At 29.7% G+C, this 72,089-nt stretch overlaps 2 protein-coding genes and 1 long non-coding RNA gene across 6 annotated transcripts; 2 read left to right on the top strand and 1 right to left on the bottom strand.

Moving 5' to 3' along the window:
- The first annotated feature begins 5,493 nt into the window (after window positions 1-5,493).
- Window positions 5,494-8,435, top strand: LOC149987572 (uncharacterized). Its single transcript, XR_016498009.1, has 2 exons — window positions 5,494-6,745; window positions 6,828-8,435. It is a non-coding gene; the product is annotated as an uncharacterized LOC149987572 (long non-coding RNA).
- Window positions 8,436-9,946: 1,511 nt separating this feature from the next.
- LOC112294497 (histidine kinase 5-like) lies at window positions 9,947-18,789 on the top strand. 4 transcript variants are annotated; one of them, XM_024544991.3, is made up of 18 exons: window positions 9,947-11,085; window positions 11,702-11,935; window positions 12,238-12,523; window positions 12,710-12,746; window positions 12,989-13,219; window positions 13,383-13,476; window positions 13,681-13,758; window positions 13,945-14,076; window positions 14,287-14,420; window positions 14,568-14,612; window positions 14,719-15,052; window positions 15,268-15,350; window positions 15,665-15,764; window positions 16,003-16,115; window positions 16,479-16,817; window positions 16,932-17,132; window positions 17,387-17,497; window positions 17,780-18,789. In XM_024544991.3, exons 1-18 carry the CDS (start codon window positions 10,815-10,817, stop codon window positions 18,155-18,157), a joined length of 3,201 nt encoding a protein of 1,066 aa, XP_024400759.1. In that variant the 5' UTR covers window positions 9,947-10,814; the 3' UTR covers window positions 18,158-18,789. The 4 variants fall into 4 exon arrangements, 3 of the variants coding, with proteins under 3 accessions (XP_024400759.1, XP_024400758.1, XP_090099989.1); XR_016498010.1 differs by having other exon boundaries at window positions 10,290-11,085; window positions 16,924-17,132; XM_090243863.1 differs by having other exon boundaries at window positions 10,290-11,085; window positions 12,710-12,884.
- A 29,291-nt stretch (window positions 18,790-48,080) lies between these two features.
- LOC141044699 (uncharacterized) lies at window positions 48,081-60,413 on the bottom strand. Its single transcript, XM_090243864.1, has 3 exons — window positions 58,341-60,413; window positions 57,051-58,121; window positions 48,081-56,793 (listed from the first exon to the last, which is right to left on the bottom strand). Exons 1-3 carry the CDS (start codon window positions 60,063-60,065, stop codon window positions 54,979-54,981), a joined length of 4,611 nt encoding a protein of 1,536 aa, XP_090099990.1. The 5' UTR covers window positions 60,066-60,413; the 3' UTR covers window positions 48,081-54,978.
- Window positions 60,414-72,089: the final 11,676 nt, after the last annotated feature.

Consider the following 72,089-nt stretch of genomic DNA (forward strand, 5'->3'; position numbering starts at 1 on the left):
ATTTGCTAATTTGTCATTGTATTTGTTTTTAATGTGTGTGAGGAATTTGATGTCAATTGAGTAGTTAGATCAAAGGTTGTAAGAATTTTTGTGGATTATGGTCTCAGATGATTGAAATTTAGGATTAGTAAGGGTTTTCATGATCTTGCAACATCCACTAGTTTGATTGAAGCAAAAATTGGTGAGAGCAATTTAAACTTAATATCTGCACAAAAGCCAATTTTTAGAGAAATTAAATGGTTTAATAAGGATAAATCTTTGTTGAAAGATCAACATTCAAATTGGAAAAAGAGAGTAGCCAACATCTGAGAGGTTTTGGAAGCTTTTCTTTTAAATGGTGAGTTCAATTCTTCTCAAATTTTATGTGATGATAAATTTTTTGTGGGCTAAAGTTTAGATAAAATTTTAGTCAAGATGAATGATTCAATTAATAGTTATTGAGGTTTCAAAACACCTATAGTAGTTGATTAAGATTTACTTAGGATTTTCTTGAAATTTTTTAGGATTTGTTTAGAATTTGGTTAAAATTTAAGATTTGATTAGAATTTGGTTAGGATTTAGGCTTTGATTAGGATTTGATTAGGATTGATTAAGAAATTAATTAAGAAATTGATTAAAATTTGATTAAGGTGTGGTTAGGATTTTATTAAGGTTTGGTTTAGGATTAGAATTTAGAATTGCATTAGGGTTCATTAAAATTTGGTTAAGATTTAGATAGAATTTGATTAGGATTGATTTAGGATTTCATTAATATTTGGTTTAGGATTAGGATTTAAGATTTTATTAGATTTTGATTAGGATTTGATCTAAGGTTTGATTACAATTTTATTATAATTTCACTAGGATTTTCAAGCAAACTTCACAAAATATAATAATATTTAAGTCTTGGATACATTTTTATATTGTAATTACTATTCTATAATGTGCCATTATTTAGCAAAACCTAGAGATAATAATATTTTAGTAGAAAGTATACAGTGACAAACAAAACCGAGTACAAAATCTGAAGTGCCAACTTTCAAGAGCAATTACAGAAATTTCAATGATTGCTTTATAAATCTGAAAGTTACATGGAATAATACACATAGTCTTGTACACATGTACAAAGTTGCACATCAATTTGATAACTAAACATCCTTCTACAAAGTCAAATCAACAACTATGTCTTGTACTTAGTATTGTTCAAAGAAAATCTTCAAACTTCAGTATTTAGTCCAATAACCTTTTGCTTCCAAAACAACTGAAATCCTTCTTGGCATACTTTTGTATAGTTTCTCACAATCTTTTGCATCAAAACTAGGGTAAATACTATAAACATTCTCCCACAATTCTTGAATATCTCTTGGCCTTGGAGTGACTTGGCTTAAACGCTGTTTGAGAAGGGCCCAAAAATGTTCCATTGGATTCAAATCTGGAGATTGAGCTGGCCATCGAAGGAGCTGAAATGGCTGTGAAGAGAGCCAAAACTGAACACTTTTTGCCATATGTTTGGGATCATTATCATGTTGAAAAACCACCTTAGTAGGATCTAAGTTGTAATTTTGTGTGGTACTTTGCAAGTAGGTTTCTAAATTTCTTTTGTACAAGTGTTGCTCCATTCTACCTTCAATTTGATACCAAGCACCCGGCCCAAAAGCAGTCATACAACTCCAAATCATAATTGAACCACCACCATGTTTGACAGTTTGACTAACATGTTTAGGTCCACGTCGTTCTCCTTCTCTCAACCAACACCAAGACCTACCATCTGAGTTGATTAGGTTAATCTTTGTCTCATCACTGAAAATAACCCGTCTCCAATCATCAACGGTCCAATTTTTGTATTTATGAGCAAAATTCAACCTTGCAAGAACATGTCTTTTGGCAAGTAGAGGCTTCTTTTGTTGCACACAAGCACCCAAATCAACTTCTCTCAAACCACGCCTCAAGGTGATGTGTGAGAAGTGTTTACTTGTTTTTTCTCGAAGTTGTTTTGCAGCTGCACTTGCCGATTTGAGACAATCAGCAGTGACAAGGTGCATACCAAGTCGCTTCTCTTGCTCTCCTAAAACCTTAAGACGTCCTCTTCTTTGCTTTTCTATTTCACCACTAATCTCCCTCTTCAAATGAGCTACTGAAGACTGACTCATTCCAAGTGAGTGTCACGGACATACATATAATTACCTATATGAATAGATAAAAGTATGTAAAAGTAGATAAAAGTAGGTTAATTATGTAATATCTTCTAGAGAAGCTTCTTAGAAGCTTCATAGACGCTGTTTTGACTTTATAGGAGTCTATAGTTGACTTTTAGGTTAGAAACTTGGTCAACAAGTTAGCCATGTGCCACACATGTTGGAAGCTTAAAGAACAAGCTAACTACGTGGTCCATCCATAGAAAACTTGCCTTGCAAACAAAGGCATGTGGCCTAGAAAGTCAACATATATTGGAGGTCTTATAGAACATCGCCACGTGGCTTCTAGTTAGATAGTATATATAGAGGCAAGAGTGAAGCCCTCTTCACTCTTGTCAACTCCTTTCTTGCTTCTAGTCTAGTTTCAAGGGTCTCTAGTTTTCTTGTATTTTGGCAATAGCCATTCCAGTTTCTTTCTTAATATACATATTTCTATTTTGTCCCATTTCTTTTTGAGAAAAGTCTCACTTACTCTTTAGCTTTCATCGAGTTCTTGTCCTTGACAGATTGACAAGAGTACACTTACAATATCAGAGCTTTGTCTTTTCTTGATTAAGAGTGGATTACCCCTTTTTCTTGATAAGACATAAGCGCATTAGAAGTTGCGGATTACCCTCTTTTAAACTGATATTGTTCTTAGTATTTTCTTTGTTATCAATTCCTCTCTTCTATTTGTTTTGAGCGTTATTAGACATCTTCTCTTTTCTAAGTGCTACTATGGCAGAGCTTGTTGAAATGAAGAGTACAATGGCACTGATGCAAGAACAATTGAGGGAGTTAATGCTTGCGATGCATCAACTCAATTTACCACCACAAGGAGCAACAAGAATGGTAGGAAGTGAAGATATAGAGATGATTGGGGCTGCTTCAACATCTGCACCAAACCATGTCCCTTCTCCCAGAATGGAACACCCTTCGAGTGTTAGAGAACCGAGAGTTGCCTTGCCCGAGAAGTTTGATGGTACCAGATCCAAGTTTCGAGGATTCATCAATCAGGTCCAACTAGTGATTGAACTTCAACCCCAGAGCTATCCAACTCCAGGGTCACAAGTTAGATTCATTGGTACACTTCTTTCAGGTTCAGCATTGTCATGGTTTTCATCTTTTCTTGAACGACGAGATCCAATATTGGATAATCTGGAGGCTTTTTTGGCGGAGTTTCGATCCATGTTTGGAGAACATGATGCAATTTGTGTTGCAACCAACAAGATCCGTATTTTGCGACAAGGCAATCGATCAGTAACATTATATGCTTCGCAATTTCGACAACTTGCAACTGATATCAAGTGGGATGATGTCGCACTTGTGAGTCAATTTCTTTACGGATTACAATATGAGGTAAAGAAATTGATGCTTAATTTACCTGATCCTCAAACATTGAGTCAAGCAATTGACTTTGCTGTGAAGTGCGACAATCGACTTTTTGAATTTCGATCCGAGAGTCGCACAAGTAAGCCTCAACGTTACTACAATTCAATGGCAACACCAACGTCTCCTCAACACATACCTTCAGAAGTAGAGGATATGCAAATTGATGCGGTACGTTTCAAACCTCTTACTGAGCAAGAAAAGTCTCGTCGTCGACAAGAAGGATTGTGCTTATATTGTGGAGAACCTAAGCACACTGCTCAATATTGTCCAAAGAAACGACGTAACTACAAAATGAGGAGTATGGCTGTGAAAGAAGACAGTATGTCGGAAAACGAGTACGTCCAGCTACAATAGGGACCGTGCGGCTGGAATCTTGTACAACTTCTAATGAAGGTCCTATCCTCTCCTCAGAACCATCTCCTTGTTTTATAATAGATGTGCGTTTAGGACCTAATAATTACAAAGCCTCTGCCTTGATAGATTCAGGAGCCTCAGCTTGTTTTTTAGATGAAGAATTTGCTAGATGTCATAGAATATCATTAATACAAAAAACTAAACCTGTACACGTAGAAGTCATAGATGGTCGTCCGTTGTCTTCTGGAGATGTAACTCACGAAACACTTCCTGTAGATGTAGTAATAAATGGTCATAGTAGTTGCGTAATTTTTAATATAATTAGATCTCCCTCTAATCCAGTAATTTTAGGCTTATCATGGTTAGAAAAGTATAATCCTCGAATAGATTGGATTTCTCGTAAACTTGATTTTCCTCGGAGCATTAGTAACAGTTCTATTAATCAAGTAAAAAACCATGAGTCTAGTATAGTAAAACCCGCACTTATAGGTGCAAAAGCATTTATACACGCAGCAAAAGAAGGATCAACTTTTGCTATTTATGCTGCACCTATTTCTGAAAGCGTAAAGACTTCGAGTGGCATTCCAAGTCAATATCAGGATTATCAAGATGTTTTTGAGAAAAAGAATGCAGATATTCTTCCTGAGCATCGCCCATACGATTGTTCAATCGATCTCAAGGAAGGAACTCAGCCACCATTTGGACCAATTTACAGTTTATCGCAAGATGAGTTGGCTGAACTCAAGACATATATTGACGAGAATTTAGCGAAGAATTTCATACGCCATTCAAAATCTCCAGCAGGAGCTCCAATTTTATTCGTAAAGAAAAAAGATGGATCTTTACGAATGTGTGTTGACTATCGAGGACTCAACAAGATCACAATCAAGAACAGGTATCCATTACCTTTGATATCAGGACTCCTTGACCAGTTAAATCAAGCTAAGATCTATACAAAAATAGATCTAAGAGGAGCATATAATCTAGTACGGATCAAAGAAGGAGATGAATGGAAGACTGCGTTTCGAACCAGGTACGGACACTTTGAATACAATGTCATGCCTTTTGGACTCACGAATGCACCAGCTGCTTTTCAACATCTCATGAATGATGTATTTCGTGAATTCTTAGACAATTTTGTCGTCTGCTACTTAGACGATATCCTGATTTATTCTAAGAATGTTGAAGAACATGAAATACATGTTCGTCAAGTATTACAAAAACTTAGAGATGCAGGATTGTACGCCAAGATAGAAAAGTGTGTATTTCACACTACTTAAGTTGACTTTTTAGGATACATCATTTCAAATGATGGTCTTATGATGGATTCTAAGAAAGTCCAAACAATCATGGATTGAAAGATTCCAAAGACTGTAAGAGATGTCCAATGTTTCTTGGGATTTGCCAATTACTATCGGATCTTCATCAAAGACTTCTCACGAGTTGCAGCTCCACTTACACGCTTGACTAGTAAAGATAAATTCCAATGGAATCAAGAAGCGGAAGCAGCATTTGAAGCCTTGAAGACATCGTTTGTCTCTGCACCAGTCTTATATCGTGTTGACTTTTCTAAGGTATTTTTTATGGAAACAAACGCATCGGATTTTGCCTTGGGTGCAGTTTTATCACAAATGGGAACAGATGACAAACTTCATCCGATAGCTTTTCATTCAAGAAAATTCTCAGCAGCCGAGATCAATTATGAGATCCACGATAAAGAACTTCTTGCGATCGTGGATTCCTTTCAAGAATGGCGTCATTATCTAGAAGGTGCTTCTAGTCCAGTCACTGTGTATACAGATCACAAGAACCTCGAGTATTTCATGTCAGCACGCGTGTTGAATCGTCGTCAAGCTCGTTGGAGTATGTCTTTGTCAAGATTCGACTTCATTATCAATTATTGGCCAGGAAAACAACAAGGTTTGTCCGATGCCCTGTCTAGACGTTCTTATTTTGCACCAAAAGAAGGAGATGCAGCTTTTGAGCAACAAAGAACGGTCCTCTTGAAACCGGAGCAATTTCATCTCCGAGCAGTGAAATCAACATTGACTGTTGATTCAACTTTTCTCAAGCAAATCCAGTCCAGTATGTCCTCAGACCCTCTTGTTCATGATATCGAGAATAATTCTTCCAAGTCTCATGATTCTTCTAAGTTCGAGTTCAAGAATAATCTATTATATTTTGAAGGACGCCTATATGTTCCAGAAGGAAAAGCACGTTTGCGTGTTCTTCAAGCACGTCATGACTTTCCAGCAGCAGGGCACTTTGGATATAATAAGACTCTGGAACTCATATCAAGAGATTTTTGGTGGCCACAAATGTGGAAGTCAGTCAAAGACTTTGTACAATCATGTGATATTTGTTCAAGATCAAAAATTCCTCGACATCGACCTTACGGACTTCTTCAGCCATTACCTATACCAGAACAACCATGGTCTTCTGTTTCTATGGATTTCATCACAGATCTTCCAAACTCAAGATCTTATGATTCTATATTTGTGATAGTAGATCGTTTCACCAAGATGGCACATTTTATGCCATGTACAAAATCTATCACAGGTGAAGAAACAACTAAGCTTTTCATTGATAATATCTATCGCTATCATGGATTACCTAAAGATATCATATCGGATAGGGGAACTCAATTTGTGTCGAGATTCTGGAGGACTCTTTTCAAGATTTTAAAAGTGGATATAAAGCTATCTTCAGCTTTCCATCCTCAAACTGATGGACAAACAGAGCGCGTAAACCAAGTCTTGGAACAGTATTTAAGGTGTACCATCAACTACCAACAAGATGATTGGACAAACCTTCTGCCATTGGCAGAGTTTGCTTATAATAATACGGTACATTCCTCCACGCAACAAACACCTTTCTTTGCCAATTATGGCTATCATCCACGACTTGATACTTTTGATTTTTCAAAAGTTGATAATCCTGCAGCAGAAGATATGGCAAATCGGTTGTCAGAGTTACATGCAATAATGAAGGCGCAGTTGAAGAAAGCTCAAGAACGACAAAAGATAAATGCAGATGTATATCGTAAAGAGCAACCACAACTCAACGTGGGTGATAAGGTATGGCTACTTCGTTGCAATATCAAGACCACTCGACCTTGTGACAAATTGGACTATCGTAGGCTTGGCCCCTTTTCTGTTTCTGAACAGATCAACCCAGTTGCATATCGGTTACATCTACCGGAGTCAATGAAGATCCATCCTGTATTCCACGTGTCTCTTCTTGAACCATATAAGACAGTGGATATACAAGGAAGAAGACAAATGCCACCGCCTCCTATAGAAGTAGATAATAATGAAGAATTTGAGGTGGAAGAGATATTAGACTCAAGGCGGCGCCGAAATAAGCTAGAATATCTTGTTCATTGGCGCGGATATGATATTAGTGAGCGCACATGGGAGCCATCCAGGAATCTAGCAAATGCATCAGCTAAAGTCAAAGTTTTTCATCAACGACATCCATCAAAACCAAGATGAAAACCTCTCTTATAAAAGAGACAAGATTGAGGCAAGATAACATTCAATTTCCTATCCTTGTTTGTAACTTCTTTGCATTTGTGACGCTAATTAGATGGAGAGCCAACAACCAGTGGATTCAACTCAAGAACCTTCGTTTGCTGACTTACCGGATGAGACATTGTGATTGTCACAACCTTCAAGACGACGCAACCGAGATGAAGATCCTCAAGAACGACATGTTCTTCCTCGAATAGATGGTGAGATACAACGCGTTTGGTATCACGACCTTGGAAGAGATTCTCGATGTTTGGTGATATTATTGGAGATAGGAACGACTCCTGATGGTGTTTCAAATGTATTATTTGAAGGAAGTTATGAAGGCCTCAACAGTGATCAAATAACAGGGTGGTCTTCTCGCCCTGGAATGGGACACTATCGATGGCTAAGAGGACCCATCAACTATCTTCGAAGAGAACAAAGATCAGAGTATGTAGCAAATACAATTCGCCGCATATTAGATTTTCTCAATATATAATCACCGCTCCTCGTGGAACTCGTCCCTAGAAGGGGGGGTAATGTCACGGACATACATATAATTACCTATATGAATAAATAAAAGTATGTAAAAGTAGATAAAAGTAGGTTAATTGTGTAATATCTTCTAGAGAAGCTTCTTAGAAGCTTCATAGACGCTGCTTTGACTTTATAGGAGTCTATAGTTGACTTTTAGGTTAGAAACTTGGTCAACAAGTTAGCCATGTGCCACACATGTTGGAAGCTTAAAGAACAAGCTAACTACGTGGTCCATCCATAGAAAACTTGCCTTGCAAACAAAGGCATGTGGCCTAGAAAGTCAACATATAATGGAGGTCTTATAGAACATCGCCACGTGGCTTCTAGTTAGATAGTATATATAGAGGCAAGAGTGAAGCCCTCTTCACTCTTGTCAACTCCTTTCTTGCTTCTAGTCTAGTTTCAAGGGTCTCTAGTTTTCTTGTATTTTGGCAATAGCCATTCCAGTTTCTTTCTTAATATACATATTTCTATTTTGTCCCATTTCTTTTTGAGAAAAGTCTCACTTACTCTTTAGCTTTCATCGAGTTCTTATCCTTGACAGTGAGTCTACAACTTTTCTTGTAGAAACACCACTCTTAAGTTGCACCAATGCTTGGTGCTTCAATGATTCACACAACTGAGGCATAGAGATACAATTGACAAATCAACTTTCACTATAGATAGTACACAACAAGAGCAACACAACAAACAAAAAATGCCCTCAAATCTTGCAACAAGGAGTGTACATTGAAATTTCGAAATTTAGCAAGAAGAAGCAACCAAAACTGAGTACGCACGTCTGTGTGCTTCTACAACACTTTTCTCATAAACCCTACCTCAAATGATAATGAGATTTTTCATCCATGTAGAGGACTGGATGAATACACACAATAAAAAAGTAATTCTATCAATTGACTTATGTGTCAGTTGGAAGGATCAATGAACTATGAGTGTTCAAATTTTATACTCGGTTTTGTTTGTCACTGTAGATGTCTTTTTATTATGGCTTATATTTTAAAATAAGAATAATACAAAGTTATTCTAAAACTTCCATTGGAATTATTAAAAGATATTTTATTAAATTTAAGTATGTAATAAAATTATTTATTATAATATATATAAATAGAAAAATATCTCTAATAATGTAGGATAATTTTTAACATGTAGTATCATAAAGCCTAGTTACGTGGTCTAAATTGCTATAAGATATTATTAATTTCCAAGTCTTTAATATTATTCAAGGGCATGGATATTTTGGAACCCTCTTTAGCTATTTTGATATCTTCAAAGTTACTAGTAAAAGACACTTTTACTCTCAAATAAACTAATTAGTAATTTTATGAGGTACTAATATAGTCAATAAGCATAAGGAGAGGTAACAAAATATCCATGTTCTTATTTAAACATGTATTTTATAATGTTAAGAAAGTTTTTGAATCTTTATATATATATATATATACACACACACACACACACACATATATATATATATATATATATGCAAACACAAGTTTCAACTATTTTTTGAACATTTTACAAATGCAAGTTCTACTTCTTTTTTTTTTATTTTGAGCTTCTAGATGTGATTGGTATACAATAACTTATCATTGTATCAATTTGCATGTTGTATACTTCAAATAGTCAAGAAGTCCATTACCAAGTTACTAAAATATTAATACATATTTATACAATTATTCAAATAATAAAACAAAAAAAAGATTAACAAAAATTGTTACATTTGTTATATAAATATAACATGTGTTATAAAAGGAAGATCCAATTTGATAGGATTGTATGGTGAAATTCAGACCAAGTAGATTGTATGCACATTAATTTATAATTCCAAAATGGATTATCATAATCTCATGAATCCCCGAAGAATGGATTTGCATTGGAACAAGTCAAGGGTGGAATTTACTCACTCTAAGGAATTAGTGCCCCCCCCCCCTAGTGAGTGGCTTCTTCTGGTCCGTGAAGCGGGGCGAGGGGGTGGGGCTCGATTTCTTTTGCCTTGTCACCTCGTCCCACCCCTCCCGGCTCCACCCTCCCGCCCTGGCTTCCTCGTCGCCTGTCTGTCGCCACAGCTCGGGCTTCCTTGCTTCCTTGCATTCCAATTTACATGAGTTGTTCGGCTTGTGGCCCTGACGCCAGATTCGATCGGCCCCCTTCATCTCTCAGATGTTTCATCTCCGTTGAGGCATTCGTAGTGAGTCTTGGCTTGCGTTGCAATCAATGACAAGGGCCTTGAAGCGCGTTGCCCAGAGGTTGCCGCTGCTCTTCTGTGGAAATTCGTCTTTGACCTAGGGTTCCGAGTGTTCTTCCTGCTTGTCGGGAGTATCTGGGGTTTCCGACGTGTGATTGATTGAGTAAGTGAGTGAGTGAGTGAGGGAGGGAGGGAGTGACTGCGGTGATTGGAGGCTCTGGTGGTGGCGGTGGAGGAGGAGGTGGTGGAGGGGTATTGGAGCGGGAAGTTCGTTTGGTTGGAAGGTGGATCAAGAGGGGACTGGGAGTGGGCGTGAGGGAGTAGTATCGTTGTGGAAGGAGCTGAGCTGATTCGCAGTGAGTCGGAATGCAACAGAGTTTGGAAAATTTTGCGTCGGAGGTTTTAATGCGGGCTAGAAGTCGCGGCGGGGGATGGGAAGGGAAGGGTCGGGTTGTGGAAACGGGTGACGAGTATGTCGTTTCTTGTATGATGTGCGGCTAAAGAGAATTGCAGCCTCTGAGAGTGCCAGGATGAAGCCCTAGATATTTTCCTTCGGAGGACTTGGAGTGTTGAAAATTTGTGGTGACGAGATACTAGGCCTGGATTCCCTAGCTTCAGAAATATGCAGTTCATTTAGAGTTCATTGGTTGTTGCTGAGTTGCGCCTGTGGATATTGGTTTTATGGAAGGTGGTTTGGGGCTTGTGAAAAGCAACGTGGATATGGAATATGGTCTCTCCAGCAAACCTAACGAACCCTCTTTTTTGCCAACGATAGTGTCGCCCTCTATTACATTTGCTTCAGTTTCGTCAGAAGTTGGTACGCTTGTGCATTCCGAGCGTGCCCCGGCTTCCACCTCCGTTTCTTCGTTCTCTACCCCATGGGAACACACTACCTCCCAGAAGACGGATATGACTGCAGTAATATCTGTGTGTCCTTTTTGCAACGGAACAGGTGGTTTGCCCTTCCCTCATATGCATGCTATTTCTATCGTCGTTTCTAGCTACTTATTTAAGAGTTTGAGAACAAAATGTCTCCTATCTAAAAATCGAAGATCGATCCTCAGCTCACGAACAATTGGAAACATAGCCAGTGTTGAAGTAAGAGTGTGGCAATGTCTGATGTTTGACGTAGTGGCCTGATGGTCATTGAGAAATTCATTTTTTAGTGTAAGGCCGTCCATGATAGGTGCACTCTCCCGTGTCTCTTTCCTTTCGCTGTTTTATTGACTATAGCGTATGTCAACATTAGACCTCGTGCAATAGGCTTCTATTTCCATTTGTCGTAGCTGTGTAATGGTCGATTCCCAGATACCCCCCCCCCCAATATCTTGGCTTTTCTAGTTTATCTTCTTTTTGAGCCACAGCTTGCTAACTATGCACCTGTAGAGATTGCTTCTGATTCGGTGACACTGCTCGTTTTCATTGGACTTTTCATTTTTATCAACTGGTTGTTAATGAAACTTCAATACTGCCGCGCTCTAGCTGTGCTGGTGCTTTAAAGAATCCTGCTTCCATGAATTCCTCAATACGTTGGTAATTATTTTCTCTCATGGATTATCTTTTTTCAGGGACGAATTTGTCACTTGGAAGTGTGAATACTGACAAGGCTAGAGGGTCTTCTGTGGAGTACTGGCAAAAGACGGCAAACGATCTTTCTGTACAGAATGAGGAGCTCCGGAAACAGTTGGCAGTCTTCCAACAATCTAAGGGCGTGGCAGTACAAGAAGTGCTGACGCAGCTTTTCGTTGAAAAAGTGCAAGATGTGTCTGGAGTTGAGGGTATCGTTGATTCTTTCTCACATGGTAAGGTTAAAGAGGATTTTGTTGAATCAAGACTCTCTCTCTCTCTCTCTCTCTCTCTCTCTCTGTCTGTCTGTCTTTCAAAAGATGCATTAAGTCTTTAACTAGACTGGCCTGTCCCGCATTGGCCCTAGCTACGCTCGTCCTCTGGTCGTGTTTACGAAGTGAATGGATAGCACTTCATCCAAATGAATTTCACTTTTAGATTTTTGCAGTTCTATGTATTACTTCGGGTGCTTGCTCCAACACTTCAGCGGGTCTCTCACTCGGTTTTAACAGCGACAATGTTCTGGAATATGACACAGCCGATGCTGAGACACAAGAGCCAGGTAGTGCGAAATCTGCTATCAAGAAAAGTTTATCTCGGTCGTCATTGACACAAATGGATTTATCCGAGGGGTTGGAGAAGAATCTCGTGATGGAGCTGTCTGAAATGGAATATTATGAGCACTTCCGGGGACTCGACAGGCTTGACGCAGTGGAAGTGCTTGAAAGGACCAACAATATTGAGTTACTCCTTCAGATGGTCCTGAAGGATGTACCAGTTATTATATCTCATTGCGATAAAGAGCTTACTTACACATATGTCAAGTAAGAAACGAGCTGCTGGCATGTTAATTAAGATTTGCGCCAAAACTGGTGTTTTCTAGGTTCTCTTAGGTACCCTGATTGCGTGTGTGTAGTCGGCAGGTTTTCGAAAATTTGATGATTCAGAAGAGGTTGTGCGGGCATCGTAGGCTTTTACCTCCTCTGACAGTGATACGGCTTTTATGACAGGTTTGTAGATCAGCCTTTGACCAAAGTTCCTCCTGAGGTGCGTGTAACCATTTCCACACATCGCCATGCACACGAATGGTCGAATTGTTTGTCTGTTTATGCCTATGGAAGATGGCTAAATCTTCCAGGTTCTGTCGATATTGTGAACTTACTTTGTCCGTGGTGTCATATTTGGGTAAGTTGTTCTCCGTCCTGGAGCTTAAGGTTTGTTCTTGCAGGTGGCATATTTTTTTAAACAAAACTTCATTCTTCTTCTTTACATTCAGTGCATGTGTCCAGGGAATGAAGGGGAAGAAAGACACTGAACTTGTAGGACTTGTTCCTGGAGCTTTGGAGACCATGAGGATTAAGAAAGAAGTTCTTGAATTAGGACTAGCTCAAGGAAAGGAACTTACGATTTCAATGGACGGTTTTGGCAAGAGGTGGCTAGTTGTGGCATGTGAACCACTTCGGAACAAAGCTGGGGAGATTTTGGGAGTAATTACTGCATGCATGGATGTGACTGAGCAGGTTCTTTACTTTTCGTATACTACTACTCATTACACTTGATTTCCAGTGGCACTTTGTGGTTGAGAAGAGAGTAATTTTCCCTTCAAGCTTAATTCATATTTATGAGGGAAGCCCGCGTAATTGTGCTCAAGTCAGCTTGTCCACCCTTGATATGGATTTGCAGGCATTAGCAAGGGAGAAACTTGCACAAATGAGAGAGGAGATGGCTGTACGAGAAGCAACCGAGAAAGAGTTGCGAAGGGCTATCAGATTGGCAGGTGTGGGTTCGATTTACACATTCTTTGGTGAAGCATATGCTTGGGGTTTAGTCTATGGATTCAATAAGACAGCTCAGAAAACAATATGGTGGTATTGTGGAAACAAGTTTGAATGTTCTTGAACCCTGGTCTTTAAGTAGGTAAAGTGACTAAGGTCCCCATGGTTGTTTCTAAGCAAGCTGACCCTGTTGAATATTTATGCAGATGAAGCAATGGAGGCGAAGAACAGATTTCTTGCCGTTATGTCTCATGAGATACGTACTCCGTTGAATGGTGTATTTGGTATGTTTCACTTCACCATTCTCCACATGATAGGTTTGAATGTCTTTAAAATGTTTCCAAAATGCTGTGCTAGTGGGCATATAGGTTCAAGACTGTATCTGTTCGCCAGAAAACCGAAGTTTTAGAAAGGCTAGTAGTTGCCAATGCTGTTCTGTTGATATCCTTAAGATTAATGTCATGGTTTAGGAATGGCCCAAGTATTGGCTACCACCCCGTTGGATCCAGAGCAGAGGGAGCTTGTGTCTGCTATGGTCTTCAGTGCAGACGTGTTGCTCGCAATCATCTCGGATATACTTGACCTTAGCAAGGTTGAAGCTGGTATGTTATTTCTTTAGTTCATTTAAGTAATTTAGAATAATACATCGTTATGTCATTTTAGACGGCTCATCGTTACGTAAGATATGGTATGTTGAGGCGTATCGCTTTTGTCAGATAATTGATATTCAATTTGTTTTGTTCTGTTTTGGTCTTTTCTTTTAAAATCTAATTGTACGTATTGAACGCACTGCATGATGTTTGCTTGTGTAGGTACCATGAAATTGGAGGAAAGGGAACTCAACCCGAGGGATATTGTAAAACATGTAGTTAGGACAGCTATAGCTGCGAGTAAAGATCGTGGTATCACTATTCAGGCTGATATTGCAGATGACGTTCCTTCAATGGTATTCGTCCAGCCCATATCTGATGATTCTGCTTAAATAGTCTACTTTACGTAATGTGCAGCTTGCGATTCCAAAGCAACAGTCCATCATTTCCTTCCTCGTTTACTAATTTTTCAGTTGATTGTGTTTACTTCGTCTGTGATTTAGGTCTACGGTGACCCTTTGCGAATTAAGCAAGTGATCACCAATCTGGTAATGAACCAGTTCCATGAATTTTGAAATGATGTTGACTTGATATCATACTGCTCTGATGTAAAATTTGCGTAAATGTCGTATCTCATCAATGCGAAACCTGCAGGTATTTAATGCTGTCAAGTTCACCAGAAAAGGTCACGTGAAGGTTCGATTGCATATCGCGAAATTTCCAATCGATGAAAGAGAGACCGACGTGAATCTAGATGTTTCAGACACGTTGGCCAAAATAAACAAACTTGGAGGCACCGAAGGTGCTGGGGAGAAAATAGAAAGAAATTCGTCAGACATGTTGAGAAGGTCTTCTTTATTGAATCTTGGACTTTGTCACATTAGGAGTGATGAGAGTTGGGATCCTTTGATGGAAGGTGGCCGCAGAGACCTACCTGAACTGCCTATCACCGAGGATGAGATGATTGAGATGGATGTTACTACCCAAGGTCAGTAAATCTAACTCAAACTAAATACCTTTAAGAATTTGCTCATTTATTTCTTTGTGTGCAGAAGCATTGACCAAGTCAATTTTTGCTTGATGTAGGAACTCACTGCCTTGGAATCCGTGATTGCATGTGGTTGTTCTGTTTACATGTTAGAACTCTACGAGTCGTTTGAGCTTTGATTGACCTCCAGTTGTCGTGGGTTACTGAGACACTAGGATCAGCTACTGGACGTGTACATAACAAAAGACTTTTAAAGATGCACAGCACAGGAGACTTGTTTCAGGACGGGCACGAAGATGTAAGTTTCTCCTTCTGATAGCTTACTAGTGGAAGTTCGTGTCTCTTGACCCGTTTAGCATGTTTTTGATGCCTCTATATGTATCAAGCGTGTTACTACATCTATTGGAGTGCAATAAATTATATGCAGTACTTTGATAGTGGTTGTGAAAGCCTGAAGTGTGGAAGGGGGGGGGGTTATTACGTGAGTTTAAATAACAATACAGGATGTTTTCGACTCTTTCTTTATTAGGTTGTATTCTTTTTAAATTATTTTAGTGTTCTTATTTGAAAGGAAAACAAGTAGCTAAATAGTAAAACATGCACATCATGCAGGATCGTCGACTATCCGAAGGTAACGAGAAGACTAGTAAGACTAGCGACCAAGTATCTAGGGACTTTTGGCTTAAGTTTGAAATTGAGGATACCGGCATAGGTATTTCATCTAATCCCATCTTATTCTTCTACGAGTTAGTATAATTGGCTTGGAAAGTTCATTTGATATCGACAAATAGTTTCTCTTCTTCAATAGCTGTGGAATGAAGCTTTAAATATGTGCAAATTCTGGTTCGACCACTACTGTACTAAAAAATTAAATGTATATAGCGGCCTATAAGCATCAGTTATCCTTCATTACCTGCAAATAAACGTATCCTATGGTGTTTTTTAAATAGGTATACCGAAGGAAGCCTTGCCAACTCTCTTTGAGAAGTTCACATTGGTGCATTCTTCAACCACTAGGAAGTATGGTGGAACAGGCTTGGGTTTGGCAATTTGCAAGCAGCTGGTATGGCCAAATGATTTGTTTGTTATTTGCAACTACATCTAGTTAATGTTTATGCAGAAAATTTCAGATGGGTTTTCTTCTTGTTGAAGTTGGGTGTGGATACATGATGACATGCTATGGTTAGGTGACAAATCACATTTGAATAGGTCAAGACTGGTGAACTACATAAACGTACATTTTTTCCTGAATCTATTTTCTTGTTGTTCAGTAGCTTCTCCGTCTTGTTGAGTGAAGTACTTGGTTATAACCTTAGCATTGACAGGTCACTTGCTATTGTGATCCAGTTAAGCACTTCACTTGAATATGGTCTGAGTTGCTGATGGTCATGTTCTGGGTAATCTTAGTAGTTAATATTGATCACAGGTAGAGTTGATGGATGGACACATATCCGTGATCAGTAAAGTGGGTAAGGGCTCAACCTTCACCTTTACTATACGTTGCAAGAGGCCGCCAGTGACCTCAGGGTCCTCGGGGCCTTCTAAGCTTGTTAGTGAAACCAAAATGAAAGAGAACCTGTCGCACTCAACTGCCAACGTTCACAAACTTCAAGCTGGAATGTGGAATCCTACAAAACAAGACACATTTTTTCCCAACTTGCAGGCATCTCAAGCCCATGAGGATGATCGAGGGACAAGACGGACAACACTCATAGACGCAGTCTCGCATAGAATTCCGATTAAACTGCCTCGAGGCTCGCTGAAAGTACGCACCACTAACGACACTGATTACTCTGGATTTTTAGGAGATTCCCGAGTAAAAGCTAGGTTGTGGAAACAAGAGTCATATTCTCATACTGCCTCATGGGCAGCACATCAGGGTGCGTGGAAGGAGAACGATTGCCGCGATAGGGGTGGCGTCAATAGAGGAGGGCTGCGAAGGACTTCCAGTGGTCCTTCTCGCATTGAATGCTTGATGATGGCTGATTTGGATCATTCTAATACTTTTCCTTCGATGACCACTGTTGCTCCCACAAATGACAATAAGTTGCCTTCTCTTCTTTTGGCGGAGGATAATAAGGTGAGCATGTATAAGCAATTCCGAATGAAGCTTTCTTTAGTGCTTCCGCATTCTGATTCTTCTGCATTGAGAACATTCATTTCTATCTACCAACAGTGATGCGATATTTTTGCTCGGTTTTTTGTCGGGAACGCACACCCGCCTAAGACGAAATGTCTGATAGCTACTCAGAGTTTGGTCCTCGACATACTTGGTTGTTCATTAAGTGTTGATTTATGACAGAGGACTCTAGACTGATGTGTGCGTTTGTGAAGGTCAATGTGATGGTGGCCTTATCGATGCTCAAGAAACTTGGATTATCTGCGGATGTCGCCTGTAATGGAATGGAAGCAATCAAGGCTCTCCAAGGAAAACACTACGATTTGGTATAGGTTCCTACCACACTTTCTTTCCGTAACCTTTCTGTAACATGACATTTATTGGTTGTACGTCCTTACAAATTCATCGTTAAGTCCTTTAAATTGAAAAATGAGAACCAACACCATCATACTAAGACGACTCAAATTCTGTTTTTTGCTTTGTCTCGATTTGCACAACCGTGTGTTGGTAGTGTTTCAGTTAATTTTCTTATGCTATTTCTTTGTAGATATGGCTTATGTCTCATACACTAGGTTTCTCTGATCTGATGGGAGGCATTACGGATGTAGGTGCTAATGGACATATGCATGCCTGTCCTGGATGGGTTGGAGGTGACTAGACGAATTCGAAGGTATGAGAAATTAGGCTACTGGGATGACGAAAGTACTCTCAAACCTTCTGGTCGAAATCCAGATTCAACAGGTGCTTTCGAGGAACTCCCATCGGAGGTTTTTCACAATCAACATCAATCGGTTGCACGAGTTGGAGCGGAAAAGGTGAAACGGATACCGATTATTGCAATGACTGCAAATGCACTGTCGGATTGTGAAAAGCAATGCTCAGCAACTGGAATGGACAGCTTTATGACTAAGCCCGTCACATTTAAGAAATTGAAGGATGTTCTTTCTCTGCATCTTCCTTCCAAGTCCTCGCTCTCATCTCCTTAAGCAGAAGAGCAAGCATTTTTGGCTCTCTCTCTCTCTCCCTCCCTATTTCTTTCTTTCATTTTCTTTCTTGTAATTGTAATTTTCTAAAATTTCCTTTCAAAATCTGGTCACGACACTTGCTCTGTCAACGTGTACCCATACATGTTCCGTTCTTGAAATCGAGGAGCTGGCACATTGCAAAGATTAGTACTTGAAGACTTCGTGTATTCAGAATCTCTAATAATGTGTAGTAGGTCTCGATTTGGAGAGATGAGCTTTTGGCCAGCCCATCATTGATCTTCGAAACAGCTTGCAGCGTCTTCGTCTGGGGGACAAGCCACACGTTTAATATGGTAAGTGAGTATCATATTTCAACAGTGGAACGGCATCTGGTGAGGAGAGCTGAAATTCTATTTTAGACCTGAAGCAATGGGCGTTATAGAACTCATCGCCCAGACCCCATTAAAGACTGGTACTTGATCAAAAATGGGCAGAGTTATGTCGTACGCTGATGTACATGTGCTTTGTCCGGGTACCCTGTAGATAATTTTTTTGCCTCCGGAATGGTTGATACCAGAGGTCTGTATTATGTAGCGTTGTATCAATTTTAATATCACTGCTATGGCGCATCAAAAGCTTGAAGTTTTGATTTCCTTGGCTTCGTGGCTCCAATTGGGTGTTGCCATCAACGTTGGCGAAGCATGGCTGACCAAAAATTGCCAGAGTTTAGTCTCTCTCATGTTGATTCACTTGATCAAAATTTGAGAAAGTTCTTATTTATGTGTCAGGTCTGTTGATATTTGAGTTTGTTGGAGGACAGCATTTAGTGGCAAGTTGCTGTTGGCTCAGAATTATATCAGAACTTCGGTTTTAACAATGTTAGTTACCTGCCATATGCAAGTGAACCTTGTTTGGATTTTACACGGCAGTGCATTTTTTCCCTGCTCCCCTTAGTGTTGTACTTCTTCTGCATGTTTAATTCTTCTATTAAATGGGCTCATCCACAACTTCATTTTTGGATGCAATGGTCCTCAAATTAGGAAAGAATATGGGAAAGTTATTCAGCTAATTCTTTACGTATTTAGTTTTAAAAGGCATTTTAAGGTACTAGTTTATAATTTAATTATGGCGAACTTATGTAAGGCCACAAGATCTTTTTCATTGTGGACTAACTTTAGAAGGGGATCCTATATAAAGTTCTGATTCTATTCCAGTTGAGCATAATTATGTTTTTTGTTCTATTAATATTCTTTTGATATTTGTTATTCACCCTTGTTACATGTCTTTTTCATGTGAAAATATGATTTATGTGTTAGGATTAGAATAGTTAATAACAGAGCTTAAATACATAGGATAATTTAATAAAAAATGTTAGATTAAATAAGAATAGAAGAATTAAACATGCAGAAGAAATACAGCACTAAGGGGAGTAGGTATCTCATACAAATTGTAAAGGCCATAGGTAATTGGAACAGGAAATTGGCCTAAATTGGAAAATTATTTTAAGTCGATCCAATAGCAGGGTATTAAATTAGGTTTTGAGATGATTAAGCAATGGAGGGTCAACTTGTGGCAAAAAAAAAATATTCTTCGGTGGCTTGCATTTATAAAAAAAACCCAATGGGAGGTGACATGGAATCAAATCTAGGATGGCAAGAAGTAATTATTTAAAGGATGGTTGGAATTAAAATCACAAGTTGATTGGGCTAGCAAACAAAGGTTGGTTTAGCAAGGTCTTAAGAATGAAGAATCTTATCCTTGTTAAAATCCCAAGTTTGTAACACTTGATCTCTAAAATTGATTATCATTAAATTAAAGCATACCCTCAAAGAAAAGAATCTACAAAGAAAGGCCTCCAACTAGAATTACAATTGTCAAAAGGATCCCACGTTTGCAAGAGGTGGATGGATCTCTACTTTGCATAGAGTAGCTACTAGTTTAGTAATTGATATAGCCACTAAATTACTATTTATGGTATTGACAGAGCTTATTTGGGAATTGCATTCTTTAATGACCTTAATTGGTAAAATACAATTTTGTTTAATTTAGAAGGAAGAAGGTAGATTAAAGTAGGCTAAGATTGATATAAATATCACATAGGAGACTTTGGAAGTGTGGTTATGTGGTTATTGCACATATAGTAGTTATTTTGGAGAAACCAATATTTTGAATCCCTCTTCTATTACCAATCAAAGTTACACTTTCTACTTAATTTTGACAAAGCATTGAAGTGACATGTGTTTTTGGAGGATAAATGAAGTAAAAACATACCCACCTTATCATTGATGTAATAGCAATGAGTTGAAGCGTGTACTAATTTGATGTCATATTGTAATACAACAATGTGGTGAAAATATGAATAAAAACAAATTTTCAATTATTACTCTATAATTTTATTTCAATAAGAATCTAAAAAAATTAAACAAGGCTTTATGAAATCCTCCTAATTTATTTTGATTGTCTTAATATTTAATTTGTTAAATGATAAAATTAAGGTAGATTAGGTAAATAGTCAATATGATCAATTCTAAGGTAAATCTAAGTATAGGGTTGTGCTAGGAGAATCCTAAGGTTATATTGATTAATACTTGAGAGACGATTGTTTGTGAGTCATGGTCAAAATCAAACACCAATTACTACAATGGTTACCTAAGGCATAACATAGAAGTATTTAGAAATCAGCTTATAGAAAAAGGAAAGCTAACTTCAAGCTTATTTTAATGGCAAGATGCATGTTATATTTGATTTTGGAATGACTTTAAAAGAGCTATTTAAAGTCAAGGTTTGTATTGGCAATAAGGATTTTGTTCAATTAAATTTGAGCTAGCATTCTTAGCTAGTTTATACATTTTGAGAAATATCTATAAATAGATTTTCTTTAGTACATGATTTCTTGAGTATAATAGATGTGTATAGAAATTTATGCCATTATGACATTGCAAATAAGAAATATCTAACTAAAATTGCAAAGAAGTATTAGGTTTAGGATATTTTACAGTTGATTAGAAGCTTTGTAATATTTGAAGATATTTTAGTTAGAATGAGATAAAATTCAACACACAACTAGGAGCTTTAAAAATCAAGCTGCAAATTAACTTTGAGCCGAAATTAATAATTACAAAAGAAAAAATTTATGCTTGAATTTCTTCATCAACTTTCAAGTTGGGAGCTATAAGACATTAAAATGGTATTTTTGCTTTTTCACATAATTTATAAATTGAATTGGGTTGAATATAAATATTTATGTAATTTATATGTATCTTTAAATTACTAAAATTAAATTTTAATACCAAATTTAGGATTTAGGATTTAAGATTTGAAATTAATATAATATTGTTTATATAGTGGTTAATTAAAGTTGTGATGTAAATCACATTCTCATTAATAACAAATCAATATTATAGTACAAAATTTATTATCTTCATAGAAAAAAATAAAATTAATTTTATTTATTTCTATATCTAAAAGGTTATTCAGTAATTTATTAATATCTACTTTTTAATCAATTTATATAGAAATAAATAAATATACATATAAATTAAGAATAAAATTTACTTGATTATGTAATAAATTACTTCCAATTAATCAATAAGGTGATATAAATTATTAATATCTAAGGTACTTAATGCCATATAAAGATGGCTAACATTAACTTCTTTGGTGCAGATACTTCTATTGAGACCTTAATTCTTTAAAAATAACAGCCAATATCTTATAAAAATATATTTTAATTATATTTATAAAATTTAAATATCTGTATAGAAAAAAGTTGGAGTTATATAATGCTATGACAAATTTTTGGAGAGAAAGCATTTAGAAGAGTTTTTGGTATAACATTTAACATTCTATAAGTATATATATATATATTTAATTCTATAATGACAATATATAAAAAAAAAACGTATTTATTTTGATTGAAAATATTAATTTTTTTCTTTAATAAGAATTTAATTATAAATTCTTTTCTTTAAATAGTGATAATCTTAATAATTACTATATATATATATAAATATATATATTGAGTTATATTTCAAGTTACTATGCTTTATATGATAGAGTATTTATAATAAAATTATAAATAAATAAGGTGGTAGAATAAAACAATAAAAGTTAAAATAATAATACTTTAATTTATTCCATTACTTGAGCCATTTTCAAAAAATACAAAATAAAATAAAACATAATTTAGAATTAGAATAAGGACATACTTAGTAAAGCTACAAATATTGAAACCAATTCTAATCAAAGTTATTATATCTTTACAACTATTTCTTTTTAAAAAAACTACTAAAATTTTATCTTTAAATATAAATAAAATATAATAGTTTTTGAAATAATTAAAAAACATCATAGTTTTTGAATACCATTCGAAAAAATATAATAGAAAAAATATATTATATATATAAAAAAATTAAAACTAGAAATTAAAATACATGTTTAGATAAATAATTTAATCTAAGATAAAATATCATCTAATATTTAAATAACTTTTCAAAGACTAGTGAAAACTTAAGCAAATTAAAAGAATGTCAATTATATTGTTCCTATCATCAATAATTTTTTTCATTAAAAATCAATAAATTAAGTAAATTATATGATATTAATTTTTTAAAAATTTAAATATAATATAATAGATAAAAATATATACTAGTTTAATTTATATAAATTATTCTTTAGTTGAAGAAAATATATCTAAAAAATATAAAAAAATAAAAAACCTATTAAAATTAAGTTAATAATATATAAATGATATATATATATATATATATATATATATATATATATATATTTTATTAGTTATATCAATAATAAATAAATAAATAAATAAAATTTAGACAAAAAATAGTATTTTTTTAATTAAATATAAAAAAGACTCTTTTATAAAAAGAATTAAAATAAAAATTTTAAAATTTTATAGCTTAATAAAATTAGTTTAAAAAATAGAGGTTGATTGATTATTGTTATAGATCTAAATATAATAACTAGTAAAATAGTAGTTTGAGAAGAATAGGATCTAATATATATATATATATATATCTATATATCTATATATATATATATATATCTATATATCTATATATATATATATATATATATATATACACATACGTCTATATATATATATATATACACATACATCTATATATATATATATATATATACACATACATCTATATATATATATATATATATATACACATACATCTATATATATATATATATATATATATATACACATACATCTATATATATATATATATATATATATATACACATACATCTATATATATATATATATATATATATATATATATAAAATAATTTTAAAAATTTATATATCAATCTATCTTATTTTAAATAAAAATATCAAATAAGATAAATTATTTATCAAGTTAATTATTTTTTATAAAGTTATTTATTACAATGAATTATGTTGATTCATTAAAAATATTCAATAATTAGATCCATATGAAAACATTTAAAAAATAACATAAGAAATATATATATATTTTTTTAAAAAATAACTTTTATATTTAGATTTAGAATTTAAAGTTTAGGAATTTAAGGTTTACAATTTAAAATCTAGAGATTTAGAATATATGATTCTTACAATATAAGAGTAAGAATTTAAAATTTTTATAATCTGAGGATTTAGAATTTAGAAAACCTATGTAAGTAGATGGAACAACTCAAGATATGGCATGATTTAATATTTCAACAGTCTTGTAAATCTACCTATAAAGGCTAGTAAAATTCTCAATATATTAGAATTTTATATATTATGTTCAAAAATATTCAATAGTTCTATACCAAATTAAAAAAAGCTGATTATTTTTCTTAATCAATATTTTTTCAAAAATATATTTGAATATAAATTATAAAAATTGATATTTATATATATAAAATTCATTCTATTTAGATTTATTGTTTTTATTTTTATTAAAAATAAATTAAAAAAATTACATGTTTTTTAAAAATATTTTTTTATAGGATTCAAAATCTGATTTAGATATGAATAATTATGAAAATATTCTACTATTAAATATTTATAGAAGAAAATATAGATGTCTTATATCAAACTAAAAATAAAATAATAAAATAAAAACTTACACAAGTCTCTAATCATTTGGGAAAATTTTTACTTAAACTTTTTAATTAGATTCTTCTATGATAAATTTAAGTTTCATCATAGAAGAATCTAATTAAAAAATATAATAGAAAATATAAATTAATGATAGAGAGGTTGTAAAATAATTTAATGTTAATGCTATTTTTTGTGAAAAAGGCTTCTACTTATTTTGTATGACTGTAAATAAGACAAAGCAAAGTAGATCAAAAACAAAATATATAAGAATCTTTAAGAGAGATATAAGAGTAGTTTGGAGCAAAAATTGCCTTAAAAAATTAAAAATAGAAACCTGAAGAAGACTAGTTGTAAACCAAGGTCAAAATTGACCCTCAAGGTATAAAACTAAGTAACTATTACAATTCTAAGGTTCTATTGTTAATAAGAGAGTATAATTAGAAAGAAAACTTTAAAAGATTTGTTTAAAAATTAATTTTAAGTGTTTTGGATTAATTTTGAGTTACAAAAAGCTTTTTAAAATTAACAATGATCTTATTGATTTTTATTTTTGACAAATAAAAAGAAATTATATATTTGAGAAATTTATGTATATTATAGCAAATAAACAAGGAATTTTTTTAAGGTTGTAAAAAAATGCATAATACATTGGAAGAAGAAAAAAAATATATTATGGTTTTTTTTATTTTTTATTAACATTATGCATCAAATCACAAAAAAGATGTACTACTTGCATGAAATATACATTGGATGTTGTCATCTAAAGCCTATCAATATTTTTTTTAATATTATGGAGACAAAAATTATAAAAAAAATATTTTTCAATATGCTATTGTAAATGTGATTAAATTTGGAATATCTAAAATTAAAGTTAAAAATAATCCAAAAATTACTAAGAATAAAAAGTCTTATGATATTGTTGTTTATATAGTTTTTGAAATTAGCTAAGGGCAGATCTACACAATTCCAAAGATGTGCAAGTATATGTTAAGGATAAGAGACCATGAATAGATTTAAGACTTTTTTCTCAATATTGAGTGCTTTACTATGACCAGAAGACATGTGTTGTTATCAACATTACAAATGGTGATCACATCCAATTGAATGAGGATAAAAAGCATGGAAGCTATAACCTTTAACATAGAGCAAGGTGCCTAAATTTGGTGCTGAATAGTATAAGATCTTTGACATGATCATGTTGTAGGGAACATGATTGATTAGCGAAGCTTGGTAGAACTATATGAAGTTGGAGCTCAATTAATTTGATTGTTCTAATCTTGATTATACATAAAAATTTATAATTCCTAAGTACTTGTTAGTTTGTTCCAATTTTCTGTTATAAGGCAAGATTCATGCGATTTTTAACTACATTTTCTAGCAATATAAAAACTCAACTTAGATTAAAATTGATAACTTATTTTGAAAGAGGTGTTGACAAGTAAATCAAGCTTCTTAGTGAAATTATTGTAGCTATTCCAGCTTGTTGAATACCTATTTCAACTTAAAATTCATTACAAAAAATATTCTCACGTAAGATCCTCAATTCGATAGATGAAGTTATAATAGATGAAATTAAGTCGAGATGAAGTTAAATTAAGATTGGATGAATTAAGATTTGATGAACTTAAGGTATGGATGAAATATTATTTAAAAATAAATTTTTATTTATGAATGAAAATTAATTTTTAGATGAATTTTTAATGATAGATAAAAATTATTACAAATTATAAAATTCCTTCAATGTTTAAAAGCTTTTGAATTTATTGATAGTACATATATGGATGTTTATAAAAGTTCTTAATAAGTAAAAAGATTAATTTAGAGAGGAAAAAGAGTCATTTAATAAGAACTTAAAGTAATATCTATATATAATTTAAAATATAAGACAATTAATTTTTGTAGATGAAAATAAACTACGAACTAGTGAATTTTTTTTAGTTCACAATTTGATACATTTGCTGAAAACAAGGTGGTTCTAATTGCTTAGAAGGTGATTTTTAAATGTATAATATATTCTTAATTTATTTTTATTTTTATTATTATTTTTTTGTATTGATTCTTTCTCCTTGTTTTGTTGTTGTTTATTGGTTATTTTTTTTAGGATTAGAATTTCGAGCAAAGAATTTGTAGTATTAAGAAGTAATAGGTGTTAAAGAGTTTAGAGAAGATATACCATTATTTAAGGAATTTTCAACTTTAAGCTAGAGCTCAACTTTAATACAATTCATTGCCTCCCTTGTTGTTTGATTTCTTTATTGACGTCCCTTTTCTAGTAGTTGAAGGACTTAATCACCTTCATCATCCATTGAATCTACTATTTTCATATATTGAAGAAAAATTGCATCCAATGATATAGTTCTTCACTCTATTTGTATATAATACCTTATTGGTGGCCACTTTTTAGTAGTAGAAGGAATTAAGCACTTTCACTACCTATCATATCCTTCTTATTTATAAATATAGTATACACAAAGAAAGATTCTTTAAACATTGGTCTTATAAGCTCTACTTCACCAAAAGAAAATAAAAGAAAATAAATAAAAAAATAAACAAACAAACAAACAAAAAAATGAAAAAAAAAAAAAAATGTTGAAGACAAAAAAATTTCAAAGTAAATATCTGAATTCAATCATTCTCTAAGCTATTAGAATTTATTGAATTAATTCAAATTTTAAAACAAGGAGATTAAGATAAAATTATACATGAAAAAAAATCAAGTTCTTTATTTCCTATTAATGTATTTTAGATTTAAGAAGATTACTAATTAAAACAAGGAGCTAAAGCCCAAGCAAAGAGGTTGGTAGACAAAATTTTAGAAAAAGAACAAGAAAAGTAAGCTTTAAATCTTCTTTTAGAATATGGATGCATAAAATTAAATTAGTATCCTTCCATGACAATCATCTTTATTTTAAGTCTTAAATTTAGATTAAAAAGATAAAATTAGAAGGTGTAAAGTATTCATTGACATATGACAAGTTGGTTGGTAATACAATCAGGTAGGTTATTTACATTGTTAATTATTATTTTGCAAAGAAAAATTTTTGTATTGTAAGATTTTATTATTAATTATTATAGTGGATAATATTTTAAAGGTGCTAGTGTGAAATAAAAAAATGATAACCTACTATTACTATGAAAAAATTTGTTTTACAATAGTATTAAATAAAATCATTTTTACATAGGATTGTATCAAAGAAATGAATCTCAAAGATCCAAAAGATCAATATAATCTCATGTCACTTGAAAAGATTAAATAATCATTCAAAGATGGAATAATATTAAATCAAAATGGCTATTTTTAAAGACAAGAAAACTAAAGTTCTTTAAAGTAAGACTAAAAACAAAAAAGGTATTGACAAGAATGAAGAAGGCTTTATTCTTGTCTTTTTATATGCTATTTAATTAGGAGCTATGTGGCAATGTTCTATAAAACACATGTCTAACTTATAAGATAATTTTTTTTATATATATGCCACATAATTAGTGCATATTAGAAGCTATTAATATGTAAGACATGCGGCTAACTTGTTGGCTAAGTATTTAACCTAATAATAAACTATAAAGATATTTAAAATCAAATATGTATTTATACAACTTCTAAGAAATTTTGCCACGAGATATTATTCAATTTACTTATATTTATCTTCTATCTAATACTTTTTACCTATATAAATATATATGTAAGTGATATAACCTCCCTTTCTAGGGGCAAGTTTGATAAGGAGCAATAATCTTATATTGATGAAGTTCAAAATGCAATGAATAGTGTTTGCCAAAAACTTTGATCTTTGTTTCCTTTAATGGTGGTTAATAGGTCTTTGTAGCAATCAATAGTGTCTCATATTAGGATATAAAGACCGCCTTTATATTTGATCATTATTGAAGTCTTTGTAATACTTTTCAAATAAATTGTTTGAAACATTGTTGAAAGTAATTTCTACCTTTAATGATATCACCAAACATCAAAAGTGTCTTCTAAGGCTGTAATATCAAACATGTTTTATTTTACCATCTATTTAAAGAAAAAAATATTATTCTTAAAAATCTTTATTTATATTATATTATCTCAAAAATATAGAAATTTTATAAAAATGACATAGAAAAGCCTAATAAAAAGATATAGTAAAAAAACAAGAATAAGTAATAGGAAGGTAGTAAAAATTTTAGTTTTAATACTATCTTTTATAAAAAGAACTTCTATTTACTTTGTAGGAGCATAAATGGCGCAAATTAAAATAAATAAAATAAAAATAGATATCTTTTAGAGAATTAATAATAGATTTATGCAAAAAGTACCTCAAATTATCAAAAATTGATACTTGGAGAGGATTGGATGCCAATATGGATTGACTTCAAACCCTAAGGCACAAATTATATATCTACTATAACTCTTATGTTCTTTTCCAAATCAAATAATAGAATTTGATAGCAAATTTGTGAAGATTTTTTTTCAGAATTGGCTTTAGATTATTTGAATTGCTATTGAGATTTTGAGAGGTTTTTAAAGTTAAAAATTTACTTAGTAGGTTTGAATTTTTATGAAATAATAAAATTTATAAATTTGAGGATTTTATAGATTTTGTAGTATTTTTATAAACATGAATTTGAAAATTTGTTGTTTTATTTTTTATAAATATGTGAAACAAAATTTATATTAATTGAGCTGTTAGATTAAAAAGTATGATAGTTTTTGAAGGTTATGGTCTAAGAAATTGGAGTTTAGAAGACCAATGAAGGTTTCTAAGATATCTGACAATCTACCTATTGGATTAAAGTCAAATTTTGCATATAATTATTTAACTTGATTTTTAATAATTTTATAAAGTTTGAAAACTATTGAATAGTGAATTTTTGAGATTTTGGCTTTGCAATATTGGCATCTTGATTGGAAAAAGAGGCTCTCCAATATCTAAGTAGATTTTTGAAGTTATCTTCTATTTGGTATATTTGATCTTATTTAAAAGTTATGTACATGTTGCTAACTTAATTTTTGCAATATTGGCAAATTTTTAGTTGAAATCTACAATTCAATCATTAGTTATTGATTTTTCAATCTATTGAAAGATTTGTTAAGAATTTATTTAAGACTTACGGTTTATTTAGGATTTGATAAGGATATAGAATTAATTTAGAATTTCATTAGTATTTGATTTAAGATTTGATTAAAAATTAGGATTTAAGATTTCATTAGGATTTGTCTAAGATTTGACTAAGGTTCAAGATTTGTTTAGGATTTCATGTGAATTTGGTTTAAAATTAGGATTTAAGATTTAATAAGGATTTTAATTAGAATTTTAACTAAGATTAAATTAGGATTTGATTAAAATTTATATATTAATTATTTAGAATTTTTTTAAATATTTGTTTAGAATTATTTATTATGTATTTAAATATTTTTATTTATATAATTTTTTCAAATATTATTATAATTTTTTTAAGGTTTTAATTTTATATTTATTTAGAATTTTTTATTATATATTTTTGAAATTAAATTGTGACTTCTTTATATTTCTTTTGTAATGTTTTTTTAAAAATTACTTTAAATTGGTTAAAATTTAATTATGAATTATAAAGTTTATTTAAATTTTTTTGAGACTCTATAAGATTTGGTAGAAATTTTTTTGCATTTCTACTTATCTTCTACAATTAAGTTCCTAATGCATTTTCAATCCAAAATATACATAATATAATAATAAATTTTTTAATCTATTTTAAGATTATACTTCTCTGGTGACAACAATCTTAAAATAATTAAATTAAGAGAAGCTTTAATCACATTAAATATTACTAAGCTATTATGACTTTTAATTATTACATGTGAAGAAATAATTTTATAAGTAACATTTGAAGATAACAACAAATGTTCATCTATGTCTTTTATAGGCATGGATTTAGTTTTTTTAATTAAGAATATTTCTTATTTTTTTGACAAATTCTTTATTTATGAAACAAGCTAAGGCTTTTGAATCTAACAAGATAAAGAAATTTTGATTTTTTGATCCTAAAAAAACTTCTATTATAAAGCAAAGTGAGAGAGTCTATTTTCAATATTTTCAATAATAAATCTTTGACATTATCTTTTAATTCATATCAAAAATAGTTGATATAAGCTTTGTCATTCCAATCTTAGTTGCAAGCAAGGTTTTGGAATATCATAGTATATATGATGGTTGAATGTGATCCTTATTATGAAAATACAAGTTTGGTCTCTATTATATTTATTTATTTATTTTTTTAAATATAGCTATAAATAATTTTAAAAATAAATTCAAATCATAGAAGAGTCTTGAATTTTTTTCCATCAAATATACAATTTAAGAGAGAGTGCTTCCAAATAGAAATGTACCTTTGAATCTAATTTGAATAAATCCATCAGAGTATTAAGAAGGATATAACTTTAGATAAAGCTTGACTTATTGTAAAAACCCTCAAAACTTTGATCTTGTTCCATCAAACTTCTCCAACATACTTATAATTGTCTCTCTCATATTTCTAATAACAAGACTTCTTGGATTTACTTGTGAACTTGATCTACTTGCTTCTTTCAATTACACAATTTTTTGGCATAGATTTTAAATTTGATTGTAGACTTCTTTTATAAGTATAAAAATAATATCTTAATAATTAATGTGAGAAATATGTAAGATTTTCACTTTAAAAATGTTGATAAGCTATGAAGATTTACAGTAGTTGCAAATCTATTCCTACTTCTATTGAGAGTGGTATCCAAATTTTTTCTTTGCATAGATAATTCAAATAAATCCATAAGTCAAATAAAAGGAAGGTAGTCAATAATTTTTAATACCAAATAAAATTTCTACAAAGAAAGATAGTTTATTTTTAAAAAAAAGATCATTGTTTTAAAATTAAAATATTAATTTAAAGGTGGATAGTTTACAACCTTTGAAAAAATTAATTTATTTGTTTAAAAAAAAAAAGATAATTAATTAAGACTCTTATCAAATTGTTACAGACATGAATGTCAAAGATTCAAAAGATCAATACATTCTTGTATCACTTGATAAGATTTTATAATCACTTAAAGATGGTATAATATTAAATCAAAATGGCTATTTTTAAAGATAAGAAAATTAAATTTTCTTAAAATAAGACTAAGAAAAAGAAAGACATTGATAAGAGTGAAGATAACTTCACACTTATTTTTATATATATTATCTAATTAAGAGCTAAGTGGCAATGTCCTATAGGACCTTCAATACATGTCCAACTTACAAGATAAGTTTCTTATATATGCACTACATGGTCAATATGTACCATAAGCAACTAATACATCTAACACGTGGCTAACTTATTGATTGAATTTCTAACCTATCAATTAATTATAAACACATTTAAAATCAAATCTGCATCTATGCAGCTTCTAAATTTTTTTTCCATAAGATATTATCTAATTTATCTATATTTACCTTCTATCTAATATTACTTATCTATATAAATGTATATATCTATGACATATTGTTTTAGATAATCATTAAAAAAAGTCTTACTTGGAGTGATGCTTAAGTAAATTTTTTATTATTAATTATCTCTATTGTATTTCTAATTTATATTAGAAGATACTTTAAGTAGATTATAAGTGGAGGAGCTAAATAATTAAAATAAAATTAATATAAATTTAGATAATTAATCTTTTAAAGTTATATTTTTAAGTTTAATGCTATATTTGTAATTATATTAAATGTCATATTAAATCCAAATAATCTGAATTAATCTCATCTATAAAAAATATTTAAAAAATAATTTAAAATATTATTTCCAATCAAAAAAAAATTGAGGTACAATATTTGAACAATCAAAACCTATCTACAAATCAACAAGATTTATTTGTAATCAATTTACTCGATTTAGATCCAAATCAAATAATTAGAAAAGAAGAAAAGCATCCAAAATCTCTTAACTTATTTGTAGAAATAAAATAAAAGAGAAAAGATTCAAGACCCAATTGAAATTCAATGGATTATAAAAAATAAGATTTTTTTTAATTCTATACATATAAATCCATTGATTCAATTAAGCAATTTGCCTATTGTGATTCCAAAGGAATTACAAATGGCTCTTATGCCACATAATTTGTCCATTTTTAAAGACATTAGAAATGATGATCCACCAACATATATAGAGAGGTTCATAGAACTTCTTACTATATATTTAATTAAAAACCTTTAATTCTACTTGATATAATTTTTAAGTACCATAAAAGATGGAACTTATAAATGATATAGGAACTAATCTTACTTGCCTTCATCTCAAACCTTTAAGAATTGAAACATGCTAATGAAAGCATTCTTAGAAAAATTTACATCAATAGTATGACAAAATAATGTCATTACAACCTTTTCTTTATAAAAACAAAAAAAAGAAAAAAAATTGCTGCATACATTAAGAAATTTGAATTAATAATTACTAAATTTGTAGGAATCATCTTCATAAATAATATTCTTGTCAATTTCTTTATCTAAGGATTTAAAAATGAAAATACTATTTAGAAGATCTTAAAGGAACAATCAAAAAACTTAAGATGCTCAAAAGATAGTAAAGGTAATTGAAGAGATTGACAAACAATAAGAAAGGATGCAAAAGAAGGAAGACTATAAAATCTCTAATTTCATATTCATCCATGAATAAAATATAAGAAGCCTTCAAAGACACTTCCATCAATTGAATAGCAATTATTTCCAACTTGTGGATTACTATCCTTCACTTTTAGAAATTAAATTATTACCTAGTTTTTTTAAATTCATTTATCTAGACAATAGGAATAGATGAAAGAAGAGGATTAAAAATAAGATCCTTCATAACCAAAAAAATTCTAAAATTAACTTGCACATTAAATAAAGATGATGTAAGAACAAATGACCTTATTTTTCAAGAATCAAAACTTCAACTAAGCTCTACCATCTATAGAATCAAACAATTCATTTGAAGATTGTAGTGCACTTAATGTGGCCAATTGGATTATACTAGCTAGTTTTATTTCATATTTTGAGAGCATTAATAAAATTATAAAAAGTAATAATATTATATTTTCTTTCATAGAAATTAAATAACTATAAATTCCAATTTTTACTAACAAGGCTTTGAATACCATAATTAAGGTTTTAAAAATCAATAAAGACAAAGGCAAAAGGTATATTATCTTTGTAGCAAAAAAGTATTTACTTGATAGTTGTTGGCTTGAAAATTAAGTTATGCATAGAAATTCTAGAATTAATTATCCTATAGAAGTATACAGATAACTTAGTAAGGTGGTTCCTTTAAATTTATTATAAAGAAATTATCAATTAGAAGTCCAAGATAATATTTAAGAAGTAAGAAATTCTATTTTTGACAATAAATTATAATCTTTTAATCTTTATTATGATTATAATAATAATTATTAGAGCCAACATCTTCTATTGGATTTAAATACCAAGAAAGAATTTATTTCCTTAAATATGGAATAAAATCAATATAGCCAACAAAATAATAGCCAAAATTCATAAAATATGAAATATATAGAAATACCTTATAAAAAATAAAATCCACAATCTATAAAGGATTAACCTTTTTCATCTATAATAATTACATCTTTTTTGAGTAGGCTTCTTGTAAAATAAAAGAATAGTTCAATATGTCACCTTTGGCAATTATGATAAGGTCTAGATATACTATTCATCTTTTTTCTATTTCAATTGAAAGTAAAAGCACTTCTAAAGATTTTATTTTTATTTTTTAGACCTCAATGAAGCTAATAAAGAAGCAATAGCAAATATTAAGGATTTCAAGGAATTACTTCAAAATTCAAAATCCATACTAAATAAATTATCAAAAAATAAATGGCAGCTATATAAGAAAAGTTTACTCTAAAAAAGAATAGAACTTATACGAAATTCTAGATATTAAATCAAATTCTTTATTACAACTCAAGAATAAAGATGAAATATTATCTTATGATCTACAGAATGATTTAAAGAGGCTGAAGGCAAACATAACAATTGCATAGTTGTTGGAAGTTTTTTCAATAATTAGAAAAAAAAATTTAGATTGATATTTCCATCAAGAGACATCAAAGGTCTAAAACTAAAATAATAATCTATATAAAAACTATTCAAGTGGCATAAAAAATCAAGGCAATTGAATTAAAATTTTCTATAGTAGGTAAAATCATATCTTATTTTGTTATGCATGATGGTAGTAGCTTAAATATCATGCTAATAAACATTATAAAAAAATTAAAATTAAGTATTACTAGACCTTTCTTCTATATGATTAACATACTTGATCAAAGTCAAGATACCTCTTTGGAACAAATTAGTAGATATAAAATGATAACTAGTAGTAAAAAATATTTATTTACATTCCATATTATTTATATGAATCCTAGTAAGAATTCTTATTCATTACTTCTATATAGATCTTGATTGAAGGCAATTAATACTAAAATTCATTGGAATAGTAAAAATCTCCATATCATCTATAGGCTAGCAAAAAACCTAATTTAAATCTATATTTAATCTAAAGGATTTGTTATTGAGTTAAACTTTATTCCATTCTTCAAAAGATGAGCATCTAAGGCCACAACTAAAAAAAGAACTTGAAAAAAAGGTAAAATTTGCCATCTTGAGAACTAAAGAGGTGGCACACTTATGTATTGTCAATCCTTTTTTATTAGAATGCATGGATCTTAGACCATATAATTAGAAAGATGATAGAGAATTCACTCAATGATTGAAGAATCATCCTAATTCAAGTCCTGATAAAATTGTGACCATTAATTTTATAGAAGATTTTTTAATTTAGCAATATAATAAATTAGATATGGATTTGGCAATCTTAGTAGAAGACATCATTTACAAAGATGTTTATGGATAAGCATTGATGACTTTCAAATCCATGCTTTAGAGGTTATAATAAAAAAATGATTTTAATCCATCTTTGTACTTCAAACAAATCTCTAGTAGATTCATGGTTGAAAATAATGTGGCAATCTATCCACAAATACCAAAAAATTTATATAAACTCCTAAGCAATTTTACATTCAAGAATTAAATTACAAACTCATAGACATGCCTTTTAAATATAAAGAGTTAAAATCAATCAAAATATGAGTTCAATTTTTTGATAAAAAATTATTAAATTACAATTCTTTGATAATAAAGTATCAAGATGTATTTTTTGGTCTTACAAGGACTTCAAAGGAATACCTCCCAAAATATCCTAATATCACATTAATAATAAAGGTTCTAAAAATAAAAAAAGATTTTTAGATTTCAATTGATAAACTTTATAAAATAGTAATAAAGTTTAAATATTTAAATTTTACATAAAATAATAGTAAAGGTATAATAGAAGATTTAGATAATACAAAAAAGATTAGAAATAATCAAATATTTAATCTTTATTTTTTATTTGAATGATTCAAATATAAGCTTGTGAACTTAGATACAAATATATTGCTTTTATCTCAATTCCAATCCACCTTCTACTTCTATAATATCTACATTGAGGATTATACAAGCATATCTATTTATAAATCAACAAATAGGTAATGAATTAAGATTGGATTAGATTTATTCTAAATCTATTATGTTTGCAGTATATATAATATATATATTTTATATAAATATTAAAGAATTACTTATTATTATAAAAATTATAAAAATAGAAGATACTTAGAAGTAAAAAGAAGTAATGAATTTAGAGTATCAAAGTTTGATTAATAATAAGATTTGGACTTTGTGGCCTTTATTACTAAAAAAATGCAAGTAGACTTTTAAGATCAAATTCAATACAAAGGGTTTAGTAGAATATTAAAAGATAAGTTTGATTACTAAAGATTATATACAAAAGAAATATTAATTACAACAAGAATTATTTATAGATAGTAAAGATGACTTTAATTTATGTATTTCTTGCAATAGCTCCAATCAAAACTATAGAAGTTTTTCAAATAGATATAAAATAATATTCTTAAAGAACGATGATAAAGAAAAATTATGTATAAATCAAATCAAAGTCTATGTTTTAAAAGACAAAGAGTTTTTGGTATGTAAGCTATATAAACATTGTGCAGACTTAAATATCTTCTATAAGCATAGTAAAAAAAAAATAGATAAGTATTTTACTTCAAAAAATTTGAAGAATAGCCATTTAGATCTTAAGATTTATCTATTGAGGAATTTAGAAAATTTGAGGTGAAGAATTTAAAAAAAATATTTTATATTTTAGACACATAAGTTATATGAAATAGAAAAAAATATAAATTATTATAGTTATCAAAAATATATAGAGAACATACTTGAAAAGTTTGATATAGCAGATTTAAATTTTTTGACTTTATCTTTGGATTGTAATAGCAATGTTTTTAGAAATATAAATTAAAAAATTCATAAAGAGGTTAAAGAAATTAAAGATGTTCTTTATGAAAGTGTAATTAATAATTTAGTCTATATAATATAATCTTTGGTTTAGTCTTTGTATTTATAAATCTTATTATAATTTTTTTTTATTTATTATTAAATAAAATGAAGAATCTTATTACAAAGAATATATTTTACTTTTTATCTATTCTTTATTATGTATAGAAATCTAAGATTTTATAAATAAGAATTTTTAATATTAAAACTATTGTTTAACTTCTTGTTTCTTTTTCAACATATTTCCATATATATAAATAATCAAAAAAGTAGTTCAATGTAATATACTATGAATATCAAAAAAATAGACAATGTTTTTAGTGAGATGTTTATTATTTAATCTATCTTAGATTGTATCTAATAGATAGTGAACTATTTTCTTAAACATGCTTGTGGTTTTTCTATGACCTTGCTTCTAAATATGTGAATTAAATTATGAATATATTAGAAATGTTTTTATATTATACTAAAGAAAAAAAATCTTTATTTTTTTTTATAATTATCTACTATACAACCATCAAATATTGAAGAATCAACAAATGTTGTTTTGTACTTAATGTATTATTTTTGAAAACATCCACTACTACAATAGTTTTTTTAAATAGAAGATTGATTGCAATGTAAATCTTTATATACATTCAGTTTTCTATAAGTCAATTAAATTCTGATAACCTGAATCTTAAAGATTATATAATCTCTTAATAATATTTTGATAGAATCTGATTACACATGCATTTTTAATATATGTATTACTATGATATATTTTATAGGATAGAAAATTATATGATTTATGCAAGAATTTGTATAAAGAAGTGATAATTATTCTTAAATTCTAAATGAATCTAATATATATTTTTCTACTTGTGGTGAAAAGCTGAAATTGAATTTTTATTTTTTCTAATCATGATGGAATATCTTTTGGAATTATTGAAGAATGCATATGTATGGTTTGGAGCTATTTACATGGTTTTGGTCTTTTTATGACAAGTTTTTCAAGCACCATAGAGTAATATGAAAAGATATCAAATATGTAAGATATTTGTGGAGAGACTTGAAAAGATTTGAAATCTATATTAGAGCATTCAAGGTTGTATTGAAGAAAAATAAATTTTTGAATAGAAACCAATGTGATAACTTGTATAAGAAAATTAAATATGTTACAAAGATTTTTGATTATTTAATAATTTGCACCAATAATAAATTGGAATTTAGACATCTATTAAGTGAGATGTTTATTGTATTGAATGAATCTTATTTCTTAATAGAGAAGTATAGAAAATCAAACTACTATGAAGAAGCCATCTTCTAATTGAATTAACAAAGAGGCTTTTAGAGAATTAATTTTAGATTTAAAATATTGTTGTAACATAGTAATTGATATTCTTTTAAATTATTATTCTAACAAATTTAAAGACATTACATTTTTTATTTTTAATTTTACAACATGTTATAAAAAAGAAGGTGATATTAAATTTCTATGTGAAGTTGATTCATATAAATAAAGAAGAATATTTTGAATATTATGCATTAATAAAGTATCTATTATAAAGATTGGAAGACTTATATTGCATAGAGATTGGAGAATTGGATATTTCAAATATCACAACAAACATGAGGTCTCAAAATTATGAAATGTGTACATAGAAAATATAGATCTTTTGGAGAAGTTTATAAATCCAAGTGATTGGGATTTTTGTGACTAACTAAAAAAATAGATGTTGCATTTGATAAGTTTTTCATTGAAGAAGTTAACATTTTAGCAAATATAAGCCATTCAAATTTGATAATATATTATTTTGCAATGCAATATAGTGCTGAATCTTTTGAAAAAAAAGACAAAAAAAATAATTAAATTAAATTAAATTAAATATTGAAATAGAATAGATATAAAATAGCTTGAATAATATATTTAAAGAAGAGATAGAAGTATCTTGTATTTTATTTATTGAAATTATGCATCAAATTATTAAAAGAATATGTTACTCACATGACGTACATATTGTACATCATAATTTAAATTTTAGGAATATTTTGGTTAATATTATAGAATCAAAGATTATAAATAAGATTATTTGATATACTATTGTAAAAGTGATTGACTTTGGAATTTCTAAGATTAAAGTTGGAAGAAATTCAAAAGCTACATAGAGTAATTACATTTATAGCAGTCTTAAATATATGATTCTAGAAGTACTAAAAATAGATTTCAAATAATAGCAATGTATCCTTTTGAAGTTGATGTTTATTTATTTTTAATAATGTATTCTAACATTCTTTTAAAAAAAGACCCATTTCATTATATTTATAAAGTAGAAAGAATATTAAAAAGATTTGAAAAAAATAAAAGACCAAAATTAGCTTCAAATTGTAATGATTTGATAGAGCTTATTCAAGAATGTTGGAGATTGAATCCTTTGTATTGACGAAAGTTTGCAAGCATTTAGGAAAGATTGAACTTCTTAAAATGCAAGTTTTTAGAGGAAAAATACCAATATATATATATATATATATATATATATATATATGAAGAAAACCTTACAAAGAATATGAGAATAGATGATATTTTGTGTATTAATCATATTATAAAATCAACACATGTTAGAGGTCCTATAGAATATTGCCACATATTTCTTAGGTAGATAATATCTATAGAGGCAAGAGTGAAGCCTTCTTCACTCTTGTCAACTATTTTCTTGTTTTTGGTCTAATTTCAAGGATCTTTAGTTTTTTTTGTCTTTTTACAATAGCAATTCTAATTTCTTTTGAATATACATACTTTCATATTACTATTGTCATTTTTTTTTGAGAAAAGTCTCACTTGTTTATTTGCCTTCATTAAGTTCTTATTCATAACAGATTGATAAGAGTATACTTACAATATCAAAGTTTTGTCCTTTCTTGATTAAGAGTTGATTATACCTTTCTTTTGATAAGACATAAGTATATTAGAAGTTGCAAATTATCTTCTTTTAAATTGATATTATTTTGAATAACCTAAAATTAAAAAATTAAAAATCTTTTTTGGTGGAATTTTATCTATGTATGGAAAATAAGAAGCAATTTGTATTGCAATAAATAAGATTTATACTTTATAACAAAAAAAATTAATTTGTAATATTATATGCTTTATAATTTTGATAACTTTTGATTGATATCAAGTGAAATGATGCTACACTTATTAGCCAATTTTTTTTATCAATTATAATATGAGATAAAAAAATTGATGGTCAATTTATCTAATTTTTAAATATTAAGTCAAATAATTGATTTTGCTGTAAAGTATAATGATTGATTTTTTAAATTTTGATTTGAGATTTGTATAAGTAGGCTCTAATATTATCTCAATTCAATGGCAATACCAACGTCTTTTCAACACATATCTTAGGAAGTAGAAGATATGTAAATTAATACAATACATTTTAAACTTCTTTTTCAGCAAAAAAAGACTTATTATCATTAAGAAGAATTATGTTTATATTGTAGAGAATCAAAGCACATTGCTTAAAATTATCTAAAGAAGCAATACAATTATAAGATGAGAAGTATGATTGTCAAAAAAAACAATATGTCAAAAAAGACAATATGTAAAAAAAATATTTGTCCAGTTATAATTGAGAACATGTAGCTAGAATCTTCTACAACACCTAGTAAAGGTCCTATTTTCTCTTCAAAATCCTCTCTTTGTTTTATAATAAATGTTAATTTATAACTTAAAAATTATAAAATCTTTGCCTTGTTAGATTTAAGAGCTTCAATTTATTTTTTAAATGAAAGATTTGTTAAAAGATATAACATATCTTTAATAAAAAAAATAAAATTTCTTCATATAGAGGTCATAGATAGTTGTTCATTGTCCTTTGGAGATGTCATTTATGAAATAATTTCTATAAAAGTAATAATTAATGGTCATGATAGCTTAGTGGTATTTAATATCATTAGATCTCCTTTTAATCTAGTCATTATAGATTTATTATAATTAAAAAAATATAATCTTCAAATAAATTGGAATCCTTCTAGTCTTAATTTTTTTGAAAGTACAACTAAGAATATAATTAATCAAGTATAAAATCATAAATTTAGTATAATCAAACTTATATTTATAGATGTAAGAGCTTTCTTGCATACTACAGAAAAAGATCCACCTTGAGTCATTTATGTCGCACTTTTTCTAATAATGAAAAGACTTCAAGTAGAATTCCAAGTTAATATCAAGATTTTTTATATTTATTTGACAAAAAGAATGAAGATATTCTTTCAAAATATTTTTCCTATGACTATTCAATTGATCTTTAAGAAAAAATTCAACTCTCATTTGGATCAATTTATAATTTATCACAAAATAAGTTACTTGGATTCAAGAAATATATTGAAGAGAATTTAGCCAAGAATTTCATATTCTATTCCAAATCTCCAATAAGAGCTCCAATTTTATTTGTGAAGAAAAAAGATGGTTTATTGCAAATGTGTCTTGATTATTGAGGACTCAATAAGATCACCATTAACAATAGATATCTAGTACTTTTGATATCTAGACTTCTTGATTAATTGAATTAAGCTAAGATCTATAAAAAAATAGATCAATAAAGAATATATAATTTAGTATGCATCAAAAAAAGAAATGAATAAAAGACTATATTTTAAACTACAAACAAACATTTTAAATATAATGTCATGCCTTTTGGACTTATAAATGTACCAATAACTTTTCAACATCTAATAAATGATTTCTTTTAAGAATTTTTAGATGACTTCATTGTCTATTATCTAGATGACATCATAATCTATTCTAAAAATATAAATTAATATGAATTTTATATTTGTTGTGCATTACAAAAATTAAAAGATGTAAGACTCTAGGCCAAGATAAAAAAGTGTGTAATTTATACTACTCAAGTTAATTTTTTAAGATACATCATTTCAAATGATGGACTTATGATAGATTTTAAGAAAATTTGAATTATTATGGATTGAATAATGTCAAAAATAATACAAAATATTCAATGCTTTTTAAAATTTTTCAACTACTAATGAATTTTTATGAAGAATTTCTTTCAAGTTGTAACTCTACTTACACGTTTGACTTGTAAAGACAAATTTCAATAGAATTAGAAAAATAAAGTAATATTTGAAGCCTTAAAAATAAAAATTGTTTTTATACCAATTTAGAATTGTATAGACTTTTTTAAGCCATTTTTTATGAAAAGAGATACATTAAAATTTGTTTTGAGTGTTGTATTATCACAAATAGAAATAGATAATAAACTTTATCCAATAGCTTTTCATTCCAAAAAGTATTCAACAATCAAGATTAATTAGAAGATTGACAATAAAGAACTTCTTGTAATTATAGATTTATTTTAAGAATGGTACCATTATCTAAAAGATACTCTTAATATAGTCATTGTATATACGAATCATAAGAATCTTGAGTATTTTATGTCAACACACCTTTTGAATTATCACCAAGTCTATTGGAGTATGTCTTTGTGAAGATTTAGATTTAAAATCACTTATCGACCAAAAAAACAACAAAATTTATTAGATGCAATTTTTAGTTGATGTTACGTTGTATCAAAGAAAGAAGATATTGCTTTTGATTAACAAGAGATAATTCTTTTAAAGCCAAAGCATCTTCATCTTCAAGTAATGAAATCAACACTAGCTATTGATTCAACTTTTATTAACCAAGTTCAGTTAAGTATGTCTTTTGATCTTCTTATTTATGATATTAAAGAAAATCCTTCAAAGTCTCATGATACTTCTAAGTTTAAATTTAAGAATAATCTATTGTATTTTAAGGAATATTTATATATTTTAGAAGGTGAATCATGATTATATGTTCTTCAAGCTCATGATGATTTTATAGTAGTAGGATATTTTGGATATAATAAGACTTTAAAGCTAATATCTAAAAATTTTTGGTAGCTTCAAATGTGGTAGGTAGTAAAATTTTTATACAATCATGTGATATTTGTTTAAGATCAAAAATTATTCATCATCAACTTTATGGACTTCTTCAACCATTACTTATTTCAAAATAATTATAATCTTTTATTTTTATGGATTTTATCACAAATCTTCAAGTTTTGGATTCTTATGACTTTATATTCATAATAATAGATTATTTCACTAAAATAGCATATTTTATACTATATATAAAATCTATCATAAGTAAAAAAATAGCTAAGATTTTTTTTAGTAATATCTATCGTAATCATGAATCACCGAAGAATATTATATTGGATAAGAGAATTGAGTTTGCATCAAGATTTTAGAGAATGTTTTTTAAGATTTTAAAGGTGAACATAAAACTATCTTTGGCTTTCTATCCATAAATTGATGGACAAATAGAGTATATAAATTAAATTTTTGAATAATATTTGAAATATACCATCAACTACAAATAAGATAATTGAACAATTCTTTTGTTATTGGAAAATTTACTTATATTAACATAAACATTCTTCTACACAATAAATATTTTTTTTTGCTAATTATGATTATCATCTGTGATTTGATATATTTTACTTTTCAAAAATTGAAAATCCTACAGCGGAAGATTTAGCAAATATTGTTATTTCTTTTAGTACAAAAAGCTTTCATTTCATAATCAATACAATATATTTTTAATTTACTATCAATATAACAACTTAATATAATAAAAAAATAAATGAAGAAGAAAATACTTCAAAATAATAGCCACTCAACTTTGCAAAAACTAATCTCATATACATATCCTTTTGTTATAATCCATCCAATTTACCACACTCTTACCAAAATATTCCTTAATTCAATTCAATTGATACAATTGCTTATTTTTTGGACAAATTAGGTAAAGTACAATAACCTTTGTTGAATACTTTGGTGACATTGGTACTTGCTTCAACAACAATAAAGTACAAGTTTTAATTTAGTAATTATTCTACAACTCAAGAAACCATGTATCAATGCAATTCAAGCCAAGATACTAATTCATATGTAAAGAAGTTAAAGATGCAAGCTTTTTCAATTCATTTAGCAATGATGTTAACCTTAAATACCTCTTCATAATAAAAGTAGTCAAAGATGAGAAGTTACCTAATTCATTTAGCAAAGATGTCAAACTTAAACCTTCATTTATATCAAAGTAGTTAAAAATTTGAAGTTGCCTAATTCATTAGGCAATGATGTCAAGTTTGAGTATCCTCATTTATAAAGTAGTCAAAGATATAAGCTTTTCTAATTCATTTGGCAATGATGTCAAGCTTAAGTTTTGACTTAAATATAAAAAAATCAAAGATGTGAGGTTGCCAAATTCATTAAGTAATGATGTGAAATTTAAATACCTTCTCATTTATAAGGTAGTCAAGGATGTAACTTTTTGAATTTATTTAGCAATGATGTTAAGCTTAAGTATTGATTTTAATCAAAAAAAGTCAAAGATGTGAGGTTGCCTAATTTATTTGGTAATGATATCAAGCTTGAATAATTTTTCATACAAAAAATAGTCAAAGATGTGAGATTGTTTAATTTATTTGGAAATAATGTCAAACTTGAACACCTTTCTATTTATAAGGTAGTCAAAGATGTGAGGTTGGCCAATTCATTTGGCAATGATATCAAGCTTGAGTACTAGCTCATATAAAAGGTAGTTAAAATAAAAAGACTTCTTTTTGATTTTAGTAATGTATTTAATTGTACACAATATTTTAGATTAAGTACCTTCAAAGAAGTCACATACTTTATTTCATTTGATAGTATAGTTAAGTTTGAATATCTTTCTAAGTCAAATTCTAATAAAGTAGCAATTTTAAAGAATGAATTTGGAAAATTTTCTATAAAATAACAACTTTTCAATTACAAGACATTTAAACCTTTAATATTTTTTTCAAATACCTTTGTCAAGTAGCATTTGTAATGCTATATCTGTTAATTCTTTTGGTAAATAATTTCTATATAGAATGACTAGTAGAAAAATATTTTAAACTATGAAAATACTTTATTAATACAAAAAATATGCTTAGTATCTTTATAATAATACTTGATGCAAAATCACCAACATTACAACTTAAAAATTGAAGTGATGAAAAGGATTCACTTCTTATTTCACTTATTCTATTATTTATGTTATTGTAAAATAATCTCTCTAATTAAAATCAATACAATTAAATATATAATTAGATTAGAATTTCTACATTAGTGATATATTTAATTTATATATAAATAAATTCACAATACAAGATTCATATTTATACATAATAAATTTATATTAATATATATCTAAAAAGTATAATATAAATTATATAATATAAGAATAAAAAATCTCCAAATTTTAATTATTGATTCTTTTTTAATACTATTATTAATTTTATATATGCCATTTGAATAATAGTTACATAAAATTATCTTATTTGATAATCTATGAAATAAATCTACATTCAAGTTCTACATTCATATGTATTTATACTCCATTTCCTTGTCAACAATGTTTCTATCTATTTCTTATAGCTGATCATGTATTCTTATAATTCTATCTTTGTCTATTTTTACCAATGATTGATAAATTAATATATCTAATATAACTTCCATATCTTGTTTAAATATGGTTTTTTGACTATTGATCTACATTTAAAATGCTCTTTCTTTAGACATGCTTCGTAGATACATATCATAACCAAAAAAAATAAAGTAAAATAAAATAAATGTCCAAAATCATTTTCCTCTCTTCAACTTTTAAATTGTCAAAGCTCGCTCTTAATATTTTTTAAATCCTGTAGTTATTATTGTTTTCATCTCCATCCAATCCTCTTCTTCTTTTCAACTTTTGTAGAGCTTGCTCCCAACATTTCAATTTCTTATTTTTTCTCAAAAATACTTTTATAACTTTTAGACTTAATAATAGACCATTGCAGGGTATTATTATATTTTTGTCAACTTCAATAAGTTTATTGGGCAAATTTTCTTAGCTGCAAGAATGAATAATAAATAACTTCATACTTGTTTCTTCATCAAATTCTTTAATATTTATTTATTCTTCACCACAATGCTTTATTGCTTTTAAATCTCAATGTACTGCCATTGATAAAGTATTAAATATTACGAGAGGTTATAAAGAAATCAATACCATTTTCAATGCACTCAACAAAGCATGATGCATTATGCATGTCTTTTACATGAGCTAATATAGCCTTTGCTATTGTGGTCTTGTCTATTCCACTTGTTTTGACAAGACACAATGCCTTCACTTTATTTGTATATTTTTGTTTTATTTGAAATAAACATTATACTCTACCAAATATTTTTTTATTATATAAATCAACCTATAATTAGAAATTTAACTATAAATTAATAAAAGAATAATACTTATATTATATTTTAATTTAATTTTACCAACTTTCACTCATGAAAAGGCATCTAACCATCACAATAGCATAAAAGAATGTATGCCAATACAAAATACAATCAATCTAATAAATTCATTATATACTTTCTATAATTTTTAATATAAGTCTTAACTTTGGTAATTTATCATGTGTTTCTTGAGATCCATTTGATAATTCTCTAGCCAACACTTCTTTTTTCAAGCAAGATAAACTTGAGTCAAAGTTGTTTGTTAGAATTGCTTCAAGGTGTTGACTTCTTTTTGAAGCTTTCAGCTGCCTATTATCAATGTCTCTTGTACCAAAAATCAAAGAAGTCTAACTACCAACTCTAGTTCTAGAGCCATTTTGTTGATGTTTTATGAATTTAAGCTTTTCATTTATAGTATTCACTCTATCTTTGATGACATCAAATAAGCCTAGGCCTTGCTCAATAATAGAACTCATTAGAGAGCATATTGAAGATAATAATAATAGCTCTATTGGATCTTCAAAATCATGAAAAAATCTAGTACTTTCAAAAAAAGGGGACTTTGGTTGACTAGATTACTTACCCATAATAGATCAAGGCTACAAAAGATAGGTGAGTGGTATAAAAATTTCAGTCAATCAATTCAAAAGAAATTAATCTAAAGATTGGATACTGATTCTATGTAATAGTGAAGAAAAACTTTGTAAATAATAACTAACCTAGAATTGATTTCGAACTCAAGTCCTTAATAAGAGAAACATCAAAGCTTAACTTTTATCTCCTTCAATTTAAAAATTTGTAACTTGGCTCCATTGCATTTTTTTAGTCTTTAGTAATATCCTCTACTTATATTAGTTCTTTAAGCACTTTATTACAAATTTTTCTACAAAATTTAACATACTTCTATAGTCCCACTTCTATTTTTATTCTACGTCATCTACAATTTAAGAGCAATAGATATATCAATGCTTGCATGGATGCAAGCAAATGATTTTAGTAACCTAAATCTTAACTCCTTTGTGTTGACACCACTTTTACATCTCTCATATCATTCTTTGAAAGATTGAAGTTGTTTAATTTTAGAATCTTTTTTTATAGCAACTTCTTTAAGTAAAGTGATCTTGATGATTGAGTAGAATTTAAAAGGATTAAAAGATTGACAATTATAATTAGTCAAATTAAATATATCTTTACTAATCTTTGCAAGATAAGGATTAGATAATGGTTTTATCAAATAGATGCAAATAGATATCCTAAAAAAATCTTGCAAGATATGAGTAAAAAAGATACATTGTCATACATTGGATATGCTCTTCAACGAGTGAAAAGAAGAAGGCACTACTAGAAAATTATAAAGCTACATGTAGCACTATCAACAAACGAAAATATACATCTAAAAGAATAAGGTGCTAAATAATCATTATAATAATCATTGAATAACCACCACATCAAAGGATTAGAACTAATATTATTATAGATAATAAATAATAAAAGAAAGTATCCAAAGTCAATGTGTGGAGTAATCATTAACATCTCTATCTTCCAATACCTAATCAATTCTCTAGTAGTTGTAAAAGCTTGCTATTCTTGAAAAACATATGACCACTCTTTTGTACCATTGTAATTATAACATCACCTAAGACTGAGAGAGATTAGTTGATATATTGAACTTCCTTCAATCTATTACTTGTAGTTCTAAACCGATCTACTTGTTCACTTCTTGTGAGTTCAACTAAATAGAGTGATTTCCTTAAAACAACTCCAGATTCTAGATCTATGCCATACACATGTACTGTCAAAATACTATACATAAAAAAAAGTTGTGTCTTAATATTTACTTCTAAATTGCTTAGAATTGTCATTAACACTATCCTCTAAATCTTGGATATGTGTATGATTCTCTTTTTAATATAATAAATAGAAACAAAATTGAGATGACATTCATTAAAATTTTAGATTAAACTAAATAGAAACTATCAAACTATTTAGTCACAATTTAGCTTGTGTTTATTCAATATCAAGTAGATAAGTAAATACAAAGTACATCAATAAAATCTTGAAAAGACTTATCACAAAGCAAAGTGACATAGATAATGATAACATGAAGAAAAGATGAGAAAGAATGATACCTATGAAATTTGCTATTGCATTCATTAAGAGTTGTAACACCAACTGTTCTATTCTTTTGACCAACTTTCATTGGGTCCAACATATCCTTTGTTGACCATATTGACATTCTACTGACATTGAGAACATTTAGACTATTTAACTAAGAGTTGTTCTAAATCTCAAGTATGCTTATAGTCAAGACAAAAACAACTATAATTAATAGATTTGTTTTACAAAGCTACATTGTCTAATTTAGAAGAATAAAAAAGAAGACAAAAAAAAATAAGAGTCTAACAAACAAGCTAAGATTTAAGCTCCAAGTTAATCAAAAGGATATTTCTTTTGAACATTGTTTATAGATAAAAGATTCCATACTTATTAGTTGTAAATCTCAAGCATGTGCATTTCAATGTCATAGCAAAAAACATCTTATTTGCTCCAAATTACATGGAAAAAAACATGGAAGGTTCTATTATTAAATCCCCAATCAATTGGTATCAAGTTGTTTGGACTGCTCTATTACCAAATCAAAGCATTAGATTCTAAACATAGAAAAAAATTAATTATCTTGACTCATTTAGCAATAATGATAATTATCCAACTCAATTAGCAATGATATCAAGCTTCATCAATTTCTTGTATTACAACTAGTCAAAGATGTGAGATTGCCCAATTCATTTGCCAATGATATCAAGCGTGAACACCCGCTTATATTAAAGGTAGTCAAAGATGTGAGGTTGCCCAATTCATTTGGCAATGATGTCAAGCTTGAGCAGTATCTCATATTCAAGGTAGTCAAAGATGTGAGGTTGCCCAATTCATTTGGCAATGATGTCAAGCTAGAGCAGTATCTCATATTCAAGGTAGTCAAAGATGTGAGGTTGCCCAATTCATTTGGCAATGATGTCAAGCTTGAGCAGTATCTCATATTCAAGGTAGTCAAAGATGTGAGGTTGCCCAATTTATTTGGCAATGATGTCAAGCTTGAGCAGTATGTCATATTCAAGGTAGTCAAAGATGTGAGGTTGCCCAATTCATTTGGCAATGATGTCAAGCTTGAGCAATCACTTATATCAAATTCAATCAAAGATGTGAGGTTGCCCAATTCATTTGGCAATGATGTCAAGCTTGAGCAATATCTCATATTCAAGGTAGTCAAAGATGTGATGTTGCCCAATTCATTTGGCAATGATGTCAAGCTTGAGCAGTATCTCATATTCAAGGTAGTCAAAGATGTGAGGTTGCCCAATTCATTTGGCAATGATGTCAAGCTTGAGCAGTATCTCATATTCAAGGTAGTCAAAGATGTGAGGTTGCCCAATGTATTTGGCAATGATGTCAAGCTTGAGCAGTATCTCATATTCAAGGTAGTCAAAGATGTGAGGTTGCCCAATTCATTTGGCAATGATGTCAAGCTTGAGCAGTACCTTATATTCAAGGTAGTCAAAGATGTGAGGTTGCCCAATTTATTTGGAAATGATGTCAAGCTAAAGCAGTATCTCATATTCAAGGTAGTCAAAGATGTGAGGTTGCCCAATTTATTTGGCAATGATGTCAAGCTTGAGCAATATCTCATATTCAAGGTAGTCAAAGATGTGATGTTGCCCAATTCATTTGGCAATGATGTCAAGCTTGAGCAGTATCTCATATTCAAGGTAGTCAAAGATGTGAGGTTGCCCAATTCATTTGGCAATGATGTCAAGCTTGAGCAGTATCTCATATTCAAGGTAGTCAAAGATGTGAGGTTGCCCAATGTATTTGGCAATGATGTCAAGCTTGAGCAGTATCTCATATTCAAGGTAGTCAAAGATGTGATGTTGCCGAATTCATTTGGCAATGATGTCAAGCTTGAGCAATCACTTATATCAAATTAAATCAAAGATGTGAGGTTGCCCAATTCATTTGGCAATGATGTCAAGCTTGAGCAGTATCTCATATTCAAGGTAGTCAAAGATGTGAGGTTGCCCAATGTATTTGGCAATGATGTCAAGCTTGAGCAGTATCTCATATTCAAGGTAGTCAAAGATGTGATGTTGCCAAATTCATTTGGCAATGATGTCAAGCTTGAGCAATCACTTATATCAAATTAAATCAAAGATGTGAGGTTGCCCAATTCATTTGGCAATGATGTCAAGCTTGAGCAGTATCTCATATTCAAGGTAGTCAAAGATGTGGGGTTGCCCAATTCATTTGGCAATGCTCTCAAGCTTGAGCAGTATCTCATATTCAAGGTAGTCAAAGATGTGAGGTTGCCCAATGTATTTGGCAATAATGTCAAGCTTGAGCAGTATCTCATATTCAAGGTAGTCAAAGATGTGATGTTGCCGAATTCATTTGGCAATGATGTCAAGCTTGAGCAATCACTTATATCAAATTAAATCAAAGATGTGAGGTTGCCCAATTCATTTGGCAATGATGTCAAGCTTGAGCAGTATCTCATATTCAAGGTAGTCAAAGATGTGATGTTGCCCAATTCATTTGGCAATGATGTCAAGCTTGAGCAGTATCTCATATTCAAGGTAGTCAAAGATGTGAGGTTGCTCAATTCATTTGGCAATGATGTCAAGCTTGAGCAGTAACTTATATTAAAGGTAGATAAAGATGTGAGGATGCTCAATTCATTTGGCAATGATGTCAAGCTTGAGCAATCACTTATATCAAATTCAATCAAAGATGTGAGGTTGCCCAATTCATTTGGCAATGATGTCAAGCTTGAGCAGTATCTCATATTCAAGGTAGTCAAAGATGTGAGGTTGCCCAATTCATTTGGCAATGATGTCAAGCTTGAGCAGTAACTTATATTAAAGGTAGATATAGATGTGAGGTTGCCCAATTCATTCGGCAATGATGTCAAGCTTGAGCAATCACTTATATCAAATTCAATCAAAGATGTGAGGTTGCCCAATTCATTTGGCAATGATGTCAAGCTTGAGCAGTATCTCATATTCAAGGTAGTCAAAGATGTGAGGTTGCCCAATTCATTTGGCAATGATGTCAAGCTTGAGCAGTAACTTATATTAAAGGTAGATAAAGATGTGAGGTTGCTCAATTCATTCGGCAGTGATGTCAAGCTTGAGCAATCACTTATATCAAATTCAATCAAAGATGTGAGGTTGCCCAATTCATTTGGCAATGATGTCAAGCTTGAGCAGTATCTCATATTCAAGGTAGTCAAAGATGTGATGTTGCCCAATTCATTTGGCAATGATGTCAAGCTTGAGCAGTATCTCATATTCAAGGTAGTCAAAGATGTGAGGTTGCTCAATTCATTTGGCAATGATGTCAAGCTTGAGCAGTAACTTATATTAAAGGTAGATAAAGATGTGAGGATGCTCAATTCATTTGGCAATGATGTCAAGCTTGAGCAGTAACCTATATTAAAGGTAGATAAAGATGTGAGGTTTGCCCAATTCATTTGGCAATGATGTCAAGCTTGAGCAGTATCTCATATTCAAGGTAGTCAAAGATGTGAGGTTGCCCTATTCATTTGGCAATGATGTCAAGCTTGAGCACCTCCATATATATAAGGTAGTGAAAGATGTGAGGTTGCCCAATTCATTTGGCAATGATGTCAAGCTTGAGCAATATCTCATATTGAAGGTTGTCTAAGATGTGAGGTTGGCCAATTCATTTGGCAATGATGTCAAGCTTGAGCAGTAACTTATACTCAAGGTAGTCAAAGATGTGAGGATGCCCAGTTCATTTGGCAATGATGTCAAGCTTGAGCAGTAAAATATATTAAAGGTAGATAAAGATGTGAGGTTTGCCCAATTCATTTGGCAATGATGTCAAGCTTGACGAATATCTCATATTCAAGGTAGTCAAAGATGTGAGGTTAGCCAATTCATTTGGCAATGATGTCAAGCTTGAGCACCCCCACATATATAAGGTAGTGGAAGATGTGAGGTTGCCCAATTAATTTGGCAATGATGTCAAGCTTGAGCAATATCTCATATTGAAGGTTGTCAAAGATGTGAGGTTGCCCAATTCATTTGGCAATGATGTCAAGCTTGAGCAGTAACTTATACTCAAGGTAGTCAAAGATGTGAGGATGCCCAATTCATTTGGCAATGATGTCAAGCTTGAGCAGTATCTCATATTCAAGGTAGTGAAATATGTGAGGTTGCCTAATTTATTTGGCAATGATATCAAGCATGAACACCGGCTTATATTTAAGGTTGTCAAAGATGTGAGGTTGCCCAATTCATTTGGCAATGATGTCAAGCTTGAGCACCTCCACATATATAAGGTAGTCAAAGATGTGAGGATGCTCAATTCATTCGGCAATGATGTCAAGCTTGAGCAATCACTTATATCAAATTCAATCAAAGATGTGAGGTTGCCCAAATCATTTGGCAATGATGTCAAGCTTGGGCAGTAGCTCATATTCAAGGTAGTCAAAGATGTGAGCTTGCCTTATTCATTTGGCGATGATGTCAAGCTTGAGCAGTAACTTATATTAAAGGTAGATAAAGATGTGAGGTTGCCCAATTCATTTGGCAATGATGTCAAGCTCGAGGAGTCACTTATATTAAAGGTAGATAAAGATGTGAGGTTGCCCAATTCATTTGGCAATGATGTCAAGCTTGAGCAGTATCTCATATTCAAGGTAGTCAAAGATGTAATGTTGCCCTATTCATTTGGCAATGATGTCAAGCTTGAGCACCTCGCCATATATAAGATAGTCAAAGATGTGAGGTTGCCCAATTCATTTGGCAATGATGTCAAGCTTGAGCAGTAACCTATATTAAAGGTGGTTAAAGATGTGAGGTTATCCAATTCATTTGGCAATGATGTCAAGCTTGAGCAATATCTCATATTTAAGGTTGTCAAAGATGTGAGGTTGCCCAATTCATTTGGCAATGATGTCAAGCTTGAGCAGTAAAATATATTAAAGGTAGATAAAGATGTGAGGTTTGCCCAATTCATTTGGCAATGATGTCAAGCTTGAAGAATATCTCATATTTAAGGTAGTCAAAGATGTGAGGTTAGCCAATTCATTTGGCAATGATGTCAAGCTTGAGCAGTATCTCATATTCAAGGTAGTCAAAGATGTAATGTTGCCCTATTCATTTGGCAATGATGTCAAGCTTGAGCACCTCGCCATATATAAGATAGTCAAAGATGTGAGGTTGCCCAATTCATTTGGCAATGATGTCAAGCTTGAGCAGTAACCTATATTAAAGGTGGTTAAAGATGTGAGGTTATCCAATTCATTTGGCAATGATGTCAAGCTTGAGCAATATCTCATATTTAAGGTTGTCAAAGATGTGAGGTTGCCCAATTCATTTGGCAATGATGTCAAGCTTGAGCAGTAACTTATATTAAAGGTAGATAAAGATGTGAGGTTGCCCAATTCATTTGGCAATGATGTCAAGCTTGAGCAGTAACTTATATTAAAGGTAGATAAAGATGTGAGGTTGCCCAATTCATTTGGCAATGATGTCAAGCTTGAGGAGACACTTATATTAAAGGTAGATAAAGATGTGAGGTTGCCCAATTCATTTGGCAATGATGTCAAGCTTGAGCAGTATCTCATATTCAAGGTAGTCAAAGATGTGAGGTTGCCCAATTCATTTGGCAATGATGTCAAGCTTGAGGAGTCACTTATATTAAAGGTAGATAAAGATGTGAGGTTGCCCAATTCATTTGGCAATGATGTCAAGCTTGAGCAGTATCTCATATTCAAGGTAGTCAAAGATGTGAGGTTGCCCAATTCATTTGGCAATGATGTCAAGCTTGAGGAGTCACTTATATTAAAGGTAGATAAAGATGTGAGGTTGCCCAATTCATTTGGCAATGATGTCAAGCTTGAGCAGTATCTCATATTCAAGGTAGTCAAAGATGTGATGTTGCCCAATTCATTCTGCAATGATGTCAAGCTTGAGCACCTCCACATATATAAAGTAGTCAAAGATGTGAGGATGCTCAATTCATTCGGCAATGATGTCTAGCTTGAGCAATCACTTATATCAAATTCAATCAAAGATGTGAGGTTGCTCAATTCATTTGGCAATGATGTCAAGCTTGAGCAGTATCTCATATTCAAGGTAGTCAAAGATGTGAGGTTGCCCAATTCATTTGGCAATGATGTCAAGCTTGAGCAATATCTCATATTCAAGGTAGTCAAAGATGTGAGGTTGCCCAATTCATTTGGCAATGATGTCAAGCTTGAGCAGTAACTTATATTAAAGGTAGATAAAGATGTGAGGGTTGCCCAATTCATTTGGCAATGATGTCAAGCTTGAGCAGTTACTAATATTAAAGGTAGATAAAGATGTGAGGGTTGCCCAATTCATTTGGCAATGATGTCAAGCTTGAGCAGTAACCTATATTAAAGGTAGATAAAGATGTGAGGGTTGCCCAATTCATTTGGCAATGATGTCAAGCTTGAGCAGTAACTTATATTAAAGGTAGTCAAAGATGAGAGGTTGCCCAATTCATTTGGCAATGATGTCAAGCTTGAGAAGTAACTTATATTAAATGTAGATAAAGATGTGAGGTTTGCCCAATTCATTTGGCAATGATGTCAAGCTTGAGCAATATGTCATATTCAAGGTAGTCAAAGATGTGAGGTTGCCCAATTCATTTGGCAATGATGTCAAGCTTGAGCAGTATCTCATATTCAAGGTAGTCAAAGATGTGATGTTGCCCAATTCATTTGGCAATGATGTCAAGCTTGAGCAGTATCTCATATTCAAGGTAGTCAAAGATGTGAGGTTGCCCAATTTATTTGGCAATGATGTCAAGCTTGAGCAGTATCTCATATTCAAGGTAGTCAAAGATGTGATGTTGCCCAATTCATTTGGCAATGATGTCAAGCTTGAGCACCTCCACATATATAAGGTAGTCAAAGATGTGAGGTTGCCCAATTCATTTGGCAATGATGTCAAGCTTGAGCATTATCTCATATTCAAGGTAGTCAAAGATGTGAGATTGCCCAATTTATTTGGCAATGATGTCAAGCTTGAGCACCCCCACATATTCAAGGTAGTCAAAGATGTGAGGTTGCCCAATTCATTTGGCAATGATGTCAAGCTTGAGCAGAAACTTATATTAAAGGTAGATAAAGATGTGAGGTTGCCTAATTCATTTGGCAATGATATCAAGCGTGAACACCCGCTTATATTTAAGGTAGTCAAAGATGTGAGGTTGCCCAATTCATTTGGCAATGATGTCAAGCTTGAGCATTCATTTATATTCAAGGTAGTCAAAGATGTGAGGTTGCCCAATTCATTTGGGAATGATGTCAAGCTTGAGCAGTAACTAATAACCAAGGTAGTCAAAGATGTGAGGTTGCCCAGTTCATTTGGCAATGATGTCAAGCTTGTGCAACCACTTATATTCAAGGTAGTCAAAGATGTGAGGTTGCCCAATTCATTTGGCAATGATGTCAAGCTTGAGCACCTCCCCATATATAAGGTAGTCAAAGATGTGAGGTTGCCCAATTCATTTGGCAATGATGTCAAGCTTGAGCAATATCTCATATTTAAGGTAGTCAAAGATGTGAGGTTGCCCAATTCATTTGGCAATGATGTCAAGCTTGAGCAGTAACTTATATTAAAGGTAGTTAAGGATGTGAGGTTGCCCAATTCATTTGGCAATGATGTCAAGCTTGAGCACCCCCACATATTCAAGGTAGTCAAAGATGTGAGGTTGCCCAATTCATTTGGCAATGATGTCAAGCTTGAGCAGAAACTTATATTAAAGGTAGATAAAGATGTGAGGTTGCCTAATTCATTTGGCAATGATATCAAGCGTGAACACCCGCTTATATTTAAGGTAGTCAAAGATGTGAGGTTGCCCAATTCATTTGGCAATGATGTCAAGCTTGAGCATTCATTTATATTCAAGGTAGTCAAAGATGTGAGGTTGCCCAATTCATTTGGGAATGATGTCAAGCTTGAGCAGTAACTAATATCCAAGGTAGTCAAAGATGTGAGGTTGCCCAGTTCATTTGGCAATGATATCAAGCTTGTGCAACCACTTATATTCAAGGTAGTCAAAGATGTGAGGTTGCCCAATTCATTTGGCAATGATGTCAAGCTTGAGCACCTCCCCATATATAAGGTAGTCAAAGATGTGAGGTTGCCCAATTCATTTGGCAATGATGTCAAGCTTGAGCAGTAACTTATGTTCAAGGTAGTCAAAGATGTGAGGTTGGCCAATTCATTTGGCAATGATGTCAAGTTGGAACACCCACTTATATTGAATTTTTTCAAATAGAGAAGATTTCTTTTTGATGTTGGCAATGAATGTAATTGTTTACAATCTTTCAAATTAAGTATCTTCAAAGAAGTCATATATTGCAAATCATTTTTTACCATGGTTAAGTTTGAGCATCCTTCTAAGTCAAGTTCTAATAATGTAGGTATTCTAAAAATTGAATGTGGAAATGTTTCTATAAATGAATAATTTCTCAATTGTAAGATATTTAAACTCTCCAACTTTTTCCAAACATTTATGTCATGAAGCATTTGCAATGCTTTGTTTGTTGATTCTCTTGGTAATTTTTTTTCTTCAGGCATATCTAATAGAAAACATTTTAAACTAAGAGAATGTTTTATCAACACAAAAAATATGCTTATTATTCTTATAACAATATTGGGTGCAAAATCACCAATAGTACAACTTAAAAATTGAAGTGATGAAAAAGAATCACTTCTTAATTCACTTATAATATTTTTGTGTATGTTGTTGTAAAATAATCCCTCCAACTAAAAACCAACACAATTAAATACACAATTAGATTATAATTTTTGCATTAATGACATTTTTAATGCACATACAAATCTATTTATAATACAAGATTCATATTTAAGCATAATAACTTCACTTCAATATACATCTAAAATACATAATATAAATAACATAACATACAAGTAAAAAACCTCTAATTTTTAATTGTTCATTCTTTTCTAATGCTATTATTAGTTTTATGCATGCAATTAGGATAATAGTTACATAAAATTACCTTGTTTGAAAATCCATAAAATAGATCTACATTCAAATTCCACATTCGTGTGTATTTATACTCCATTTCTTTCTCAACAATGTTTCTTCCCATGTCTTGTAGCTGATCATGTATTCTTATAATTTTATCTTTGTCTACTTTTACCAATGATTGGTAAATCAATGTATCTAACATAACTTCCATATCTTGTTCAAATATTTCTTTTTGACTATTAGCCCACATTCGCAATGCTCTTTCTTTTGACATGCCTTGTGGATACACATCACTACTAAAAAAACAACATATGTCCAAAAATATTTTCTTCTCTTCATCTTTCAAATTGTCAAAGCTTACTTTTAATATCTTCCAAATCTTGTAGTTACTATTGTTTTCATTTCCATCCAACTCTCTTCCTCTTTTCAACTTTTGTAGAGCTCGCTCCCAACATCTCAATCTCTTGTTCTCTCTCAAAAATGCTCCCATAACTTTTAGACTCAATGGTAGACCATGGCAAGCTCTTACAATCTTTTCTCCAACTTCAACTAATTCATTTGGCAAATTTTCTTGGCCACAAGAATGAGTGATAAATAACTTCATACTTGTTTCTTCATCAAGTTCTTCAATATTTATTATACAAACTTCTTCACCACAATACTCTATTGCTTTTGAATCTCGAGTGGTTAAAACCAATGTGCTACCATTGCTAGCATATATGTCATCTATAGGCACAACATCTTCAATTTGACTTTGATTCTTCACATTGTCAAATACAAAGATGGTTTTGTTCTTCATCAAGAATGATTTCAACATTTTTTGAGCTTCTTCAACATCCTTTGGTTTTGATTTGACTTTAAATTGTTCTAAAATATTGCAAGAAGTTGTGAAGCAATCAACATCATTTTCAATGCACTCAACAAAGCATGATGCATCATATATGTCTTTTACAGTAGCCAATATAGCCTTTGCTAATGTGGTCTTGCCTATTCCACCCATTCCAACAAGACACAATACCTTCATTTTATTTACACATTCTTTTTTTATTCGAGATAAATAATGTTCTCTACCAAATGTATCTTCGTCAAGCAAATCAACCTACAATTAGAAATTCAACCATATATTAACAAAAGAATAATAATAATAATAATAATCATAATAATAGTTTTTTTTATTCTAATCTAGTTTTATTAACTAATACTCTTGAAAAGGCATCTAATCCTCACTATAAGCATATAAGAGTATGTGCCAATACAAAATTTAAGCAATCTAATAAATTCATTACATACTTTCAATAACTTTTTGTACAAGTCTTACCTTTGGCAATTGATAGAGTGTTTGTTGCAATTCGTCATTTTGATGGTAGTTGTTCTTTGATACTCCAAAATATGGTGCATTTGACACATTCATTCCAACTAAAAACTTACATTTTAGTGAGTTCAATCTTTCACAAATGCTTGCAAACTTTGGCCGATGCAAAGGATTCAACCTCCAACATTCTCTAATAAGCTCCATCAAGTCATCACAATTTGAAGGTAGCTTTGGTCTTTCACCTTTTTCAATTCTTTCTAATATTCTTTTTGGGTCATGAACATCATGAAATGGATCTTTCTTTGAAAGAATCTTAGAACATATCATTGCAAATGAGTAAACATCAGCTTCAAAAGGACACATTGCCATTGTTTGAAATTTATTTTTTAGTGCCTCTGGAGCCGTATATTTAAGACTACCATAAATGTAATTATTCTCTGTGGCTACTGAATTTCTTCCAACTTCAATCTTGGACATTCCAAAATCAATCACTTTCACAATAACATGTCGAACAATCTTATTCATAATCTTTGATTCCACAATATTAACCAAAATATTCTCAGGCTTTAGATCACGATGTGCAATGTGCATGTCATGCAAGTAACACATTCCTTTTGCAATTTGATGCATGATGTCAATAAGAAAAATATAAGATACTTCTTTCTCTTCTTCCAACATATTGCTCAAATTGTTTTGCATCAATTCCATTCCAATATACAAATATTCTTTTTTGTCTTTTGTTTCAAAAGCTTCAACACTTCCATTAGCACTACCTTTCATTGCAAAATAATATGTTATCAAATTTGGATGGCTTACACTTGTTAGAATATTCACTTCTTTGATGAACAACTTAGCAAATGCAACATCCATTTTTTTAGTTGCACACAAAAGTCCCAACCACTTGGATTTGTAAACTTCTCCAAAAGATCCAGATTTTTCCTTCACACATTCTATGATTTCAAGACTTGTCATATCTGTTGAAAAATTCAAAGCATCCAATTCTCCAATCTCAATGTGATACAAGTCTTTGCATCTTCGTAATAGATCCTTTGCTAATGCATGATATTCAAAATCTTCTTCTTCACTTGCATGGTTCAATCTCTCATGTAATAATATAATATCATCTTCTACTTCTTGATATGTTGGAACATCAAAAGTATCAAATATAATGTCTTCAAATTTGTAGGAATTATGCTTTGAAAGCATATCACTTGCAATATCACAACAACATTTTAAATCCAAAATTAGTTCTCTAAAAGTCTCTTTATTGTTGAATTGGAATAGAGCTTCTTCACACCAATTTGGTTTTCCACATTTCTTTATTAGAGAGTAAGATTTATTCAATATAAAAAATAGCTCACTTAATAGAAGTTCAAACTCTAATTTATCATTGGTGCAAGTTATTAGGTGGTCAAAAATCTTTGTAACATTTTCAATTTTCTTGCACAAATTAGTACATTGGTTTCTATTCAACATGTACTTTTTCTTCAATAAAACCTTGAATGCTCCAATGTAAACTTTAGAACCTTCCCAAGTATCTCCACAAATACCTTGCATGTTTGATATTTCTTCATATTGTTCCATGGTGCTTGAAGATCTTGACATGAAGAGACCATGTAAATAACTCCAAACCATATATATACATTTCTTGAATAATTCCAAAAGATATCCCATCTTGATTTTGTAAACTAATAAAATCAATTTCACCTTCTCACCACATGTAGAAAACATGTTAGATGTATTTAGAATTTCAAAAAATCTTCTCAAACTCTTTTATATGAATTGTTCCACATACCATACCATTTTTTTATCCAACAAAATGAATCTATACTTCTAAAACCAAACCATCACTTAATTTATGTACATATTTTAAATAATCTCATTTCAACCTATGTTAAAAATTACTAATCCTATGTCAAACATCAAAACCTTAAATTACTTCTACTTAAAGAAATCTACCTAAAACTTTTACACAAAAATGAAATAATCTACCAACAAGATGCAAAGTTCAAACATTTAAAATATCTATGTAACAAAGTACACAAGTCACTCTAGAGAACTTTTGTTACAGTGAATACCGAAAGAAGTTAAATTGCAATTCAACAAACTGCCGCCGACGCAAGGATGACAAGTAAGATTGCCGTTTCTCAATCAGGTTTTAAGAAAAACACATCTCATCGTTCAGATTGTCCGCAAATGATCCACCACGACTCGCACAGCGCCGCTCCTCAAATACACATGCACCAAGCGTTGAAGAATATACCAATAACACACCAAGTACACAAGTCACTCTCCATAACTTTTGTCGTAGAGGATACCGAAGGGGCTGTTAAATTGCAGTTCAACTATCTGCCGCCAAGGCAAGGATGACAAGTAAGATTGCCGTTTCACAATCAGGTTTGAAGAAAATCACATCTCATAGTTCAGATTGTCCGCAAACGTTCCACCACGACTCGCTCAGCGCCGCTTCTCAAATACACATGCACCAGGCGTTGAAGAATACGGCAAAACCTCGAGCGCCTCAAGTGCTCTCCACCAAAAAGTACTTCGCGACTTCCATTCAAGCCAGGCTGGACCCTCTCCGGCACAGGAAACGGATCAGTCGTGCAGACACGAAATCACCTTCCACACAACGCTCATGCTCCTCAAACCACGGGGGCTTGACACTACAGCCCGACAAGACACCTAGAGGAGAAATAAACTAATACAGGTTACAGGGGCACAAAATCAATGATTTATGGCTATCCCACACTGAAAATGGAAAGGAGAAGTGAGGTATCTCAACAATCATGATACGCGTGGGAACACCGAAAGCCACGCAACGCAACATGCAAGCCCCTCGAAACCTAATACATACCCTAACGCATGCCCTGATGCAGCAACCACTGTGAACCGTACAACGAACCAAAACTCCGCAACCTCCGACAGTGCCAAGCCACGTATTGGTGAATCTCTCTCCTCCGACGTAAAGATCCCACAGAGAAATTTCCCTCCGCCTCTGAACACCGCGCAGTGCCACAAGCTGCGGCGGCCACCACCAAACCCCTGGACCATCGACAAACCCTAAATAATACGGAGACGCGCAATCCCCTCCGGACTCAAAGGCCCTCTGCAAGTCCCACTGGGCTCCAAATAACCGGGCTGGTGCCCGTGGAGGACCGTTCCGTGGAACATGCCTCCAGTGGATGAGAACTCGTGGATGGGCTTTGTTTTTATATTAGATCAACTTACTACTATTTAATATTTATTTTTGATAAATCAGCAATATCATCATTCAATTAACAACACAAACATAGTCATATTAGTATATGTATACTATATGAAATTGAAATTAAAATATTATAAAAATAAATAAATCACAATATTTGATTTACTTAAGTAGTATATTTCATCCAAATAAAAAAATAGTCTTATTCTATATATATACACACACTATTTTATAATTATTATATATTTTATAGAAATAATTAAATTTTAAATAATACATATAATAATACCATTTTTAGACAAAATAAATCATGCATGTAATTACTATGATATATAAATATATAATTTATACTATATATATTTTTATATTTAAAGATAATTATTTGGTATCTATGATATATTTATAAGGTATAATGAATGTTATTTTATTGACAAAGATATGTAACTTGGATTGATACAAAAAAATTACTATATATATATATATATATATCTATATATATGATGTAAATAAAAAATACACAATTTTTATCGTAATAATTTTTTGTGTTCTACCTTACATATAAAATCTATAATTCTAAGACTAAATCATATATCTTAAATAATTTTAAAACCAATACTTAAATTTTTTATATCTATCTTAATAATCTATTTTTAAATTATAACTTTAATATAAAACTTACTAATCCTAAACTTTAAATAACTTCTATTTAAACCAATATATCTTATAAATTTAGATACATAATTAAAAATATCTTTTAACAAGCTACAAACATATTAAAAAAATATTTACATTAAAATTATAATATCATAAAATGAAGTTTTGTCAAGGACATAAATCTCAAAGAACTAAAAGATCAATACACTCTTGTATCAACCAAAAAAACTAGAAAATCTCTCAAAATTGATATAATATTAAACTAGAATAGTTATTATCAAAGATAAAAAGAGTATAGCCTCTTGAAATTAGACTAAGAACAAGAAAGGAGTTGACAAGAGTAAAAAAGGCTTCACTCTTATCTCCATATATACTATCTAATTAGGAGTTATGTGGCAAGATTCTATAAGACCTCCAATATGTGTTGACTTTGCAAGATATATGTTTTAACTTACAAGGCAAGATTTTTATATGTATGCCACATAGTTAGCTTATTTCATAAGCTACCAATACATGTAACATATAGCTAACTTGTTGACCAAGTTTCTAATCTATCAATCAACTATAAATACATATAAAATCAAAACCACGTCTATTAAGCTTTTAGGAAGTTTTTCTGAAAGATATTATGAAATTAATCTATTTTCACATACTTCTATCTAATCATATAGGTAATTATTAGAATAAGTATGTATGTTTGTAACAAGTTCTTTAAATGCATCCATTATTTTTTGATTGAATAAAAAACCAATTCAAATTTTTAAAAAATCTAACAAAATTATATCTTTTATATATATTAACAAACTACACCAAAAAGTTCTTCTTACAAATTTTAATTAATATAAATTTTAACCACCATTATTTCTACATATTATTTTAGTTCCACAAAAATAAATCATAAAATTAATTAATTTTTCTATTAATATCAATTATATCTGAATTTCTATTAATTCCATTAGTTTCAAATTTTAACTTAAAAATTTTATGTACTACATCTATTTATTTAGACAATTATATCTATACTTGATAGATCTAATATCATTAATTACTATGACTTATTATTACAACGACTTACTATCACACTTTTATAATTTCTAACTTTTTTCTTATCTAATTAACCTTACTAATTTAATTTTAACTTGTACTTTTAAATCTATAATTTTAAAATAAATTTACAAATTTACGTATTATATTTATCAAATAAAATAATATTATTTATTTTACCTAGTCCTAAAAGTATTTATTATATTAATTCATCACTATATTCTTTTAATTTATAATTTATTATAAAAAAACATAAAAATATAAATAATATAAATAATATAAACATTTTATCTCTATACCAATTTAAAATTATTTCTACACTTAAATCTATGTTCATTCTTCCACATTATTCAACCATCAAGCAAAAAAAACAACCTTTTGTCAAAAAATTATAATTATTTATACAACAAATAATTTCATGAAGAATCAATGACATATTCTAAATCCATTAATGTATAACTTACAAACAATTCTTTAACCTAAGTTTACGTATATTTTTAATAAAGTAATAAGATTCTTCACTTAATCACAAAAATAATAAAATATATTAATCACATAATATTTTATTAATATACAAAAGTATAGACCTTATTAAATTAATTATAACAAAAAAATCATATATAAAAGTATGTAAGATTAAAATAATGAATTTATTAAATATTATAAATAAATAAAATATTAAAATAAATAAAACTCTATTTAAAAAAATAAACTAATTATATTAGATTCTTATTCAACATCTATTTGAAACTAAGTCTATTTTCTTTTAATACAACATACTTTCAATTCACAATCAATACATTAGCCTATCCACTTTGTCACTTCTAATAACAAATAAGATTGCAAAATAGAATACTTCAAAATAATAGCTATTTAGTTCTGCAAAAACTAATTTCATAAACTTGCCATCACACTACAATCTATCCAATCCAACATACGCTTAGCACACCACTTCTTAGCCTAAATGAGCTTATAGAATTGTTTAATTTTTGGAAGAAGTATGCAAGGTACAACAATATTTATTTATTATTCTAACAACATCTCTACTTGTACTAGCAACAACATAAAAAATCCAAATTATTAGGTGCTCTATAATTTAACAAACCATCTAACTTTGCAACTCAAGTCAAGATACAAACAATTATTGACAAATGCATGCAAATCAAGCTATTATTGTCTCAAACCTTCTACAAAATCTTATTATGATCTCAAATATTAGATTAATTTGACCATAAAAATATTATTTTCAAATACTTATACCAATGCTATAATAAATTTAATCTACCACATCTTTAGCATATCACTTTGTAATTCAATTTGATTCACACAATCATCTAGTTTCTTTAAAAAAACAAGCAAGGTACAACAATCTTTGTCGACTACTTTGGCAAAGTTGTTACTTATACCAAAAAGATTAATATTGTAGAGTATAGGCATGCGTGGAAGAAAGAAGGCATGTATCTTTCAATAATTATTAAGTAAATCAAACAACTATGGTTGTGGTAAGGTGATGCTATGTTTGCTTAGATTTTATCATATTTAGGATAAAAATAATATTAATTAGTAGTCACCATTTATAATATAAATAAAATATTGACAAAGGTATTTATTACATTGTGTCATGGACCTATGCATGTAAGCTAGTAATTACTTATATAAATAGATAGAAGTAAGTAGAAGTAGATAAAAGTAAGTTAATTCTATAATATCTTCTATAGACGCTACTTTGATTTAATAGATATCTTTAATTGACTTTTTAGATTAGAAACGTGGTCAACAAGTTGGCCATGTACCACATATGTTGTTAGTTTGAAGACCAAGCTAACTATGTAGCCTACACATAAAAAAAACTTGCCTTATAAGTCAAGGCATGTGTCCTACAAAGTCAACACACATTGGAGGTCCTATAGAACATTGCCATGTAGCTTCTAGTTAGATAGTATATATAGAAACAAGCGTAAAGTCTTCTTCACTCTTGTTAACTTCTTTCTTGCTTATAGTCTAGTTTCAAGGATCTTTAATTTTCTTATCTTTTACCAGAAGCCATTCCAATTTCTTTCTTACTATACATATTTAGTTATTTCTATTTTGTCATCTTTCTTTGAAAAAAGTCTCACTTATTTTTTTGTTTTTATTAAGTTCTTGTCGTTGACAAATTGATAGGAATGTATTTATAATATCAGAGCTTTGTCTAATTTTGATTAAGAGTGGATTATCTCTTTTTCTTGATAAAACATAAGCGTATTAAAAGTTGCAGATTACCCTCTTCTAAACTAATATTGTTTTTAGTATATATATAAATATATATATATATATATATATATATAAATATATATATATATATATATATGCTGATATCTAATTAAATTTGGTAAATATATGCATTAGGAGTATTATAATGCTATGAATATAATTTAGGTTTATGGCAAGCTATATATATATATATATATATATATTTATATATATATTTATGTAATTATATTAAGATCCTTAACTTCATTTGAAAATCAAAAGTCTTTAGGCCATGCTCATACAATTTGTGCTTTTAATTTACAAATGATAATTTTAAAAAATATTATAACTGAATATTTTAGAAAAAAAAGTTTAATACTTATTTTTTTATCTTTATATTATTAGGTATTAGTATATTTAACTTTTGATTATGTTTTATTATAATGATAAACTATAATATCTAATATATTTTAACATAATAGTCTTATAAATTTTTAGACCTTGTAATCTAATTCTAATCAAAAGCTTTGGTTTTAAGTTATATAGCTTATGGTTTTATAGATTTCTAAAATCAAATGATTTATTTTGCATTATTAACAATGAATTTAGAAATTAGTTTATAATTGTTTTTGAAAATAAGATAAAAAAATCAGCAATGGTTTTTTTATTATTAAATGAAAGAGAATATATATATATAAGTCAAAAGAATATAATTTGATACCATGTACATAATCCTTGAGTTTAAATAAGATTGATTGAGGGTATTTTTAGCTTGCATATTTAAATAAAACAAAATTAAATCAAATATATTGTTTAAAGACAACTTATAAGACGGGTTTCAAATTTTAAAATTTAGACTTGCAAAATGTAGTTTGAAAGAAGTAGAAATTTGAAGTGTAGTTTCTTAAATTTGGAGTTTGTATGTCTAAATGTTATAAGATATTACAACCATAGAAGAAAAGACATTAAGGAAAGAACTGATCTTCAATGCAAAGACACCTCACTTGAATTGAACAAAACCATAAACATAAATTTGGCACAATTAATCATCATAGGAACAAACACATATCATTCTTAGATGTTTTGGCATCACAACCGTAGCATTTTAAAGGATCTTGCCATTGCATGCTTTAATACTAACAATTAAATTTCTCTTGAATTTATTATCTTTATTTTTAAAAATTTAAACAACTATGTAAACTTTTAAAAAGTAAATCAAATTTAAAATATTTAATAAATAAGTAATTTTTAGAATATTAATGTGATTTATATATTTGTATAAAATATAAAATTGAAATCAATAAAAAAGACATTTTTAAGTTCTTTCTAATTCTTGTTTAGATCATTATTTTATTTTAAAAATAAAAATAAAAAAATAAAATCTAAATATAAACCAATTTTATATTATTTAATAAAAATCAAATATTAAATAAGATTTTAGAAATAAAAATTGATTAGTATTATGAATTTTTATTTAAAATATATATATATATATATATATATTTTAATAAAAAATAATTTTTTAATAAAAGTATAATAAAATAATAAAAAATTATAGCCAATATCATAAAGTTTTTAGATGAATTGTGATTTAATTATAATGACCTTAAGAAAATAATAGACTAATAAAAAATTAAAATTAGCATAAATATCTATATTTATATCTATTATAATATGGTCTAAGTATTTAATGTAAAAATTTTAATTTTAAAAAATTAATTATAAATTACTACCAATATTGTTTAATATATAAATTTTTGTGAATATTAAAAAAAAATCCTTACAACTCAATTGATTAATTAGATTTTCACATATAGCTTCATCACTTCAGGTATTTTTCATTGCTACGATAAAAGAGTGGTTTAAAAACAATGCATTAAGGTGCAAAGACCTATCTATGGTATTCTTACATCCAAAATCAAGTCTATGTTTTAAAGCTATGTTATGAAGGATACAATTGATATTGATTTTTACATGGATTGAATTAGGATTTTCTTATAGACCAAACTTTCATTATCAAATGTAATTTTGGAAATATTTCAATTATGCTCTATATTGCAACTTCAACAATTGACATCAAGAAAAAATTTTATGCATGAAAAAAAGTAAAATTAAGTTATTTTATTGATATTAATAATAAATATAATTTAAAAATAATAACATTGAATCTTTTATTTGATCTCTTATCAACTCCAATCTTTTATTTAGAAATTTAATCATCTCCATGTATTAAATATGATCAAATTTTTTAAAAGAACTAAAATCTAATAATGAAACTAAAACCAAGCCTAAATATTAGTAACAATAAATCAACTTAATTCTTTGTTTTTATCTTCATTACTTTCATTATAGACTTTATTTTCTTTTATTATTTTTATTTTTCTTTTATAATATTTTAGACATTTTTAACAAAAAATTAGAAGCTCTTAGCTAGTAATATCTTGTTTGTAATAGTAGGTGAACTCTTTATTTATAATTTTTAGCTCTTGTCCAAGTATATTTCTACCTCAAGATTATTCATTGATAATCTTAGTTATAGAAGTCCAAAAAGTGTTGTAATATCTTCATAACAAATCCAATCTATGTCTTATATTTCAAATGTTGGTGTATGTTACATCCATTGATTTAATATATGTAAAAACATTTACAATTATTATTTTTAGAGCTTAGTGATTAGTTTAATTCAACTATTTTTAAATGTAATTAATTGTCTTACAATCAAATAGGTCTATGATAGAATCATCAATATAATTAAGAGACAAATATTAATAATAGTTTAGTAATTAATAGCCTTCTTGATATGTTTTAAATAAGAACCATTTTCTATATCAATGGAATAAATTTACTTCTACAAGTTTGAGCTACTTTCAAAGCCTTGTGATAAGTTGAATGATAAACCATTGAGATAGTCATTACAATATCTATAGGATTCTAAAGACGAGCATTGTTTATATTATAAAGTATGACATATTTTGTCAATGATAAGAATTTAATGAAAGCAAATAAAGAGATGAGACTTTCATCAAATAAAAAAAAAAAATAGAAATATGAAAAAATATATATTAAAAAAAAACTAGAATGGCTATTACCAAAAATTAAAAAATTAAAAATCCTTGAAACTAGACTAAAAGTAAGAAAAAAATTGACAAGAGTGAAGCCTTCTTTATAAATATTATCTATCTAAAAGCTATGCGATAATGTGTCAAGGACAAGAACTTAATAAAAATAAATAAACAAGTGAGACTTTTTTCAAAAAAAGATGATAAAATAGAAATAACTAAATATATATAGTAAGAAAGAAACTAGAATGGCTATTGCCAAAAGATAAGAAAACTAGAGATCCTTGAAATTAGACTATAAGCAAGAAAAGAATTGACAAGAGTGAATATGGTTTCACTCTTGTCTCTATATATACTATCTAACTAGGGACTACATGGGAATGTTCTATAGGACCTCCAATATGTGTTGACTTTGTAGGACATATGCCTTGACTTATAAGATAAGTTTTTTTATGTGTGGATTACATAGTTAGTTTGGTCTTTAAGCTAACAATATGTCTGGCACATGGTCAACTTGTTGACCATGTTTTTAATCCAAAAGGTCAATTAAAGATACCTACAAATTCAAAGCAACATCTATAAAGCTTCTAAGAAGCTTTCATAGAAGATATTATAGAATTAACTTGCTTTTACTTACTTCTACTTACTTCTATTTATTTATATAAGTAATTATTAGCTTACATGTATATGTCCATGACATTATTTTCCTTTCTAGGGACAAATTCTATGAGGAGCAATCATCATATGTGGAGAAAATCTATGATGTAACAAATTATATTTGCCACATACTCAGATCTTTGATCTCTTTAAAGATGGTTGATAGGACCTTTCAACCATCGATAGTGTCCTATACTAGGGCAAGAAGACCACCCTATTATCTGATCGTCGTTGAGGCCTTCATAATTTCCTTCAAATAAAATATTTGGAACACTGTTAGGAGTTGTTCCTACCTCTAATAAAATTACCAAACATCGGGAGTCTCTTCTAAGGTCATGATACCAAATGCGTTGTTTCTCGCCATCTATTCAAGGAAAAACATGTCATTTTTGAGGATCTTCATCTCCATTGCATCATCTTGAAGGTTGTAACAATCACAATGTCTCATCCAATAAGTCAACAAACGAAGCTTTTTCAGTTGAATTTGCTGGTTGTTGGTTCTCTATCTCCTTAGCGTCACAACTACAAAGAAGCTACAAACAAGGATTGAAAATAAAATGTTATCTTGTCTAGATCTTGTTTCTTTTATAAAGAAGGTTTTTATCTTAATTTTGATGGATGTTATCAATGAAAAGCTTCCACCACCTTTGTTGTATTTACAAGATTCTTTATTGGCTTTCATGTACATTTATTAATATCATATCCATGCCATTAGACAAGATATTCCAATTTATTTTGGTGTCGCCTTGAATCTAAGACTTCTTTTACTTCAAACTTTTTATTATTTTCTACTTCTATAAGAAGAGGTAGGACTTGTCTTCTTCTTGGTATATCCATTATCTTCTATGGTTCAAGAAGAAACATGTGGAATATTAGATGGATTTTTATTGACTCTGATAGGTGTAAACAATATGCAACTAGATTGATTTGTACAGAAATAAAAAATGGTCCAAGCCTTTGATAGTCCAACTTATCACAAGGACGAGTGGTCTTGATATTATGACGAAGTAACCATACCTTATCATCTATGTGGAATGGTGGTTGTTCTTTTTGATAGACATCCGCATTGATCTTTTATTGTTCTTGAACTTCTTTTAATTACACCTTCATTGTTGTATGTAACTTTGACAAATGATTTGTCAAATCTTTTGTTGCAGGATTATCAACTTTTGAAAAGTCAAAAGTATCAAGTCATAGACGATAACCATAATTGGCAAAGAAAGGTGTTTGTTTTGTAAAAAAATATACCGTATTATTATAAGCAAACTCTGCCAATGGCAAAAGAGTTGTCTAATTATCTTGTTGGTAGTTGATGGTATATCTTAAATATTGTTCTAAAATTTGATTAACACGCTCTGTTTGTCCATCAATTTGAGGATGGAATGTTGAAGATAGTTTTATATCTACTTTTAGAATCTTGAAAAGAGTTCACCAAAATTTTCATACAAACTAAGTTCTCTTATCTAATATAATATCCCTCAATAATCCATGATAGTGATAGATATTGTCAAGAAAGAGCTTAGTTATTTTTTTACCTGTGATAGATTTTGTACATGGTACAAAATATGCCATTTTGGTAAAACGATCTACTATTACAAATATAGAATCATAAGAACTTGAGATTGACAGATCTGTGATGAAATCCATAGAAACAGAGGACCATGGTTGTTCTAGAATAGGTAATGGTTGAAGAAGTCCGTAAGGTTGATGACAAGGAATTTTTGATCTTAAAAAAAATGTCGCATGATTGAATAAAATCTTTTATACCTTTTTACATTTGTGGCCACCAATAATCTTTAGATATTAGTTCCAAAGTTTTATTATACCTAAAATGTCCTACTACTAGAAAGTCATGATGAGCTTGAAGAATACGTAATCAAGTTTCACCTTCTAGAATATATAGGTATTTCTTGAAATATAATAGATTATTCTTGAATTCAAACTTGGAAGTATCATGAGACTTTAAAAGACTTCTCTTAATATCATGAATAAGATGATCAAAAGATATTTTTTATTGAACTTGCTTAATAAAAATTAAATCAATAGTTAGTGTTGATTTCATTGCTCGAAGATGAAGATGCTTCGACTTCAAGAGAATTATCCAGTGTTGATCAAAAACAACATCTCCTTCGTTTGGTACAAGGTAAGATCATTTAGAGAGTACATCTGACAAACCTCATTGTTTTTTTGATCGATAAGTGATCTTGAATTTGAATCTTAACAAAGACATATTCCAATGGACTTGGCAATGATTCAAAAGACATGTTGATATAAAATATTTAAGTTTCTTGTGATCTGTATACATGGTGACTGGACTAAGAGCACCTTCTAGATAATGGTGCCATTCTTGAATTGAATCTATGATTGCAAGAAGTTCTTTGTCATAGATCTCGTAGTTGATCTCGGTTGCTGAAATTTTTTTGGAATGAAAAGCTATTGAATGAATAATCTTGAGGTAGAAATATACTTGGACAAGAGCTAAAAATTATAAATAAAGAGTTCACCTACTATTACAAATAAGATATTACTAGTTAAGAGCTTCTAATTTTTTGTGATCTATTCCCATTTGTGATAATACGGCACTCAAAACAAAGTTTGATGCATCTGTTTCCATAAAAAATGGCTTAAAAAAATTGACGCAATATAAGATTGGTGCAGAAACAAAAGTTGTCTTTAAAGCTTCAAATGCTACTTCCGCTTCTTGTTTCTATTGAAATTTGTCTTTACAAGTCAAACATGTAAGTGGAGCTGCAACTTGAAAAAAGTCTTTGATGAAGATCTGATAATAGTTGACAAATTCTAAAAAATAATAGACATTTTTTACTATTTTTGGAATCTTCCAATCTATAATAGCCTGAACTTTCTTAGGATCCATCATAAGTCTATCATTTGAAATGATAT

This window comes from Physcomitrium patens, chromosome 17 (genome assembly GCF_059467195.1).
Source record: "Physcomitrium patens ecotype Gransden chromosome 17, ASM5946719v1, whole genome shotgun sequence".
NCBI classification, from domain to species: domain Eukaryota; kingdom Viridiplantae; phylum Streptophyta; class Bryopsida; order Funariales; family Funariaceae; genus Physcomitrium; species Physcomitrium patens.

Bases quoted from the DNA above. Each gene is read 5' to 3' on its own strand.
- LOC112294497 (XM_090243863.1), top strand. From the start codon at position 10,815: ATGGAAGGTGGTTTGGGGCTTGTGAAAAGCAACGTGGATATGGAATAT. The intron at 14,421-14,567 runs GTATTCGTCCAG...TCTGTGATTTAG, and splicing joins CAGATGACGTTCCTTCAATG to GTCTACGGTGACCCTTTGCG. The intron at 17,498-17,779 runs GTATAGGTTCCT...TTACGGATGTAG, and splicing joins AAGGAAAACACTACGATTTG to GTGCTAATGGACATATGCAT.
- LOC141044699 (XM_090243864.1), bottom strand. From the start codon at position 60,065: ATGTTTTCTACATGTGGTGAGAAGGTGAAATTGATTTTATTAGTTTAC. The intron at 58,122-58,340 runs GTAAGACTTGTA...TTCTAATTGTAG, and splicing joins CACTCTATCAATTGCCAAAG to GTTGATTTGCTTGACGAAGA. The intron at 56,794-57,050 runs GTAATTTTATGT...GTTGGTTTTTAG, and splicing joins TTTATGGATTTTCAAACAAG to TTGGAGGGATTATTTTACAA.